Source organism: Pinus tabuliformis, chromosome 3_1, assembly GCF_031772625.1.
Source record: "Pinus tabuliformis cultivar Carrire ecotype Pingquan chromosome 3_1, CPIR1, whole genome shotgun sequence".
Lineage (NCBI taxonomy): Eukaryota > Viridiplantae > Streptophyta > Pinopsida > Pinales > Pinaceae > Pinus > Pinus tabuliformis.
This window is the reverse complement of record NC_142301.1, coordinates 752456786-752528874: the sequence shown is the minus strand read 5'-3', so window position 1 is coordinate 752528874 and position 72089 is coordinate 752456786. Positions and strand designations below refer to the sequence as shown.

General features: G+C 36.1%; 1 protein-coding gene across 2 annotated transcripts; it reads left to right on the top strand.

Moving 5' to 3' along the window:
* Positions 1 to 13745: 13745 nt before the first annotated feature.
* ITN1 (Ankyrin repeat family protein) lies at positions 13746 to 69604 on the top strand. 2 transcript variants are annotated; one of them, XM_089411845.1, is made up of 4 exons: positions 13746 to 14091; positions 27721 to 28170; positions 31747 to 32159; positions 68332 to 69604. In XM_089411845.1, exons 1-4 carry the CDS (start codon positions 14037 to 14039, stop codon positions 69166 to 69168), a joined length of 1755 nt encoding a protein of 584 aa, XP_089267971.1. In that variant the 5' UTR covers positions 13746 to 14036; the 3' UTR covers positions 69169 to 69604. The 2 variants fall into 2 exon arrangements, with proteins under 2 accessions (XP_089267971.1, XP_089267970.1); XM_089411844.1 differs by lacking the exon at positions 13746 to 14091 and adding an exon at positions 25309 to 25640.
* Positions 69605 to 72089: the final 2485 nt, after the last annotated feature.

Below are 72089 nucleotides of genomic sequence, written 5' to 3'. Positions count from 1 at the left end.
CGTGTGCAGGAATTTCAGGTAGAGATAAATTTAGATTTGGTTCAAAGTCCTAGGAAATGATTCTAGAGACATATAAATGATCTTGGGATTCTTTCTCTAATAACTTATGAATCCATGTTTTTGGAGACTTTTGAGAGCTGGAATTAGAGGAGAAATCATAGCTAGCTATTTTGAATAGAATAGGTCTATTTCTTATCAAAGTAGTAATATAGGAAATGTTATGGATAGGAAGAACCATAATGGAATCAACACTCGACAACAAATGACAATAACTTAAACTCCAAAAGAATGCCTAGACAAATTCGATGCAAACTCGGAAAGTAAGCCTATTGGTTTTCCCACTCTCAGTGAAGACTCTCAATGCCTAAAGTCCAACGAATTTAATAAAGTTGTTCGTAGCAAACTCCTCAAGTTCACATTATAATATTAAACTCAAAATGAAATAACTTCTCAAATTTCTCAAATTTCAACCAACATGATATATCATTAAGAAAACCAAATAATAACAGCATAAAGCTTTAAATGATCAAAATAAGACTTCAATTCAGGCTCTGATACCAAAATATAATATCTTTAGATAATATTTTGACTAGAAGACTAAGCTACAACTGCATATATTGAGATTATATATGACCGGAATACCTTTCTTTCGCCCTTGCTCTTCCCGGATTCTGCCCCTAAATGAGTTCAAGACTCCCCTATTTAAGAGTAAGAGGGTTTACATTTCCTGGACCAACTATGACCTCTTATTTGAGAGCACATCTACACAATTTAGAATTAAGGGCAGATATTGTGTAGAAACAAAACGAATGCACACATTTGTTTTCAATTGGGCGATTTCAGATCCTTGATCCATGTTATAACTAGAAAATTGAATATAGGCCTAGAGCAGTTCATTAATATGTGGTTATTTTAAAGAGACACAATACCGACGTATGACAAAAGACCATACTGGACCATTGTTCAAAGGTGCTTGAAAACCACCAATTAAATCATCTTGAAATTGGTTGTCTGGAACCAATACCACAAGCTAGGAATAAAACATTTAAACCAGGGCGAATGAGAGGATTGACGCCAAACTGAATTAAACCTAGATGGTATATCGATAACCATTTTCAAGACCCCATTCAATATCTTCTCGTCTTAATAATGGTACTTGGTGAACTGCTTTATTAATGTCTATTGGGACATTCACAAAGAAATAACGAATTAGACTTGCATATCTAAACTTAAACATAAGCAATTCATATATCTTGTCTGCAAAGAATTTCAGGTAGAGACCAATTTGGATTTGGTTCAAAGTCTTGGGTAATGATTCTAGAATCATATAAAGGATCTTGGGATTCTTTCCCTAATAACTTATGAATCCATCGTTTTGGAGATTTTTGAGAGCTTGAATCAGAGGAGAAATCATAGTTGTCCATTTTGAATAGAATAGGTCTACTACTTATCAAAGTAGTAATACCAGGCAGTGTTATGGACAGGGAGAACCGTAATGGAATCAACACTCAACGACAAATGACAATAACTTAAATGCCAAAATAATGCCCAAACAAATTCCACCCAAACTCAGCAAGTAAGCCTATTGGTTTTCCCAAACTCTGCGGAGACTCTCAACACCTGCAGTCCACCAACTTTAATAAAGTTGTTCCTAACAAACTACTCAAGTTCACAGTATAATATTAAACTAAAAATGATATAACTTGTCAAATTTAAAAAAACATGATATATCATTAAGAAAACCAGATAATAACAACACAAAGCTTTATATGCTTTGAAATAAGACTTAAATTCAGGCTCAGATACCAAAATACAATATATTCACACAATATTTTGACTAGAAGACTAAGCTACAACTGCATATATTAAGATTATACACGACCATAATACCTTGTAGCTTTATGACACACTTGAAACTCTAAGACCTTGAAACTCTCCTAACTCTTCTTTGCTTTCGCCATTTCTCTTCCTGGATTCTGCCACTAAATGAGTTCAAGACTCCCCTATTTATACATCAATAATCTAGTTATTTGGTAGCAAGTAACCTAAAGATGTCGGTTAAAAATAAAGGCATAAAAATTACTAAGGTCAATAATTATAATATGACAAGGACAATAATGGTATCACTTTACATAGTGGGTGCTTTTAGGATAAGCCCATGACGACCACAAGATATAAATATTGAGGATTTGTGGGTAAATAATATTGTAATGATTGTAATAGCTTCTAGCTAGATATGTTGTATTTAAATGATATTACTTTGTAATATTTTATGACAATGGTTAAGGGATGGACTCCCTTACAAGCCATTGAGTGAGGTGTGAACACCCTCATGAGCGTTTAATAATAACATTAAACGTTTGTTGATTTTCACCCTACAGGGTTTCCAGGGTATATTAGTGTCTAATGATGTGGTTGCATGTTGTGCCATTTTTGTATGTTGACTCCTTGCATGATGTGATTTGTTATTATCAAGAATGTGATGAATTAACTGAGTTAAAAGAATCATGGAATTGATGCAAGGTTACCTTATGAAGTTTAAGTTAATATGCTACAACAATGACATTTAATGGTTGTGTAACTTACTATTTCTTTACTAAAGATTACTCTATGTAATTATGTTGGTTTATCTAATGGTCATTGATAGAATATGGAAATTAATTCAAAAAGTTACATGTTGGCAAATGGTATAAAATTTATCTAACTCTATGCATTTTCATGCGAGGTTACCAGGGGATGTTACAAAACCCTTTCTATAGTGAGGAGGACCATTCAAGCACTAGTAAGGGAATGCCTGCGGGATTTAAATGATAATATTTAAGAACTAAAAGGGGAGAAGGGGATAACTATGAACTATGAGTGATGGAAGATTGGATAGATCATCAAAACATTAAAAAGAGATAACTAAATTAAAACGATAATATATTTAATGAAAATCAATGAGTGTTTCTTTCTTTCTTTACCTCTTTTGATATGCACCCTATTTTTAGAATGAGAAACTTGAAAAAGGGTTTACACGTCAAGAGATTTAATGGTATGATTCATTTAATTTTTAATATAATATATTAATAAAATAAAATATCCAAAAATATAATCTAAACAATGAAAAATTATACATAGTCACACACACACATAGTGTAATTTTTCATTTCCCAGGAGGCATACAAGAGATGGTGATAAGGTGTATTGTTAAGGAACTCCATGATGTGAAGGTCATCGGTTCCAAAATTCATGGGAAAAAATCCATCCATGTTAAGCATTGGTGTGGCCCAGGCCAGGTGTGATCCGCGAGTGATTTTGACGGTTTAGATGCCAATGGGTCCCAGTTTCTCAAGGCAAAGGTTAAGCGTAAAATCATCTCAGAACTCACACAACTTAGTAAACAAAAAAGAGAAAATCTCTCTCTTTCTCTCTCTCTCTCTCTCGATATATATATATGTGTGTGTGTGTGTGTTTAAATTATACTTTTGAATATTTTATTATTATTAATATTTTTACACATTCCTCATATAAAAAAATAACTATATTATTTTACTTTTAGTTACTTCAACATTAACACACACTCTCTTGTTTTATATATGTGTGTGCACATCATATATAGTTAATATTGAAATATATTAGTTAATATGGATATTCAAACAATTTATTTAAGTTTTGTATTGAAATATTTATAAGAGAAATATATATATATATATATATAACTTTGTTTCTATAAAGTTGATATAAAATTATATTATTTAACATACACATCAAAATATTTTATTTATAATTCCAAGAGTGAAACTAGAATATTTTTACAACATTTCTTTCATATCGTAATGTATTATTAACAACCAACCAAGTTAGTATAATAAAAATGAGATTATTGATGTTTTGTAATGATTTTATTTAAAACTAATCAAATATGTTTTTGGTTTTTATCATAGCTGACATTGTTTTTGTTTAGAGTATTTTTTTTCAAGGAACACATGTCAACTCCATGTTGAGCACGAACCGAATTACACATCACCCTCATACTGGGTTGTAGAATGTGGCTCTGGGCGCAAAAATATTTTTACCACATCTCTTTCATATTATAATGTACTATTAACAATGAACTAAGTGAGCATAATAAGAATGAAGACTATTGATGTTTTATAATGTTTTTAAGTAAAAATTAACCAAATATGTTTTTGGTTTTTATTATAGTTGACATTGTTTTTTATTTAGAGTATTTTTTAAAAGACATATGTCAACTCCATATTGAGCACAAATGTAATTATATTATGTAGAATACACTTCTTGCACAATTAGATATAGTTGATTGATTGATATGATTTTTCTAAATTATTGATTATCATTATTTTATGTTTGTAAAATATTGAAGTTGATTAACTGAAAGAGAGAGGCCATGTCAATTCAGTGAAAATATTTTACTCAAAAACTCATTGAAAAGGAAGGTGTCCTAGTATAATTTTGAAAGAGATTGGCTCAAGTGTCCTTAACCTTCCAGTTGAGGAGGTTGGATTTGTTGGGCAAAGAATCTTTATCCTCTATTAGAGTTCATCGTTTTTCCTTTTCTTAAAATTGAAATCCAACATGGAATTTGTGCTTTGATAATAAGTAAATTATTTGTCTGTATATTTCTGAAATCCAACATGGAATTTGTGCTTTGATAATAAGTAAATTATTTGTCTGTATATTTCTTATTTGAATTATTCACTGAGATCGATATTCATTTGTTTGTACTACAAAATTTATAACATTTCTATAGATTAAATTATATATCTTAATTTAAATGACATTTCACATATTTCTTACTCACTCTATTGAGAGAATTATAAAAATATTATTGGTGTAAAAGAATAGTTTTTTCTCTTAATCATTTGTTTCTATATTTCTTTTTTCTTCATGTTTCTCTAATATATCTTTCTCAAACGAAGTTTTAATATAGTTTTTTTAAGTTAATATAACCACTTTTCTTATTTTGTTTCAATGTCTAATTTTTCAAATCTTATGATCTCAATTTAATCACTTTCAATATTAATATTAAATTAAATTGATTAAATTTTTAAGTTATATATATATATATATTTTCCAAAAATAATTTTCACAAATTATATACCATCGATTTCTTATTTTATTATTTTTTCCATTAATTTTTTATTTTAATTTTAACAATAAACAATTATTATTAGAGGAATTTTGAGATCTAAAACGGGTCTTCTAAAAATGTACAACCAAAATAAATTTTATTAGAATCAATAAGATTCAAGATGATGATGTCAACCATGGGGATGATTCGAGTAAAAAAGTAAAAAGATTAAAAAATAATAAAATAATAAAACTATTTTTTCAATTTGTATTTTCAATTTATCTCCCTAATGTTTTACTCAAATTTCAAGCAGCAGTGCTCGTTGGATGAAAATTTTAATTCCGCATCCAAAGAGTTCTCATGTTGCATACTTTTGATGGACCTTTTTACACAAAAATGAGAAATACATGAAAAATTTCTCATTTTTCGTGTAGTAGGGTCCATCAAAAGTATGCAACATGGGTACTCCTTAGATAAAGAAGCAAATTTTGCATCCAACAAGTGTTCTTGCTCAAAATTTGAGTAAACTCATAGTAAGATAAGTTGAAAATACGAGTTGAAAAAATAGTTTCTTTCTTTTGTCCCTCTAAAATTTGATGATTTAATCTAATCTTATTTTATTACTTCCACTATTATTTTATAATTTCCTTAGAAGACTCATTTTAGGCCTCAAAATTGCTTTAATGCATATAAACATTTTATATATAAATATATATATTTTAATAATTTAAAATTTCATCATTTAAAAAATATTAAATTAAATTGTATATTACACCATACAACATAAATGATTAAAAATGCATATTCTTAATACATTATATTAAAATATTTTATTGATTTTTCTCTATAATTTGACTCACTTATATTATATCTCTTTTGTTAAGTTAAAAGTTGTATTGCGGGTTATAATTGAGAGCTAGAATGGTCTAGCCATTAGAAAATCCCAACCAAATTCACAATTATAAATTTTCAAAATTGTCCTTGTTCAAAATTTAACCCTATTAGCTAAATTTAGAAAACTAAAAGCAGTAGTTAGACCTTGAAGGTGTTTAGAAAATTGAAACATAAAAAATAAGACATAAAATTTAAGAGAGTTTAACAGAAAATTTTTAGGAGGTAGGATTAGTGTTAGTGGCTTCTGCTTGGATGGGATCCTTGTTGTTGCCAGGAGAGCAACTTGGGTCTAGAGGAATGCCCAATTATCTTTCAATGCATTCCGACTTTTTGTCCATGAAAATCAATTTTCATTAAATCTGGTCTAGGGAGAGTAGCATGTCGTCTATAGTAGCATTTCACTCTAGAAAAACTCTGCTAAGAAAAAGCTTGATACATCAGTATATGTTAATTGTGTATATGTACTGGTTATATCTACCCCGAATATGATGTACCCATTCTACTACATTATCTAAAGTTTCACCGATATTATATTTCTTTTACTTTGATCATCTTCCTCTTTTGTACTCTAATTTTATCTCACTTTAATTATTTTCCTCAGAAAAGGGTCTCCTCGCTAGGTAGAATAATGAAGAGTTAGATTCGCTTTCAATCCAAATATTATCATTAAAAAAGAGAAGGAAAGAAAAACATATAAGCTATTGAAATATATATTGTTTTAATTTGTTCAAAACTTTTATAACTAACATATTTCTTCTAAATTATTGTATTATATTATTTAAATATTTTATTTATATTTATATTATTTAAATTAATTAATTTTATTTACATTATTTTTATCAAATATTTTATTTTGACAAAAAATATTTTTATTAAAATCATTTCAATAAAATTCCATATTGTTTAATCATTTACAATAATCATATTAATCACATATAAGATTATTCACATTTTTTTCAAAAACTATTACAATAAATGAATTCATTGTTTCATATAAACAATTTTATTAAAACTATTACAATAAATGAATTCCTTCTTTCATATTGCTTACCTATTTACATTAATCATATTAAGATGTTAAAGAACATGCATCCATGAATCTAAATAATGGAGTTTAATAAATCTTTATATATATATATATATATAAATTTGTATTACTTTAAATATCAATTTATATCATTGTAAATATTTCATATTAATATATTTTATATTATTATCAGTATCAATTTGCCAAAAGGGAGGTTCGGTCTGTTGATCGATAATGTATTAACATTATTGAGTCAAAATATAAAGTCTATAGTAGTAGTCAACTAAATTTGACAAAGACATAGAACTATAAAGAAACAAAAACTAAAACAAGTAATGACGAGTGCTCAAGAATATGATGAGATCACCGAAGTAGGATAATGTGTACTAGTTCTAGCAGGAGTAGAAGACTTGAGTTCACATTGAAGGTGGCTCTCCACATGAGCCAAACAAGCATTCAGACTAGCGAAACAAGAGTGTTGATGATGTTGCACCCTTTGAATCTCATTCAAGGAAGCCACTAATGTCGTTTCAATCTTGGGGCTTATCTTTCAGGACTCTTCCTAAAAGAGTTTTCAGTTGCTAATGTAAGGTGATTGAGTTCAATAATTGGTTCCTTCTTCCCCTGGCATGACCAAGGTCAGGTAGCCAGTTAACTACTTCCTCCATGAACTCAGAATGAGAGTATGCTTGGTGGTCATTAACGACATAAGATTCTAGTTGGAAAATTTCATCATGGATGTTTGGAGGGGTGACAAAGTGAAAAATGGTTGTGGCTTCTTAATCTTGTTACTAGGACCACATGCGACCTTACTAGCCTCTGCCCTTGCTACCCCTTTGGTTAAGCATGCAATTTTGAGGCATATTTCCACAAAAGGAAGAGTACATAACAATGTAAATAACAAACACCAGGCTTAGCCGAAGAAAAATAGATTTAACGAACTTGAGCTTGAAGACAAACTGACAGGAGTAGTGGAAACAAAGCAACTCAAGATTTTAGTAAAGAAGAGTCCCATTCACCGGATACATTACAAACCACCACCAAATAGAAACCTCTTCATGCTAGTGGATACTAGAGAACCAATCCCAGTGTGCCCTGGTAAGAATTAAGACGAATACTCCAGAATTAAACCCACATGTTTCAAAACCAGAGTAATAAACAACATGAAAAGAAGGGTAAGGTCGAAACATGTAATTGTTGTACCTCTTCAACAAGGCCGACTCAGCCTTTGGTGCAGCATGTAGGGTGGCATCGCCAGAGGAAAATAGCTTCATCCCCATAATAACTCACAACAACTCATGGCATTTATGCACAACGTAACATGGTTCTATAACAAACCCAACTTCCATTTTCACATTCAAGTTACAATTCCTTCAAGACGCAGGGGACATAATGAGTTGCATGTATTCCCAGGCTCTTGTCACCCCAAAACTAGAGATAGGTAGCCTAGACACAGAAAAAGGTTGTTGAAGGTCATGCCATTCAATAGTTAAAATTTCTCCTATTTCCAGTTTATTAATGAAGAGTTTCCAAGACAATAATCTCACCAACAGCAAGGAGGGCGACTGAACCCAACATAAATTCCAACCAACAGTTGTTCGATATTCAGGATGAGTGAACTAATAAAGATTGTCCATTGAATGAAGAAGGGATTTAAGTTTACATGCTCTTGCATGGGGTGGCAAGGCCACACCACATCCCCACAACCTCCATTGCCACTTGTCCATCCACCTCAATCGGGAGATCATTAATTGATTATTATTAGTGATATGCTACAAAAATAATGGTTTATAAATCTATAAGATTTCACATGAATTTAGAGTCTATCTTGGAATAGTTTAATTCCCTCAAAGGTGACTTTCATTAGGTTTGAATCTAAAACCTCATGAGAACTAAACCCCACACAAACCAACTAATCTATGCCTTGAATAAATTTACTTAAAAAAGAATACTTGTATCTTTCATTAACTAACAACAATGACTCATATCTCTTCTCCATAGTAATGAATGCTAAATCCCTATAATTAACATTTAGATATATGTTAACATAACATAGTTCACAAAAATAAACTTGAATTAAGACCTGTCTCTTGCTAAATCCTTAATGTTTCATCTCTCTCAACACAATTTTGTAAAATATTATTTAACTAAATTAACTATCAACCTTGATTTCAATTTTTAACATCAAAATTTAAATGTAAGACCTCACTTTAGGACTCTTAATGATAACAAATTTAAATATACAAAACTTTTTAGGAAGAAGATAACAATTATATTGATTTTAAGTTTTTAATAAATTTAACTATTTCTTAAAATTTAATATTATATTAAATATAATACTATAAATTTTTTTATAGCTTTTATAGTTAGATTAATTTGTCAAATCCCCGTTGTTAAAATGTCTTTAATATTAGGAGGTCACAAGTTCAATTCTCTCAATACTCTTAGGGTCAGGCTCTGTGGTTGAGTTGAAAGGAAGTGATCATTTCAGATAGATCTATCTAATACAAATATTCCATGGACATAGTGGTCATCAATCTACGGGAACCATAAACCACAAAATAATAATAACCAACATAGATCCATCTTAACCATGGATCTAAGAGATTACATAACATATGCATTGAACCATTTTATGAGTGCACATTAAACTAGTTTTTTTGTTGTTAATATATTTTTAAGTGTAAATATTTTATTCATAACCCACATTGGATATTTATTCTATACAACATTAATTTTTTTTTAGTATTTTTCCATATATAGACGTGTATGAAGTTGATATCACGTGCTAAACTATTTTTGAAAATTACAAGGTTTAAACATCCTACTCACATTTTTTTTTTTACTTCTAATTACTTTACATTAAATTATATTCCGTGTCATATGGACAACTAATTAAATATGTATAACATGTTTTTTTTTCTTTTTTCCTTTTTAATTAAATATGTATAACATGTTTTTTTCCTTTTTTATTATAGCCTATATTGCTTTTCTAATTAGAGAATATTTTATTTTTATTTTAAGAGAGACTAATATACTCACACATCACCTTCATATTAAATTGTAAAATAACCTTTCGACTCAATAAAATAATATAATTTTTTTAACACTAATAAAATATTAAAAAATACTGAAAAAAAAATAATAATATTATTAACCAAATTTAAATTGCTATTATACAAATTTAAACTCCCATTATACAAATTTGAACAATATATACATTATAACGAATCCTTGAATCTTTGTGTATCTTCCATGAACCTTCCTTGCTCAACCAAAAAAAAGGCAACCAAATATCTCCTTTGATCTTAAACGTCACATCTTAATTAGAAACATTGAATATGGTCATCCTTAGTTAAGTCACAGCCCTTACGTTTTCAATCGATTACATCACTTTTTCCTTTTGGTTATGATAATGACCCATATGCGAATCATCCAGATCTATGGACATGAAAACAATAATGATTAATTTAGTGGTTTAGAGTTTCAAATACCCCTTATTTACCAGCCAATACCTAAGTTACTTCTTATTATTATGTCACAAATATATTCTTCTTAAATAACCCATAAAAATCATAACAGATAAAAGGGATATAAACTTTGGTAAAACACTCCTTATTGAGCATTATGTGAGGCTCTCAAATTTTATAACAATGATGAATATTTGTTTATTTTTTTAATTAATTATTTAAATATAATTAAATAATTTTTTGGTAAATAAAGGGTATATAATTGACATTGAAGAGAATGATAACAAGTTAATAATTATTCATTTAATATTGAATGATGACATTTTTTTATTTTTTATAATGCTCATATTAAAGTACACGTCATTTCATTAGAGTATAGATTGATATAATGAGAGTTGTACAAATTGTACACAAATTATTTTTACATATTTTTTAAATTATTCTTTATAAATTAAAAAATAAAACCCATAAAAATTGTCTATTCAATACTTTACACCAATGAAGACACTGAACTTTTGAATTTAATTACAAACCATTAATATATAACGTTATTTTTCAAATTATTTATATTTATTGTAAGTATTTAATGATATAGTACATAGTAGTTAATAATAGAGTACACAAAAGTCAATTCTTGCCATCATTATGAGATAAGAAGGGAGACATTTCAACCAATCATATTTGAGATAAATAGAAATAATTTTTATTTAAAAATAATAAATTTAATTTCATAATGTTAAACTTTGGATAGATTTTAAATTTTTTTGGTAAAAACCTAATAGCAAGTCAAAGAAAAATCTAATATGCTAAAGACAAATATAATAAGTACGACATAATTATTTTTTGCAATATTTTTAATAAGATTATTCATTATTGGACAAAAATTTATAACAAATGATTTTGAAATATACCCATCATGTAGTAAAAGGATTTTATGGATAATAAATCATTTGTTTAATTAAATAATTTAATATATTAAAAAAATATTATTTATAAATAATATATTTTAAATGCTCATTTTGAAAAAAGTTTGGGTTAAATTTTCTAAAATTATAATAATTGTAATAATAAATTCTTAGGTTTTTTAATTTTTAGTATTAATTTAGAAAATTTAAAATTTTATAATCATTCAAAAAATAAAAATTATTAGTACTAGTTAGAGGTAGTTGTGCTAAGTTATTTTTATGACTATATGTGTTTTTAACTAAGTTGAATCTAAGTCTATATCCCTTATTTATTAATGTTAGGTTATCTAGGATTGAGCGATGCTCTATTGAGATAGTATCATCTAGATGAATCTAAGTCTATATCACTTGTTTATTAATGCTAGGTTATCTAGGACTGAGTGAAGCTCAATTGAGATGGTATCATCTAGATTATGTGAAGCTTAGTCAAGATGGTATCATTAGGGTTATGTGAAGCTTAGTTAGGGTTGTGATTATGAGCAGATTGAGCGAAGCTCAATTGAGATGGTATCATCTAGATTATGTGAAGCTTAGTCAAGATGGTATCACTAGGGTTGTGTGAAGCTTAGTTAGGGTTGTGATTATGAGCTTCAATTGAGATGGTATCATCGAGATTGTGTGAAGCATGAAGATTATGCTATCACTAGGATTATGCGAAAATTGGTTGAGATGCTATGGCCAACATTGTGCGAAGCATGATCGAGCATGCGAAAATTGGTTGAGATGCTATCGCCGAGATTGTGCGAAGCATGATCGAGCCTACGAAAATTGGTTGAGATGCTATGGCCGAGATTGTGCGAAGCATGATCGAGCCTGAGAAAATTGGATGAGATGTTATCGCCGAGATTGTGCGAAGCATGATCGAGCCTGCGAAAATTGGTTGAGATGCTATCGTCGAGATTGTGCGAAGCATGATCGAGCATGGACACCACCTAGGATAGTTTAATTCCCCCCAAACTAACTTCCATCCTCAACCTCTCCCCATGAGGTTTGAACCTATGTGAGGTTTGAACCTATGACCTGGTGGGGACTAAACCCCACTCAAACCGGTTGGTCCACACCTCATGAGTTATCCTTATGACAACATAATTATATGATCTAGTTATCCATTTCCCTTTAAAAAACATTTTTTTTTAATTATTGAAAAATTATTAGTTTTAAAATATTTGTTCTCAAAACTAACTTATTCCAACTTCTCCCCCAAGGAGGGTGCTTAAGAGCGGGCATTCCTCCCTAGTCTTGATATGATGCCAGCACACACACAAAGGGAGTTGCTACTTTCACTATACTTGGAGCATTGTATACTTTCCCGTCACTTCATCAATCATGGCACGAAACCAAACTAACATTAGACATCATTAAAATATTGTAGGCGGCATAAGGAGGTACAGTAGGAGTCATCAAGAGAATTCTATCATATTGGCAGAGTTGGATGAAAAAAATGAATAGGATAGATGGCAAGTTAACCATTCTAGCTAGGGGATCAACCAACATCTCCTTCTCCTTGGATGAGGGTAGTGACCAACCAACATGGATGCCTGAAGATTCTGCGCAATAGTTATTATGACTAACTGGTTTTTTTGCTTGTAGCACTAGTAGTCTTTTTTTGTCTTCTCATGTCAATCTATTCTTATAAGTTTCTATTTACAAGATGCTCTCGGTAGATGAGGTCTTAGCAAACTCAAGACTCCAAACTTATATTATTGGTTTGGTTTCCCTTCAGGAAAAGCAGTAGAATTTTTTTTTTGGTTTATGTAATCCTTATTTAAGATAATGCAAAATATCTAACTTAAAGAAAAAAACTTATTCCAAATGTCAAGTTAATAAAATTTCCATTTTTCTTATCTAATAAATCTAACAAGTCAAAAAAATATGATATAAAACTGCTTCTACTTAACTAAAACACCATTTTTTCATATTTAAAAAAAGAATATAACAACTCAAAACATAAAAATATATATATATATAAATATACATTACCCTTTAGAACATAGACAAATAATTCCATATATTACTAATAATAACAAATGACAATTGTGTTACTATACTAAATTATCATCAATTTTCTATTTAAAAAAATAAAAAACCAACTATTCTAACTCCAACAACCAAAATAAATAATATACCATTTATACTATGTTGGAATTAAAAAAAAGAGAAAGGAAAAGAAAAACTAAACAATCTACCATGTTGGGATAAAAATTAAAAGAAACCAGAGAGAAAATGGTCCAACAAATAAAAGAAACAATATACTGTACGGTAGTGCTTTCCCTGCATCACCACCGCGTGGAGGCCTCGAGACACAGTCATTGCAAACCACAACGAATTCCCGGCTGCCAGGAGTACCCCGGGAGCCCTCCGGTCAAAAACACGGGAAGATTTCACGGTGCCTAATTTTTTTTATCCTGTTTACTGAAATTCTCTGATTCCGTCCTTCATTTGACGGTAATCCTAAAGAATTTATGCTGTCTACACGCTACGAATGCCTTCGGAAAGATGAATGAACTTCCATCGCCAAGAGCGAGCATCGAATCCCACCAATTCCTCAGTAATCTCGTAGTCGCCTGAGATCTTGATCAATTTTCAGGTCCGCAAAACACAGCAGTATGGGAAGAACAGAGGGAGAATATCATGCTGGCTCCTGCTCGTCTGAGATCACAGGTGCATTAATTCTCTTGCAGTGTTCAATTAGCCTATTGCTGTGCTTGTGGGTGTAATGTGATCTGTGTGCAGTGCTCATATAGTGTGGTTTTAACCCCATTTCTCACATACTTACAATCTACGCTAGAGTATACCAGATCCACTATTGGCTAATGCCAACTTTTTCATTGCTCTGTTTCTGGGAAGTGGGTATCATGGGATAATGCTTGTGCATCTCATGGATGGCAGCAGCTTTACAGTATTTGGGTATGGGCAATTGTGTTGATCTTTTTATGTTGGAGTTCCAGAGACCACTGGGTAAGCAGCTGACAACAACAAAAATAGTATATGATCGTCTTAGTGCACCTATTAAGGGTAGCTTTGTACTTCCCATTAGAATCCCCGACACCCAATTCTATTAGGGTTCTCTGTGCACTCCCAATTAGAATAACTGCTACCCAATTCACTGAGCTCTGCCACTGTAGCTCACCAAATGAACCTGGCCCATGCCAGTAAGGTCTGCTTTTAAGGAACCCAGATTGGAAGTATGTGAGAAATGGGCACCCATAGCGTAGGAAAATACAAATAATATAAAAGTAAGTCTCGTTACCAACTTTGTTACCAACTCCGGTTTTTAGAGCTTTAGTCTTTGGAATCGATTTACAAGTAACCCTACCCATGGTAACAGCTTGCTTTCTAGTATTGTGTTGATTTTTTATGTTGGGAGTTCTGGAAACCACTAGGCAATCAGCTGACAATAGCAAAAAGAATAAATGATTGCTCTAGTGCATCTATTAAGGGTCGCTTTGCACTCCCCATTAGAATCACTGGCACCCAATTCTATCAGGGTTCTTTGTGCACTTCCAATTAGAATAACTGGTACCCAATTCACTGAGCTCTGCCACAGTAGCTCACCCAATGAACCCTGGCCCGTGCTAGGAGGGTCTGCTTTAGGGCACCCATATTGGAACAATTTTGCTGGATCCTGGAAAGGGGCACCCATGTTGGAACAATTTTGCTGGATCCTGGAAAGGGTGATTGATTAGGAGAATTCTGCTAATCATTTGGAGAGTGCTCCTAATGGTTGATTTGGTGAATGCCCCTAATCACCAGACTCCTGTAATCTAAGGCCGAAATCATAAGTTAATTAGCTGTATTGATTGAAAATTTGCAAGAGATCGGGAATCTCTCGAGTCAGGTAAGAATATGTATTCTCGAAATCAAATAGTTATAACCTCAGATACTGCCCAACAATTTCCTGGTTAGAATCTGCCAAACTTTAATAACTTTGCTGGTCAGAAATTGGATTACTCTCGCTGATCATCAAATTAACATAAATTTAATGCAGTTTGCCCACTGCTTTCGGAGGGCTTATGATCAAATTAACATAAATTTAATGTAGTTTGCCTACTGCTTTCAGAGGGCTTATGACAATATCTTGCTTGAACATAAAGCAAACTGATCATCAAATTAACATAAATTTAATGCAGTTTGCCCACTGCTTTCGGAGGGCTTATGATCAAATTAACATAAATTTAATGTAGTTTGCCTACTGCTTTCATAGGGCTTATGACAATATCTTGCTTGAACATAAAGCAAACTGATCATCAAATTAACATAAATTTAATGCAGTTTGCTCACTGCTTTCGGAAGGCTTATGATCAAATTAACATAAATTTAATGTAGTTTGCCTACTGCTTTCAGAGGGCTTATGACAATCTTTTGCTTGAACATAAAGCAAACTAGACTTGATTTGTCATTTTAACTGAGGTATTCAAAGTTAAATCGAGCTTTCCACAATTCCGGTAATAAGTATCCTATTGTGGATTTATCACTCAAGCTAATAAAAAAAAGGCCAGCCAACCATTTAAAATCCAGTCTAACTGTTTTATGAGTGGCACTGTAATGAGAATCTCAAAATTCAGTTTAGCGAAGTTCATATGCAGACTATTACTGAAGTGATGAAAGACATGTTTGAGCATGGTTGCCATTTTTTCCAAGTTTTTGGTCGATGAGTTTGTTTTTTGTTTTATAAAAATTTAGTGATATTATTTTTAATGAGATTATAATGTTTGGTTGATTAAATTGTATTTTTAAAAGAAAAATGGATTTAGCATTTTAGAAAAGCTATGAAACATCTTAAATGTATAGGTCTCAAGTACATTTTAAAATTGTTTTTGTTTAGCTAAGAGCTTGTTTTCTAGAGACGTAAGCAAACAGGTTAACTGTCCAATACTCAAAAAACATTCTGCAGGAAATAAGTTAATGACCCAAAACCCAAAGACATCTGGCAAGATTGAAAGCCAACAGCCAGCTAGTTATTCCAGATGACAAAATTTTCAAAATTTCTAATTAACTTCCAATGAACCAAAAATTTATAAATTTATAATTTTTTTAAATATCGCTTCATTATATTAATGCACTTTCCCAAAATCTTATTATATAAATCTAAATTAACATTTGTGTTTTTTTGTGAACGCCATGGAAATGCACCACGAGAACCTAAATAAAATATTCCAATCCGTTGAATCCATGGCTACCGCCAAAGTCTATTTTTAAATTAATTTACTAACCATGCCCACTTAGCTTTGAACCATCCATTTAATCTTTTGATACTCGAGAATGTTATTAAAGAGATGAGAAATAAAAGACTCGTTCTGTCATCATGGATCTAGGCCGGGCACTGTTGTTAATCATACAGACTACACTGACAAACATCCCAAATTCAACACCTCATGTTTTTGTTTTCTATTTTTTATTACGGTGATGACAAAAACTTAACCAGTTATTAAACCTGAACCCACAACCCAATGGCCTAAATAAATTCTAGTCTGCAAGAAATGCTAGACCAGGTCTTAGATTTCTTTTATATTTTACTGAATTTAAACAAGAATGATCATTTTTGTAATCACATCACACTAAATTGGAACAGTAAAGACGGGCATCTTGTTCTCTGAATAAATAAAATCTGCCATCTAGTCAAGTTGGACGAAAGATCGTACGACTGTAATCCCTATTACTTCCAATTTATTTGATTGGAGACAAAAGCTAAAATCATCTAATTCCCGGACAAAACCATCTCCTTCTTTTTTCCTCTCTTTCTTTTTCTTTTTTTCCCTTGACGTAGGCGAAGTTTAAGGGCGAGTTTAAAGTTAGATGAAGATTGATCTGTCCATTAGTGAGATGTTATTTACGTTACATGAATTAGTGAGATGTTATCTATGTTGCATGAGTTTTTGGAACCTGGAAATTTTGGGAACTTGGGTACGAATGTCGTCAACTGCTAGAGGGACCAGTTTAAAGTTAGATAAAGATCAATCTGTCCACTAGTGAGATGTTATCTATGTTACATGAATTAGTGAGATGTTATCTATGTTGCATGAGTTTTTGGAACCCGGAAATTTTTGGGAACTTGGGTACGAATGTCGTCAACGGCTAGAGGTTTTTCCAAAATTTATAAGAAATAGGTTAGAAATTTCTCCAAAATTTATAGGAAACGGCTAATTAGAAACGGTAATATTATATAATAAAAAAAATAAAAATATAAAAATAATAAGTATTTTTTAATTATATAATTTATATAATAATTAAAATTAACATTGAATCAAAATATTCAAATATTAAAATCAATTAAAATATATAAATAATAAATATATTCTCTCTCTTATATATAAATATATTCTCTCTTTTTTATAAATATATTCTTTGGGTGTCTGTCTTTGGGTCTCTCTTTTTTATATATATAAACTATTAAAATTTCAAGTTCACTATCAGTTTTCTAACACATGACCAGTCTTTGAAACAATCTGGTTTAAAAATACAAAGGAACAGTTTTACATATGTTTCTCTAGTTATTCTTAAGAGAACAAGTAAACAATTCTAATGTTTAACCATTCACTGCCACATACAATATGTGCATAAAATCTTTTGCAATATATATACATAAATATCAAAAGAAATACTCATAAGTGTGAAATACTCATCAAGGTGCCACACGCTTCCTTAATTCATCTAGAGATTGCTCCATTTTCTCAATTAAGGATAACGATGTTAAGGATGCCTTTGGCCTTTCTTCCTGCAAAGGTTTCAAGTTTTCAACATAGGATTATGTTTTATGTTTTGTGGGCAGTTCATCATATTTCTCTATAGGCTTTGTATTCCCCAACTTCCCTAACCCCAGGGAATGAGGAACTCAGAAAAAAGCAGTGTTTAAAGCTCCATGGGCTTTCCCCAACTCCCATTGCAGCTTCCCCTGAAAATGGAACGTTCCCATACAGTTCCAAAGCTCCGGGGAGGGCGGGAACCATTGGAACGGGTTTCCCACCTCTCAGAAGCAGTTTCCATGTAATAGAGGATGTTATCATTAAGATTGTGCGAAACTTAATTTATTTAGGATGATTTAATTCCCTAAAAATAGCTCCCATCCTCAACCCCTCCCCATAAAATTTTATTAAATTTGAACCAATAATATAATGACACTAAACCCAACACAAATCAATTAATCTTACACCTCGTAAATAAAACCATCTAATTCACAAACGTGATTGTGATATAAACATGATTGTGATTATAATACTGATGTACTCTGAGATTTTTCTGTCTATGAAGTCGAATCTTTTCTAAGAGTGGTTTAAATTGGAGTGGGATAATTAGTGAGGTATAATCTGGTTTTTCGTCTCCGGTGAGTTTACATGGTACGAACTTGATTGGTTGTTTTTACCTCGTCTTGGCAAATCTCAAGAACTGAGATTCCGTAATCTGAAAAGTTTTTGAAGTATATCTGTGTAATGGTGTAATTTCTCGTTTAAAAAGTTTGAGTCAAAAAGTTTGGTTTGGACTAAATCAGATAACGATCATTATCAAATTTTCAGATTTAAAAGGAAAAAAATAGTCAAAGAGTCTGGTAAGTTTGGTTTGGACTAAATCAGATAACGATCATTATCAAATTTTCAGATTTAAACGGAAAAAAATAGTCAAAGAGTCTGGTAAGTTTGGTTTGGACTAAATCAGATAACGATCATTATCAAATTTTCAGATTTAAAAGGAAAAAAATAGTCAAAGAGTCTGGGTTGTACCAAATCTGGATCTGGATTATTGACTCTTTGCTCTATTCCTACTCCTTATAAAACAAAATTTAATTTCATTTTGGGAAATTAATGCAGACTTCTGATATTAAGTGAGAGCTTCTGGGCAAAGTCAATTATTATGATTTTTTCAAAATTTTTATAATTATAAATTATTACACAAATTACCTTATAATTAACTTTACTCGAAATGGATTTATAAATTTCCTATTTTATATAATTTTTTTTATTAGATAAGTAGGAAAACTGGTTATTTATTTGTATTCTTTATTACACAATATTAAAATTTATCACAATTTAGCTGTTAAATCAGCAGCGAGGATAATTATCATTGGTTCTTATTTGCCAATGCAAGTTGACTCATCCATTATTGAAGGAAAACCACACCACCTAGAAATACTCGCGGGTGGTCCATAAAAGACAGATTTTCGCTCTTGCCAGAAATTTTTGGGCCTTAAACAGTTAACCTATTTTCTTATGTCCCAAAAAAACAAATTAAAAAAAAAAATTAAAACATGCTTCTCACAGAATTTTATATAATTTTATAGATTATTTGTTATTTTTTTTTAATTAATTTTAAACAATAAATTATATAATTGATAAAAATAAATTTCAATCAAATTAATCTATAATATATATTTAAAATAATTATTATCCTTCTACCCAAACTCAATTTACTTGAATAACATATTGAACTCATAAAAAATATATTATTATAATACCATAATGTTTATTAATATTTTTTTATATATCTCCTGAATTGGACCCATCCGTATTATATTCCTTTTCATCCTCTCTTATTATACCATATTCTTTATCATTAATTATATTGTTTTGTTTCGTTGTAGACTTTTGTGGTTAATGATTTTGGCCTAAAAAATTATTAATGAGTTTATCTTTGTATTTATTGTCGTTATATATATATATATATTATCTATATTCTTTTATATTTTATCTTTATTTTTAGCCAATAGTCAATGAATTTGTCTCTATTATTATTTTCAAGTATTTTGTTTCTATTTGCCTTGCTCCTAAAGACCAATGCTTTTTCTATTGTCTAAGCTTTTTGTTTTTATTGCTCCTAAAGACCAATACTTTTTCTATGGTGTAAGCAGTTTGTTTTTATTGCTTCTAAAGACCAATGCTTTTTCTATTTTCTAAGCATTTTGTTTTTATTTGCATTATATTAATTTAATCACTACAATGTACACTGAATGAATTCATTGTTGTTTATTAACTAACCACTTACTTTGATCACATGCAATACTATTGATATTAAGATGTTGAGAAACTCCCTGTTCATGAATCTAGATAATAATTTTTTTTAAATGTTGATGTATCATTAATTAATTGCCACAAGTGATATGTAACAAAAGATTATGCAATAATAACTATTGTTTATGCGTTCACAAGAGTCTATATGAATTCAATAAGAAAATTACCAATACTTTTCACCAACTAAACCATAATGTCTCCTCTCTTCTTCTTGTTTATGAAGGTCACATCATGTAAGTACATGATGATGTGACATGGTTCCTTATTATGACAAGTCTAGATTTGGATTATTAATTTCTTGATTTCTAGAATGCAATTTCACTATATTATTTTAATAAAGTAAAACGGTCTATACTAGTTAATATTAATCAATAAAATTTCATTTTAAGATGTTTGTGATAATGGATTTTAGCACATTAAATCAAATATGAAAAAATAGAAATTGAATTATTTTTAATTTTCAATATATTTAACAATTTTTCATCCCAGTTATTATTTTCAAATTTAAAAATAAAAATAAAAGAATTAAAAAAATAATTTCTAATATTTGATAAATCATAATATTTTTTTCCTATCTCAGATATATTTTTTAAATAAAATTTCAAATAATGTAAATTAAAAAAAATCAACCATCCATATATATTCTTTATCTCTAAATATTATATTTTAATAAAAAAAAACTATAGTGAAGGACATTGAACCTGAGTCAAGTGATCATCGAAAACATCAATTTTGTCACAATAAGAATTATTTTAACCCACGCACAACTTATTCAAAACTAAACATATGTTTATCAATTTAAATATGATAACTATGATTATTTTAAACGAGTAGAAATTACTTTTCTTAAAAAAGGCCACTTAGTTTAATAAATTATTTTAATGTCATGATGTGTTGTATGTATTCCAAACAATAATAAAATTGTAAAATGAATTACATGAATATTTATTTAACTTTTTTATTATTATTTTTTTAAATATAATTAAACAATTTTTTGGTAGATAAAAGTTATATATATATATATATATATATATTTTCAGGGAAATATGAAATATATATATAATTGACATTGAATATGGTGATAACGAGTTAATAATTATTTATTTAATATTGATAATATTGAATGATGACATTTTTTTTTATATAATGCTCATATTATAGTACACATGTCTTGATATAATCACAGTTGTACAAATTGTACACATGTTATTTTGACATATTTTTTTCAAATTTATATTTTTCAAATTATTTTTTGTAAATTAAAAAATAAAACCCTATAAAAATTGTCTATTCAATACTTTACACCAATGAGAAAATGGATTTTTTCAATTTAATTACAAACTATTAATGTTTAAGATATATAGTAATTAATATATAATGTTATTTTTTCAAATTATTTATATTTATTGTACATAGTAATTAGTGATATACTACATACATAGTAATTAATATTTTCTTTTCAGAAGAAAAAGCAGTATAGTATATATTATGTTCCAAAATAAACAGTGTTGTATTTACAAAAATGGAGGGCATAGTCCCGGATATGTTCTCCTATTCAACAGATATTTGTCATCTATATGTCTTTCGTTGCTACATTACAAAATTTTGGACAGCATATAGAAAACTTTTCAACATAGAAATATTGCAAAGGATTTTCAGAATAAGTTAATACCTGCAAGTTGGGGAATTTTCCAGAAAAAAGGGAGCTTGTAGCATACCAGAATTTATCTACCTTATATGCCTGGCATTGTGAAAGGCTGGATGATATGTGAACTGGATTCCATGGAGATGCTCAGATGCCACTTACCCACTGTAGATTGCATACCTTTCTTTGAAAGTTCATCCGCTATCTCATTTTGATTGCGTTTTATGTGAGAGATAGGGAATAAAGCAGGATTCCATAGTGATGCAATCCTGGTCAACCATCCAGTAAGGCAGTCATCTTTTATGACATGAATGCCATTCACGTGATCAATGATTATTTTAGAGTCCCCATATACATTGATAGGGTCGATGTCCATGAAAATACAGAAAAGAAGCAGCCCGTGCAGAGCCATGGCCTCTGCTTTGTTGTTTGTCCCATTGCCACCATTCCAATACAGGAAATATTGTAGATCATTTGATATACCAATGTAAACCCCATAGGCACATTTTCCATCTTTTGCCGCCCTGTCAAAATGGGCCCTTGGGAAGAACAATCTCTGAGACTTCGACGCTGTCACCTGTTGTATTTTTTGAAGGGGGATGTTATGGAGGACGGAGAGATAAAAAGGAATAGCCTTATCAATAATACGCCCAAAACTCTCCTTGCAGTTCTGGAAGATTCTTTTGTTTCTCCACTTCCATATGAACCAGTAAACAATTAATGGAATGGGATGCCAGATAGATTTTTGAGATCCCCACCATTCAAAAGCATCCTCCATGGAAGGGTGTGAGATTGTCGGTAAACCAAGGTAGTTCTCCATTTGCACCCACAAACTCTGAGATAGAGGGCATTTTAAAAAAATGTGCAGATTGTCTTCAATGTTGGTAGAGCATATAGAGCATATGGCTGGTCCCTGCCAGCGTCTTTTCTGCAAATTAGTCCAAGTGAGGTTTTTATTGTGGAAAACTAACCACGAAAATATAATGATTTTTAGTGGGCAGCTTGTCTTCCAAGAGAGTATGGAAAGATTTTTTTCGAGGTCTCCCTTCTTTGTTCTATCAGAGAAATATATATTTCTCTAACTAATACAATGGATCTACCTTTTTTTACCTGCCATTTGATGCAATCCCCGTCCTCTGTTTTATAAAGGCCTGCATTTTTCAAGTTCCAGGCAATTCTGTTCCATTGGGTGGCCATTTCTCCTTCTAGTCCTAGATCTCTGTCCGATTTCCATTTTGGAATGTTATCCTGCCATCCATTCATAACCTGTGCCCAGAAGAAGAGACCTTTATGGTGGAGGTGCGATAGAAACTGTGGAGTGATTGGAGGATCCATTTCAACTCCTTTGATTTTATCAACTCCAATAAGGATGTTATTTCCAGTTTGTAATTTCCATATACAGTTCCTGCAGGAAAATGGAAGGGTCTTTTGTAGACTTCTCCAGATCACTGATCCTTGTGAGGGCCATTCAAAATTGTTCCTGTACCAGAAGTAAATGTCTTCATTCCTCATATATTTCATTCTTATGGTTTGACTCCATAAGCTATTCAAATTATTTAAATTTATTGTACATAATAATTAGTGATATAGTACATAGTAATTAATAATAGAGTACACAAAAGTTAATTCTTGCCATCGTTATACAATAAGAGGGGAGACATTTCAACCAATCATATTTGAGACAAATAGAAATAAATTTTATTTAAAAATAATAAATTTAATTTCACAATGCTAGACTTTGAATAAATAGATTTTAATTTTTTTTTAGTCAAAGAAAAACTAATAACAAGTCAATGAAAACCCTAATAAGTTATATCTAATGATGATGATGATGGTTAACATCGGCTGAGACCAAACATTGGTCTATCGGACCTAAATATAATAAAAATCATATAAATCCACAAATAACTCATCTAACTCTAAATATTTAGAAATTAAAAGATTAAAAATTACTTTTGTTAAGATAAAAGAGTAATTTAAATCCACTCATATTAACTAAATATTATTTTAATATTTATAATAGTAAAGTTGTTTAAATGCATTTGTATGTTTACTCGTGAAAAAATAATATTTTTATAATTAAATATAGTTAGATTAAAATGTTGTTTTAAGATAAATAATTGAATATAAGTTGTGAAAGTGAAAATTATTAATATATAGTTTATTAAATTTCGGAAAACAATATTTTTTCAATTTTTTTTATTGTTATTTAAAATATATATATAATTTTATATAATTTTAATTATTATTAAAATTATATATATATTTTTGTTAAACTTAAATAAATAAATTATATAAATTATTTTAATAATTTTAAAAATCATCATATATATTTCCATTTCCAACCATAAAACTTATCGGTCGGGGTATGTAATGAGTGACCATATACCCACTTCCAAACGTTTGTGTGCGCTTTATTTATATATAAAGTTTATATAATTTTATTAATTAATATCTAAATGCAGATATTTTTAAGTTTGAATTAATTATATAAATAAAATCATTATTGAAAAAATTAACTTCTAGGTAATTTTATTAATTATTATAAATTGAAAATATATTTAAATATTAATTATTATATTATATGTTTTCTTATATTATTTTTGTATATATACGTTTAAACCCAAGATAAACATTTACATTGGTATTTAAGGAAAATGTAAAAGATATAAACATTTACATTTGGTATTTGAGGAATTTTTTTTTTTTTTAATTGATAATATTTTTTAGACTAAATTTTATTTGAAGTTAGTAATTTAATTTTCTATCTGATCCGAGTAATATATTTTTATTCGATCTGGTTAATATATTAAATATGAAAATATATTTCTATCTAATTCAGGTAATATATTGGATACGATGAAAATAAACTCTTCAAAATACAATAAAACATTATTTTTAACATCTTCATTTTTATGATTATCTACTCCATTTTTATGATTATCTAGAAATATCACCAATCTTGCTAAAATTATAAACGATTTAAATAAAAAATAAATAAATACCGCAGACTAATTAGTTGATTCTTATGCCACATTTTATGATCCAAAATTTAATCCAAAGTTTAATGTCAAAAATTTTAGTAGTATCACAGAAATATCGCCAACGAAAATGTAATTTGCCACAGGAATAAACGCCTCCGATAACGGTTTCCCGCATCACGATTGTTAGGTAGTGGTAACCTCGAGACAGAACACTCGGAATCCGCGTTGGTTTCCTGGCCGCCAGGAGTTTCCCGGGAGTCGTGCAGTCAAAACACGTGAATATTTCAGTGCTCCGAAATCTTATCTCTTTTTACGCGACACTATCTGACTCCGTCCGTCATTTGACGGGAATCTTTGGGAATTTATATGTCCCTGCGTTACGAATCCAGAGAGAAAGAGGAATGGCGTGCCTTCTGATAGACGAATGAGCTTCAATGGCCGAGCGAGGATCCAATCCCATCAACTCCCAAGTAATCTCGTAGCCGCCTGAGATCTCGATCATTTTCTGGTCGGCAAAACACAGCAATATGGAAAAAGCATCTGCAGAAAATCATGCTGGCTCATGCTCCTCTGAGATCACAGGTGCATTAATTCTCTTGCAGTGTTGTAATTAGCTTATTGTTGTGCTTGTGGGTGTAATTTGATCTGTATTTAGTGTCCAGATAGTCTGGTTTTAACCCTACTTCTCACATACTTACAGTCTACACTACAGTAATCCAAATCCATTATTGCTGAGATTGACCTTATCATTGTTCTGCTTCTGGGAGGTGGACTTCGTGGGATTATGCTTGTGCGTCCAATCCATGTTAACAGCTTTGCAGTACTGGGGCATGAGTAATTTTGTTTATTTTTACTTTGAAGTTCTGGAGACTAGTATACCAGCAGGCAGCAGCTGACAACAGAAAAAATAGTATGTGACTGGCCTAGTGCATCTATTAAAAGTTGCTTTTCAGTCCCAACTGGAATCTCTGACACCCAATTCTATTAAAGGGTATCTCTGCACTCCCAATTAGACTCACTAACACCCAATTCAGGAAGCTTTGCCACGGTAGCTCGCCCAATGACCCACGGCCCGTGCTAGTAGGATCTGCTCCGCCCCTTAGGGCCACTGAATGCCCTCTGCTTTGGAGCAACTTTGTTTGATTCTTTTGGAATGGGTGATTTGGAGAGTGCCGTTGGTGATTGGAGAGTACCCCTGTTCAGCAGGACTACTATAGCCTTTGACCAAAATCATATGTTAATTGACTATGTTGAGTGAAATTTTGTAAACAGACAGTGTGAGCCTCTCAAACCATGGTGCAAACATGGGTGCTCAAAATGAAATAAATATAATCTCAGATACTGGCCAGCTCTTTCTTTGAAATGGCAGAAACTGATCGGAATCTGCCAAACTTGTTAACTTATGTTTATGAGGAACTGAACCACTCCTCATCGCTCATCAAAAGGTAAAATTTACTGCAATTTGCCTACTTCTTCCACAGGTCTTCTGTCAATCACTTCTGAGAAAATAAGGCAAGGTGAACTAAAATTTATGCCTTTTAACTTGAATGGATGAATCAACTGTTTAGAATCCCCATTAAGTGTTAGGTCTCTCGACCATTTTATGGGTATTATAAAGCGTTTCCAAGGATATTTTCTATTTCAATCATCTCTGTAATGAGAATGTCAAGAAAGACATTTATATATTCACTGTATGAAAGTTTGTATACAGACTACTTCTAAAGTGATGGAAGACATGTTATTCGTGTTTGGCACTTTGCATCCTCAGTGGGTACAACATCGGCTAATTTACTTATGATTATTATTTTTGGAATAATATCCGATACTTCAATTGCTGAAAGGGATGCTATTGTCATCCTTTCAAATAGCATATGCTAAACCATAGTTGCATCAAAATAGCCTTCTCCGTATCTAACTATGTCAGTAGGGTAAGTGCAGGGGGATCTGGACCTTGCTTTTAATTTTTGTGATCTTTTCTTAATGCAGTTAGATGAGATGAACATTGAATGGCTAGTTTCCAAGATCTGAAATTTATTGTTTTAGTTATCCTTTCTTTGGGCATATCTTCAAAACTTCTGGCACATTTCTTTTGCCACAGGAAGTGGAGAGTGATCATCCTGATTACCTGCCTGGGAAGGACCACCCATCAGTAGGGTTGTGAAAAACATACCTGTAAACCTGATTCCTAAACTTAGCATTATCTCCAATCGCTGTCTTTGCGATAGTCAACCAGCTAGTCTCTCTTCTGGAGTCATGTGAGTTTGGACATATTCAAAGAATGTTCCACTGTTTTTCTGGCTGCAAAGGTTGGAATTGGAAAGATAGCTTGGCAGTTTCAAACAGCAGTTGATGACTTCTTTATAATAAATATTTTCCTCTTGTTAATGATAGCTATTGGATCACATGCCCCAGAGTGGATGTTCTCAACATCATTCTGTATTACCATTCATCTATCCATTTAACAGAGTTTTTGGTACATTGCAGATTTTGGCCGTTAAGTTGAAAATCAGTGGACCATGTATGAATTGAATTGACTTGAAATCTTGTTGACCTTTTTTTTCCCTTACTTTTACCTGGAAAATAATTACAAAATGTGAATTCAGTAGTGCTGTTAATTTACTATTTTCCTTTGGGTGATAACATTTTTAATGTGATTTAACAGGGGACGGTGATGTAGAACAAGGGTTAAATACTTCCCAAGACAATGTTACAAGGACACAGCCAAGTTTAGTGCTGTCCAACTCTGGTAAAGCACTGGAGCAGACAGGAAAGAAGCAGTATGTGAAACAGGTTACTGGAAGGTATAATGATACTGATCTACATTTGGCAGCCAAGAAGGGAGATTTAGAGGCTGTGAAGAAGCTTTTAGATGGGTTACATTCCCAAAACAGCGTACAGAACCCTCAGGCTGATATAGAAATGGGGGAGATTCGATCATGTTTGGTAGATGAAGAAAATGAGCTTGCTGAGACACCATTGTATATTGCTGCTGAACAGGGGCATTTGGATGTGTTGAAGGAGCTTTTGAAGTTTGCACATCCAGAAACTCTTGCAAAGAAAAATCACACTGGATATGATGTCTTTCATATTGCAGCAAAACAGGGCCACATAAGTAAAATTCTTATCTCAACCCTTTCAGAAGGTTTTTCACTTCTTTTGTAGTACTCACAATAGAGAACATGGCATCTTGAGCTTCACTATGGCATCCTCTTTCGGTTTTGTATCAGCCACCTACTGAGTAGTCCAACGTAAGATTTGAACTTTATCACTTTGACAAAACTTATAAGCTGTCAGTCTTCCCTACTTGGGCTACATGTGGGATGTCACCATAGACTACTAGAAGGCTGGAAGGACAAGTTTCTCATTCACTGTTTTGTCTATACCAGATTTTTTCCTGTCCATTTTCTTCTCTTTGCAGTTTGATCTATGTTATGTGTTGTACTTAACAGATATACAAACTCCCTTTAACATGCCCCTTTTGAGAAGCTGCTTTTTGTAAACTATTCATGCAGTGATATGGAAATTGGAATTGATAATACACTGCCCTATCTTTCTTGTAAAAACTAATTAGGCATCAATTATAGGATAGTGGTTCTTTGCTGGCAAAAATGTATTTACTATTATGACGGAGATAAGTTAGGAAATTCTTTATCATTAGGGTGTCACGTAAGGTTATTTTGATGCCTGTGCAGTGGGGCTTCCAGATAAGTCTGAGTATAATAATTAGTTAGACAGGTTTAGTTGTAGGATATACATAATTTATAGGTTATTTTGATGTCCTATGTTGTGGAGATTTCTCACACATCTGACCAGGGCAAGTAGAAATGTGAAGTCCATTATGGGAAGCTATGGGCAGTGTATGGTGGCATAGGACTGCAGATTTACAGTTTCTCTGCTGAGCAAAAATAGAAGCACAAGGGCAAACATTGTGTCAAGATATTGCATAATTTTTTTGTAATTCTGAACAGGACAATCACAACTGAATAAATAATAATAGAATTCTTTAATAGCTATTAATAGAGAGACAACAACATGACTATTTGATGAAGAGATATGAAGACAATATAAATATACATGAACCTATTGTAACAGTCATTGAATATGTATCGATAAAAATGCCATTCACTCTTTGGGCCCTCTCACCTCTGGTGTATGAGCAATCCCCTCTGAGGATGGATATTTGCCATCACTGGGCCATGCACATATCTTCTCTTGTGGCGAATAGATCAGTTCATTATGATTTTCTGTTTTCCAGTAGATCCTAGATGCCAGGAATCAGGACCATGTATTCCTTACAAGCTCCTAATCTGATTGGTTTAAAAGATTATTCATCCATGGTCCTTTTGCAAAAGGAGCCAAGTAGAGTAGCATATTTTGTCAGAAAATTGCTTTTTAAAAGAAAAAAGAAAGAATTTTATTTATTTATACAGAAATCCCAGACAGGAAGCTGGGCTGACTGCAACCTCAAAATCCCAAAATTACAGTATAACCTCCTGGCCCAAACCCAATCTTCTCTAGGGGAATATTACCTTTGGGTCGAGGCTATGGTGTTTTTCCAGCAGCTTAAGGAGTTTTTCCTCATCTCCAGTCTAACTTTTCTTTCACTCCCTTGACACTGTAAACCAATGCACTCATTTTGTTTATGTCTCATCCAGCTTTTCCAGTACCTTATCCAATTGCAAGTTTTGTTCCTCAAGCTGTTTTTGTTGTTTAATCACATTTTATCTCAGATGCTGATGTTGTTTTGCCATATCCCACACATCAGCTCCAAGCTTTACTGTACTCCGTAGATTGATGATAGTCCCATAAAATTCTGAAAACTTCTCGACTAATTCCAAGAGAACTTTTCAAGCTTCATCTTGAACCTCTTTGGCACAGTAAAAGTATTTTTCCTGGTTCTGGAATGACCTGGGTTGTCCTGGTCCCCGCCTCCTCTTGAAATCCCTCCTGCTGCCTCCTTTCCTGCTCTCCTGTCTGCATGAACTTCAGTTGCTGCATCCTTTTCTTCTTCTGTTTTTGGGGCATTATGTGTTCTCCATGGCCATTGCTTTGCATTCATGCTTCCACTTGGATTTTAACAGCATTAATATTCTAGCTTATTTCTATCAATTTTTAAGCGAAATCATAAATATGATTGTAGAATTTGATACCCACACTGCACATCAGTACATATACCGAGAAGGTGTCCTTATTGGGATATATTTTTCTATAGGTGTCTTTATCAGCATTAGCTTTTTGAATTCTCTATAGCTCTCCTTGTCTAGTGAATATTTTTGGTTTCCTCCCTGCTAGCTTCCTTCCTGTATCTACATATCACATGCACTTAAATAACCTCATACACATCTTTTTTAGCTTGCCCCACAAAGATTGAGATGACAAAATTTTCAGAGTTTCTCGTAATTTTGTGTCAAGTGGAGGTGGCTGTTCCCCCTTTTTGCAGGCTCAGGAGGTGAAAAAAAAAATGACCTAGCTGTGTAGTTGCTGCAACAGCCAGATGTGTCTGAACTTCTTTTGCTCTGCGACTAAAGGGATCTGTGAAAGTGTTCTGGTCCTTATGCATTCACCCATGTTATTCTCAGTTGTTATGCACTGAGCTGTGTTTTGACTTCTATCATCAACTATGAATATATTTTTTTCTTTCCTTCTGCATTTTCAGATTGTCAGGATCAAAGCCTCCGTACATATGTTGTTGATGGAGCTGATGATAGATTTCAAGTTCTCTTAAACAGCTCAGGGAACTGGCTGGTTTCTTTGCTGTTAGATCATTTTTCTTAACCTTGTTTCACATTCTGACCATTTGAGTAAACACAGAAAAGCATAATAACTCTAGAAAAATACCCTCTAATGGTTGCTACATATTTATATCCCATGTTTTATTTCCAGAAGACTTCTTCCAAGTTCACCTAAACACCATAGATAGGGATTCAGACCATAGTCCAGTACTGTTGAAAACAATTGGCATAACTTTTTAGATGAATAATCCCAAATAATTAATAGCCCCAGAAATGCCTATCATTTATTACTATGTGGAACGCAAAAGTCCTTTACAAAATTGCTGACTCATGTTATACTCTTGTATTAATATTTTCTGGTGTCCCATTTAGGATATTTAGAAAATCAACAGAAGCAACTTCTTCAATGTAAGCATTTTAGGAGTGGTAGAATTCAGGGTAGCACTTATGCATTCCCAGTGCTGAGTTACTGATTCAAAAATTACCAGTATATGTAAAGAAAGAAATGGAGCCTGGATTCAATATGTTCCTTTCCCATTGTCGATACCCGATCACATCATCATGCCAAGTGCATGCACAGGGCCAATCAGAGGCCACATGATGCTTATGTTTTACTCGCTATCATTGGAGAGACACAACAAGAGAAATGATACTCACACACTCCCTTCATAACTTGCTCAAAAAAAAAATTTAGTCAAATTTCAAAACAACAATGCATATGAAATCAAATTCTTATCTTATGTCCTCTGCCTGATTTTTTATCTGACATGCCATGTGAGAAACCTCTAAGCCATTTTCTCTTTTGATGCATGTGAGTTGTGGACTACTAAATAGTGGAATTCATTTTGTGATCTGTTGAGGTTGAATTGGTTTCTGGCATCACATATTGTGAATGTTGATATACAGATATGCAGTGTAATACATTCATACGAAGTTCACTGATAAATTGTGCCCAGGTATTGTCAAGGAGCTTCTGAACCGCAACCCTGATCTGAGCAAAACTTATGATTTATCAAATGCCACACCTCTTATTTCTGCTGCAACTAAGGGTCATGTTGAGGTGGTCAATGAGCTTCTTGCTAGAGACAGTCAGTTGACAGGGATTGCTAGAAGCAATGGCAAGAATGCACTGCATCTGGCTGCAAGAAGTGGTTACACAGATATTGTGAGAGCTTTACTAGCAAAGGATCCACAAATGGCTCGAAGAACAGACAGAAAGGGCCAGACAACATTGCACATGGCAGCCAAAGGAGCCAACTGTTTGGATGTGGTGAAGGAACTACTTCAGGTTGACCCAGCAGTAGTTATGCTACCTGACAGAAATGGAAACACACCACTACATGTAGCTACAAGGAAGAAGCGTGAGGAGGTATTGTCTCTTGATACAACCTACTAGAGTTTCCTCTAATTACATGACTTGTTTTAGAGTTGTACATTTTAATTAGTATGAGAAGAGAGCTTCTGGTTCAACCAAGAAACACAAAGGTAAGATTTATTTCTGTTTGGTGCCAAAATCAACAAAGCACAGAATTATTCCCTAAAACCAGAGAAGTTCATGCTTCAACCCTAACAACTTTTGCAACAGAATCCCTCCTAACATCCACACTAAATGATACCATCCATAAATATTAGATTTCAGTGAGAACAATTTGAATTTAGCAGTAATGTAAATATACCATATAATTTTATAAAAATTGCTTCAGCATTGAACAAAGCAAGAGCCCCAGTGATCAAACAGTGAATGAAACTGAAATAAAGTAAGCTGTCAGCAAGATTCTGTCCAAATAGGGTGCCAAATCAAAATCCTTGAAGCTGCATTTACCTGTAATAAGATCAAAGAAAAACAAATGTTTTCAAAGCTCTTCATGTGTGTTGTTTTTAGCTAATTTACATCTCACGTGACATTAATTTGTCATTCATCTGATATCCACCTATAGCAGGCTTGTGCTTAGTGAAATTACCGAGTGATGATGTCATTTCTGATATATATTTTTGTATATCTTAAACTGTCATGAAGATGGACATTCCTTTAAAGTGATTTTAATTTCTGAAAGTTAAAGCTCTCTCTTCTATTTTTCTAAAGAATGCATGTTTTGAATCTGAACATAAGCTCATTAACTTGCATGTTTATTTCACAGGTAAAAGATTGATCTTGTACTCTTTGTTTTATAGAACCCTGAATTTTAGTAAAACAATGAATTTTGTTTTTATTCAGATATGAATTTATTACTCTCTAGTAGCTGCCCTTTTGCACTTTAACTGTTTTTATTGAGCTGCATTGCAGTGATGGAACATTTCATTCTACCATGGACTTTCTGGCCCTTAGAAAATGACAGGTACATGCAAATGCAGAGCCCCAATCAGAAGCTTCATGAGCCTCTATGGGATTTTCCAGAATCCATAGCTTATAGCTCAAGCTGTAGCTTATAGCCTCTGCCATGGCCCACAACTCAAGCTGTAGCCTATAGCATGTGCCATCTCCTATGGGATTTGTATCCACAGACCAGTCACTACTGTAGTCTGACTCTATATATTGTATCCAAGCAGCTTAAGCCTCATGGGGATTTTCAAGTTAATTATATGTGTGTTTGTGTATTGAAAGATCTATGTAGACGAATGTCATCAGAAAATTTAAATTTCAAATCAAACCTAATTGTTGCCAAACCCGAACGGGAACCCAAACTTGAGCATCCCTGGTGTATGGGTCATCCCGCATCACCAAAAATGTATTTCCATTTCAGTTTTTTAGTTTTCTGAATTTAGTAATAGTTCCTAGTAATTAACAAAGGACAAAGGAACCACAACACAGAGATCCAAGCATTAATCCATGAGGTTGTTAGTGATGACATGGAGCCAATTGACATGGTCAACTATATCAGTGAGTAATGATGTGAACCCAATTGATATGTTCAACTCTGATTAGCTGATTTCCAAGAGGTCTACGGCCTATAAAAGGAGCATCTGAATTCATTTGTGGGCATATTTGAATAGATCAACTATGAGAAGCTTGGGATAGCACAAGGGAGACAGGTGATCCAAATAGACGAGAAGGGGATCACAAAGGGATCTGAAATAGAGAGAAAGATCTCTCAGCAAATGAGATTGAAAAAGAAAGTCCCAGGTTAGGGCCTATAAAGGGAGCATCTGAATTCATTTGTGGGCATATTTGAATAGCTCAACTATGAGCAACTTGGGATAGCACAAGGGAGACAGGTGATCCAAATAGATGAGAAGGGGATCACAAGGGGATCTGAAATAGAGAGAGATCTCTCAGCAAATGAGATTGAAAAAGAAAGTTCCAGGTTTAGGTGTAGTCAAGAGTTCAAAGAGCTCTTAGGGATCGTGGGTAAGATTGTTAAGATCAAGATTAGTGTTGGAAGAAGAGTACAAGACACTAAAACGTGAAGTTCATGAGAGTTGATGATGGTGTAAGAAGGCATGAAAGATACTGAGCATGTTCTATAGCAGGTCATAGAGATAAAAAGATGAGGACCAATAGTGAGGAATTTGCAGCATGGGACATAAGACTAAGATACTCCCATAATAGTTTATTGCAGCAGTGAAGAATTTGAGGGGTAAGAGAAAATATTTGGATGGTGGGTGAAAAATGATAAATGGTATAGAGTCTAGAGCATAAAGAAGAAGAAGAGAAAAGAAGAAGTCCAACAGAAGTTGTTGTTGATTTATCAACAACCCTGTGAGCAAGATGCTCATGCCTTTTCATAGGGGACTCTGATGCAAGAGCATCCCTAGTGTGTGGGCAATCCCGCATCACCAGAAAACGTTTTCATTTAAGTTTTCCAATTTGTTGAACTATAAACTATAGTAATAGTTCCTCGTAATTAGCAAAGGGAAAACGAACCACAACAAAAAGACCCATGAATAAATCCAAGAGGTTGTTAGTGAGGATGTGGACCCAATTGACACGGTCAACTATGATCAACCAATGATGATGCAAACCCAATTGACATATTGAACTTTGATTAACAGATTTCCAGGAGGTTCAAGGCTGATAACGGAGCATTCTAATTCATTTGTGGCCCTATGGGCAGCTTTGAGTAGCTCCACTGTGGCCAGCTTGGGTCCTGGGATAATTCAAGGGAGGAAGACAATCCAAGTTGATGAGAAGGGATTCACAAAGGGGTCTGAATTAGAGAGAGAGAGATCTATCAACAAAGGCAATAAATGAAGAAAAATTCAAGTTCAGGTGTAGCTGAGAGTTCAAAGAGTTCTTGGGGATCATGGACATTAAGATAAGCATTGAAAGAAGAGTGGAAACTAAAAGGACTTGGAGTGTGAATTTCTTTAGAGTAGATGCGATGAAGTTGAGCTTGCATGCAAGCAAATGTTATGAGGGTAGAGGGTTGCAGCCTGATTTCTGAGATTGTTATGCTTCCTTGAGAGTTTTGTTTCTTTCTTGGTTTATTGTTATGCACTCTGAGATAGGCAGCCTGTCACTGCTTCATAGTTTATTCCAGTGTTGCGAACATCACGATAACATCTTGATTTTATCTAGAAATCACGATTTTTTGGCCTAGCCGATGTTTGCTGATTTTTACCGATCTTTTGATGGTATCTTGATTTTGCCGATGTTTGCTGATTTTTACCGATATTTTCCACTGAACAGTTTGTCACAACAGATCTGATAAAACTATATTTAAAAATCTGGAACCTACAATAATAGGGTTTTATTTCTCTTTAGATTTTTGGGTTTGTACATTACTATTAATTGCATATGTATGCAAATTAAAATTATTCAGAAAATAGAGAATAGTGAAATAAAAACTCACAAACCACGATTTAACACAAAATATGACGTGGGAAACCCTTTGGGGAGAAAATCCAATTGGAAGGTGAGGCCGCTTTGCTCTCTTTCTCTGAATAGAAAATGGCTACAAGTACAAAAACGTATGTCCTATGGCCCATGGGCTACTACAATGCACAAATCCTCTCTGTATGCTCTATCTCTTATCCCTCTCGGTTATTTTTGCTCATCTATGGAACAAATGCACTCGAAAGAATGGAACCCCTTTTCCTCCTAGTGGCCTGGTTATAACACAACCTGATAGCCTACTAGTGGTTAGGTTTGACTACCTCAACTCTTAACCAAAGTTACAATATGGACTCTTTTAGAGTCTTTTTCATCATAATCATGTGGCTAGTCCCTTTTCCATGAGTAATGAGTGTTGATGTGGCATCCTCTCGAATTATGGTGGTGAAAACAGGAAGGTCAACATCTGAGTGACATAACTTTTGCATACGGACTCTGATTGACACAATTCTTGCGTCGTTGGAAAGGCCTCTATGTGTAGAATGTGAAAAAAGGTGTGGAAAATTTTTACCCCAAAAAATCATCTTTTGATGCCTCAAAATGCTCCTGGAAGGTTTTAGACGTCAATTTGCCAAACTAGGTCCTATGGGGAAAAATGGTCCTATGAACTGATTGCCATTTTTTTCCACTCTGAAATCATCGAGATGGATGACAAATAATATAATGATCCTATTTAGATCAATTGGTAATATCAATTTCATCTAGGATGACTATTCTTGTCAAGTAATTGCCTTTAACCAAAAGTTGAATGTTTGGATGTTGAGTAGGCAGCAATGTAACAATGCTTATGGAAATTTGCTGCACTTAATCTTCTAAAATTGAAAGCCATTGGGCTAAACCATCTGTTTTTGGTCAATTTGTCTTTCTGTTGAAACATCATACAAATTTAAATATGCTCTGGTTATCCTTCAAATTGACTTATTTAGACATGAATGCGTATAATATAAACCATACAAATCCTAAGCTATAATTGAAAGCCATTGGGCTAAACCATCTGTTTTTGGTCAATTTGTCTTTCTGTTGAAACATCATACAAATTTAAATATGCTCTGGTTATCCTTCAAATTGACTTATTTAGACATGAATGCGTATAATATAAACCATACAAATCCTAAGCTATAACCTGTTTGCATATAATATGATCATCTGTCCTTGTACCACAGTAATAGTGTCCACATTGGCTTATCAAACAAGTTATGAATGCCTCTATAGAAAATTTATGTTGTTACTGATTTGTATATAACATAATCAACCGCATTGCACCTAATTCATTTTTGAAGCTCTCAATATGTAGATAAAGAGAGAGAAGCAAAATATGGTAGCACCATGAAAATGTTAAACAAGCATGCTTAATTTGTACCAAATGTGATGCTCCAGACTATGTGCAACAGTATGAGATTCATACAATTCCTTGGGCCAGTGTTCCTGAATTAAGACAGATCAGTGTTACTGTTGAAACATAATTCACATGAAAAAAGGAGCTAAGAGTACTTTGATCAATAATTCCCTTAATCTCCTCCTTTTCATGTTTCCAGATGAAATAAGTATGAAATTGTGCTCATGGATGGATTATCATTGATAGTCTCCATTAAACTTTGCTGGGGAACATATGTCAATATTACAATCCTGTTTGAGTTGGCACCAAGTTCCAACCCACTCTTATCAATTAACCTGCATACAGAGGAAGGCAGATAGGCATATGGCAATTAATATATCCCAAAGATTCAGTACCATGGATACTTTCTCACACAGGCCGAAACCAGAACTATTTTTTTATCCTTTTTAGGATAAACCAGGATTCCTTCTAGAAGAACAAAATATCCAAACATAGATCTACACTCCAAAAATTTAGCACAAAAGTTTAGCATAATACACTTCATGTTTGTGTAAAACTTGAAGGAACATATAAAGATATTTACGTTGGTTACCTTCGGCTTTACACTTAAACATTTAGGTGTCCTTGGAGACAATGACAAAATAGCGTAACAAATGATGGTATACATCAACATCTTCAAGGTCAACCTTCGGCTTTACACTTAAACATTTAGGTGTCCTTGGAGACAATGACAAAATAGCGTAACAAATGATGGTATACATCAACATCTTCAAGGTCAATTGACCATGCCTGCACCCCTAAAACATGATCTTACGCCTTAAGTTATAAAAGCTTTTTCTATCTCAATATCACTTTTTGGGGGGTTTAGTTTTGATGGCTTTGATACACTTATTTAGCTTTGGAAAGAATTTTGCTTGAATACGTGATTCAATGCATAACCGATTTGGAAGATGATGTGTGTCTTTAATCAATATAGATCCATCTTAACCATGGATTTAGCAAGAGCCAAGAGGGATCAAATCTCTTCAGGTGAAAACTTCTTTTAGAGTGCAAAATTTGACTAAAATGTTTGCACCTACAGATCTGATCCTTTGAATATATATATATATATATATATATATATATATAAAGAGAGAGACCACTTGTAATTTTTCTTTGTTTATATTGCATTTTTGAATGTATAAAATGGATCAAGGCTATCAGCAGTGGGATGGCCACCCTTTAGCGAGTTAAGCAAATCGGAACTTGTGAAGAAGTTTGGGGTGTAATTCCCTAGTTGCTCTAGGGACTGGAATTTGATTTCTGTGCCTAAGAAAGGTGATGCACTCCAGTGAGAGGTTGCAGATCTGATTCATTATTGTCTGATCTCTTGTTTGAATTTTGTTTGTAGAGTTGCAACAACGAATAGTCTCGGTCTTCTAGAGTGTCACACGTTCGAGGGCCTCCAACTTTGTACCATGGAAATGCAGACTATAGATGCTCTCGAAGGAAGTTGATCTGTGAAATTTTGTGGATACCAAGTTTGTTGAACCTATCAATGATGTTCAATTGGCCGACGACAAGAAGAAAATGCCATAGTGAAGAGAATCATCATTGATTTTATGAAGGACAACTTGATCCCTCACATTGCAAAATTACAAGACGGGCTTCTTTTATGTAATTTTCATTTTCCACATAATTTGCATAGAACCTTGGATATTCCTCAATCACAGGGACCAATATATCCATGTAAAACACCACAATCAATTGTAAGTATGAGAAATATTGTTTCTAGGAAGCAAATTGAAATGGCCATTATTTCCTCAATACCACTCGAAAGTATATCATATAATATTTCAAATTGAAACTGCTGAAGTGCTCTTTTCTCGGATTTGGTTTGGCTTCAATTTGGGCAACGTATCAAAAGTTATCTAGTCTACAATACCTGGAATAAAATCACAGCCATAACAGAAAACCCTTAAAAGAGCTGATTTTAAATCAGCTATATCTTCACTTCCCGACTGTTGAAATTTGGTACTAGAGGACAGGTGGTTCCCTTAGGCTTTGATCTTTGGCCTAGGGAAAAGTGTCCAAAAGAATTTAATTTTTCTCCTAAAGTGACTTTATAATTTTATAAAGTTAAATCTAATTTAAAAGTGACTTTAAGTGATAAAGTTACTAAGTCTAATTTTAAAGTGACTTTTATAAAGTCAATGAAAAATTAGAAAGGAAAAGTGACTTTGGAAATAAATGACTAAGTGGGTCTTTATTAAAGTGGGGTGAATTAAAAAATAAAAAGTGAGATTTAAATGAGCATTTAATCTCAGCGTTAAATCTCAATCTATTTCAGCCATTGGATTTAGGGATCACCCAAAAGTCTCTTGGATCACCCAAAAGTCACTTGGGGTTAGATTAAAGGAGGAAAAGGAGGAAAATGTCATTAATTCTTTCATGAGCAGATTGAGAGAAGGAGAGCAAGGGAGATTTCTGGACAGTGAGCTACGGAGTTTCAGCAGCGGAGTTTCAGTAGAGCGGAGTTTCAGCAGCGCGGAGTTTCAACGAGTCTGTACAGCGGAGTTTCAGCAGGGCAGAGTTTTAGCAAGGCGGAGTTTCAGCAAGGCTGAGATAAGTTGTAAAAGTTTGCTTGCTGATTTTTGCTGAATATTTCTCTTACTGTAAAAAGGCATTTTCCAGAAATAAAGAAGAGCTCTCAAACTGGTTTTCCCCAAGAGTTGTAGGGGGTTTTTCCAGGGTCACATTGACCAAAAATCTCAGTGTTTAAATGTGTTTTAATGGCTGTTTATTACTGTTGACTTTTATTTCTGCAATTTCCAGCATTCTGTAAAATTTCCAGAATTTGTGTTTTCAGCAAATTTATTTTTTCCAGCTTGTTAAATGTATGGCTATGGGAAAGGGCATTTAACTATATGAGAGAAATAAGGAGAAACTGAAAACCGGGGTGGGAAATGAGAAATTTCTATATGTTATCAGAGCTTGAGTGCTGAAGGACAGTTTGGGACAGCAAAAGGAAAAATTACAGCTGCTGATTTTTCACTCAGAAAATTTCAGCAAGCTGATTTTTTTCATAAACAACAGTTTTATCTTTACTACAGCAGTGCTATTTTTCAGTTTTAGGACGACAGGATGTCATTGGGATTGAGGGTGGAGGATAGGCTGGATGGGCATACAAATTATAGCGTTTGGAAGGAGAGAATGCATAGTATCTTTGAGGAGGCAGAAGTATGGGATATCATGGTGCATACCACACAGAACCCTGTTGTTGTGCCTACTGATGCTACTCAATTGACAGCTTATAATAAAAAGAACAACAAGGGTAAGAGGCTGATTCTAGACGGAATCAAAGACCATTGCATTCCTCATGTGAGAGGAAAGAGCAATGCCGATGAGATGTGGACAACATTGTCTAATCTCTACCAGAGTACCAATGAGAACCGGAAGATGGTCCTAAAGGAGAAGCTGAAGAACATTAAGATGGGTAATGATAGTGCAGCTGGATATCTCACAAAGATTACTAATGTGAGAGATGAGTTGGCAGCGATTGAAGAGGCCATTCCACCCACTGAGTTGGTGCGGATTGCAGTGAATGGCCTCCCCCGTTCATGGTTGAACTTTGCTGATGGGGTTTGTGCACGTGAGACCCTTCCCACATGGGAGAGGTTTTGGGATGATTGCATTCAGACAGAGATCAGGAAAGGTCAGCTTGGGGCAGCCAAGCCAGTTGAGCAGGATGAGGATGTAGCACTGGTGGCAGGAGGCAAGAAAGGCAAAGGGAAGAAGCAGGCTTTCACAAGCAGTGGTGGGGGCAAAGGCAAAGGTAAAGGTAAACAGGGGAACACACAGAAGGACTATTCCAAGGTGAAGTGTTGGAATTGTCAAAAGATGGGACACTATGCAGTTGTGTGTCCGGAGAAGAAGAAGAAGAAGGGGAAGAACTAGGACGTGGCAGCTTCAACAGAGATTGAGGACTTTGCAGGTCATTTTGACCGGGAGTTTGCGTTCACTACGTGTGAGTCCTCTAGTGCAAGATCACCTGCCACACAGGTTTAGAGGGAGCATGCTTTTCCCTCGATTAGCGGAGCATCTTCAAGTATCTGGTATGTGGACAGTGGGACTTCACGTCACATGACAGGAGTCTGTGAGTACTTCTCAGAGCTTTCAGAGAGTGGCACTGATAGTCTGATATAGAGGTAGTACTCGGTGATGATAGAGTTGTTAGAGCAGTCGGGGTGGGGACACTGACATTTCAGAGGGAGTCCAAACCTCCCTTGAAAGTGTCAGATGTTCTTTATGTGCCAGGGATGAGGAAGAACCTCATATCCGTCTTAGCTTTGGAGGACAGAGGATATGAGGTACTGTTCAGGGGAGGACAGGTGTTGATGTATCCCAGGGGCACTCCAGCTGATTTAGCTAGAGTGATAAGTGTACGCCATGCAAAGGTGTACAAGTTTGCATTCCAGCCCCTTTTGGCATTGAGCAGTAGTACCGACAGTAGAGCTAGCAGTTCTGAGCTGTGTGAGATTTGGCACCGCAGGATGGGACATATGTATCATGGAGCCTTGAGGACATTGCGGGAGATCACTACAGGTGTGCCAGATTTCAGTACTGATCACTTTGATACTTGTAGAGGTTGTGCGATGGGCAAGTTTGCCAAATCCCCTTTTCTCAGCAGTGACAGTAGAGCGACTGGGATACTTGATTTGATTCATTCCGATGTGAGCGGTCAGATGTCTCATGTTTCCTTGAGTGGGTATGAGTACTATGTTTTATTCATTGATGATCACTCCAGGAGGACCTGGATTTATTTTTTGAAGACCAAGAGTGAGGTCTTCAAGCGGTTTCAGGAGTTCAGAGCTCTTGTGGAGACAAACAGGTCGAAAGATCAAGTCCCTCAGGTCGGACAATGGAGGAGAGTACACCCTTGGAGAGTTTGTTGACTATTGTGCGGAGGCAGGCATTAGGAGGGAGTTCACTGTTCCTTACAACCCCCAGCAGAACGGGGTTGCAGAGAGGAGGAACAGATCCATCATAGGGGCTGCCAAAGCCATGTTACATGATCAGGGGTTGCCATTGTTCTTGTGGGCAGAGGCCTGCAACACAGCTGTTTACTTGCAGAACAGGAGTCCGCATCATGCCTTGGGGCACATGACTCCGGAGGAGGCTTTCTCTGGGAAGAAGCCTGATATTGGTCATCTTCATATCTTTGGATGCATTACATACTCCTATATACCCAAGGAGAAGAGGACCAAACTAGAGCCCACCGCAGAGAAGGGTATCTTTGTGGGCTATAGTGAGACCTCAAAGGCCTTTCGGATTTACATTCCTGCACAGAGGAGAGTTGTTGTCAGATGGGATGTGAAGTTCGAGGAGGACAGGGCCTTTAGGAGGTCACAGGAGTTAGAGTATCTGGATCAGCCAGACCCTCAGCAGCAATTGAGTCAGTCGCAGGGATCCAGTGGGCAGGGATCAGGAGGATCAGGAGGTACATCTATGAGGATGTCAGGTCCGTCAGTGAGTAGTGGCTCACCGAGCCAGAGGGGTGGTGCTCCGGGAAGCATGCAGAGCAATTCACAGAGCAATTCACTAAGGAGTCCACTGATGGACAGTTCACACAGTACCTCAGCTTCTACAGGTTTAGGTGCAGGCAGGAGGACAGCAGACAGACAGTCAGGAATTCAAGCTCCTGATGATGATGATGAGGAGGAGTTTCATTCTCTGGTGGGAGAAGTGTGCTCAGGGAAGAGGAAGCCCAAGTGGCTTCAAGACACCTTGAGAGATGCCTCATCTGTTGCTGAGCCGAAGAGGCCAGTCAGAGAGAGTAGACCACCTGAGAGGTTTTATAGCTATATGGCGATGGTTACCAGCATCCTTGACTCTGAGCCTTCTAGCTATGAGGAGGCAGCTAGCCAGCAGGTCTGGAGAGAGGCCATGCAGGAGGAGTATTCTTCTATCATGAAGAATGATGTTTGAGAGGTGGTGCCGACGCCTGAGGGCAAATCCGTGGTTACTTCCAGATGGCTTTACAAGGTAAAGCATGCTGCAGATGGCAGCATTGAGAAATTCAAAGCAAGGTTTGTGGCTAGAGGGTTCTCCCAGGTAGAGGGAGTTGATTATGAGGAGACCTTCGCTCCGCTCCATTATATCGATAGCAGCAGAGATGGGTTAGAAGATCCACCAGATGGATGTGAAGACTGCATTTCTCAATGGCTTCATACAGGAGGAGGTGTACATTGAGCAGCCACAGGGCTTTGAGGTGCATGGGAAGGAGTCCCATGTGTGCAGACTGAAGAAGGCCCTTTATGGCCTGAAGCAAGCTCCCAGAGCTTGGTACTCCAGGATAGATACATATTTGCAGGGGATGGGTTTCACAAAGAGTGAGGCAGATTCGAACCTTTACTTTATTGTGATTGGTGAGGAGCCTCTCATTCTGGTGCTGTATGTGGATGACTTGGTCATTACAGGTGCAGAGAGACTCATAGAGCACTGCAAGAGAGATCTTGCGACGGAGTTTGAGATGAAGGACATCGGCTTGATGCATTACTTTTTGGGCTTGGAGGTGTGGCAAGAGGAGGGGCATTTCTTCCTGGGGCAGGGGAAGTATATTGTGGACATCCTTAGCAGATTCCACATGGAGGATTGTAGACCCATGTCGACACCGATGATCACCAACTGGAAGAAGCTTCATGCTTCAGATTCCGAGTTGGTGGATCCCACATTGTACAGGCAGTTGATTGGTTCCTTGATGTATTTGGTCAACACTAGACCAGATATCTGTTTTGCAGTCAACACGATGAGTCAGTTTATGTGTGAGCTTAGGAAGGTTCACTGGGTGGCTGCAAAACACATTTTGCGGTACTTGCAGGGGACAATGGATTATGGTCTGGACTACAGGCAGGGAGATGGAGTGAGATTGGCAGGATACATTGATTCTGATTGGGCAGGTTGTGCTTCTGATAGGAAGAGCACTTCAGGGTGCTGTTTTGGGTTGGGTTCAGCAGTAGTGTCATGGTTCAGCCGGAAGCAGCAGTCAGTAGCACTGAGTTCAGCGGAAGCAGAGTATATGGCAGCCAGTCTAGCTAGTTGTGAGGCTATCTGGCTTCGCAAGATGTTGTTTGGCTTATTTGGTCAGCCGTTGAGACCTTCAGTGATTTACTGTGATAATCAGAGTTGCATTAAACTCACGGAGAATCCAGTATTTCATGACAGGTCAATCGAGATTAGATATCATTTCATCAGAGACTATGTTTAGAAGGGAGCTGTGAAGCTTGAGTATATTTCCACTGATGAGCAGGTTGCAGATATTCTTACCAAAGCCTTACCACGGGGCAAGCATGTCTACTTCAGAGACAAGATGGGTGTGGTGAGGAACACCTTCCTCGGTAAGAGGGAGTGTTGAAATTTTGTACCGGAGGACAGGTGGTTCCCTTAGGTTTTGATCTTTGGCCTAGGATAAAGTGTCCAAAAGAATTTAATTTTTCTCTTAAAGTGTTTATAATTTTATAAAGTTAAATCTAATTTAAAAGTGACTTTAAGTGATAAAGTTACTAAGTCTTATTTTAAAGTGACTTTTATAAAGTCAATGAAAAGTTAGAAAGGAAAAGTGACTTTGGAAATAAAAGACTAAGTAGGTCTTTATTAAAGTGGGGTGAATTAAAAATTAAAAAGTGAGATTTAAATGAGCATTTAATCTTAGCCTTAGATCTCAATCTATTTCAGCCATTGGATTTAGGGATCACCCAAAAATCACTTGGATCACCCAAAAGTCACTTGGGGTTAGATTAAAGGAGGAAAAGGAGGAAAAAGTCATTAATTCTTTCATGAGCAGATTGAGAGAAGGAGAGCAAGAGAGCAAGGGAGATTTCTGGATAGTGAGCTGCAGAGTTTCAGCAGCGGAGTTTCAGCAAGTTTGTACAGTGGAGTTTCAGTAGGGCCGAGTTTCAGCAGGGCTGAGTTTCAGCAAGGCTGAGATAAGTTGTAAAAGTTTGCTTGCTAATTTTTGCTGAATATTTCTCTTATTGTAAAAAGGCATTTTCCAGAAATAAAGAAGAACTCTCAAACTAGTTTTCCCCAAGAGTTGTAGGGGGTTTTTCCAGGGTCACATTGACAAAAAATCTCAGTGTTTAAATGTGTTTTAATGGTTGTTTATTACTGTTGATTTTTATTTCTGCAATTTCCAGCATTCTGTAAAATTTCGAGAATTTGTGTTTTCAACAAATTAATTTTTTCCAGCTTGTTAAATGTATGGTTATGGGAAAGGGCATTTAACTATATGGGAGAAATAAGGAGAAATTGAAATCCGGGGTGGGAAATGAGAAATTTCTACATCGACTTTATTTTGCATTTTTTATGCAATTGATTATTATTTTGAGAGTAACTCAGATACGTAATTTGTTTCTTCATATTTTGCACAAAAATCTACAAGAATGGGTCCGAGTGTCAATCCCCTATTTTCATCCCTTGAAAAATCTACAAAAACAAAAAAATAAATTCCTTTACTTTTTCGCAAGAAAGAGCTTCAATTCCACTTTAGATGATCCTTAACCCTTACAATTGAATCCTAAGCAAGATATAAAAAATTATCAATACTTCATTCGATATCAAAAGCCTTAAGGTGGGGCAACAATATACAATGATCCTTTTATAGAAGGATCAACTCCTATTCATTTTCCTTTTCGAGGGGGCAAACACTTGATGAGCTAAGCTCTAATACCATATACTTCAATACATGCCAAATAAGGAAGACTCCAACCTTATTTATAGTTAGCTGAAGAGTCCTAATAATATGCACTTGCTAACTACCTAATGCACCTTATCTAATAAGGCCACATTACATTTTTTCCATGTTAATTAACTAGGGCATTATTTTATAATTACAAACATAGTGGACCTAGTCCACCTTACATTGAAAGGCCACCATAGCTACGCTACTATTACTCTAATGGGTCCTTTGGCCCCACATTACACCTCTAGGAATCATCCCAACAGTGTAGTCTGCGTTTAACTGAGAATCTTCTTTTGGATTCCTATCTAACAAATCTAAATTGTATGGCTAAGTTTGATGATCAACAATTGTTCATTAGAAAACATAATCTTGATCTTAGTTAGGTTTTGGTCAAAGAAGAGCGTGAGTGACCCTTACAAGTTGCTAGAAAATCCTACAAAGCATGAAATTTTGGTTCATGGCAATGGCAATTTGTGTGAGCTTTGGCAAAAAAGATTAGGTCACTTACCTTATGGATTTTTACCTCTCCTAAAGGACATGGTGCAAGGATTGTTAGACTCCAAGTTTGAGACGATAGGCATGTGCACTCAACAAGCATGCCAAGATGGCATTCTGAATCAGTGAGCATAGATCTAGAGGGGTTCTATATCCAGTAAATCTAGATGCGTGGACCCATATCATTAGCTTTATTGACAAGTAAAATCTATTATGTTTCTTTCATGGATGATTCTTATAGGAAAACTTGGATCTATTTATGAATACCAAGGATGAGGTCTTTAGCATGTTCTAAGAGTTCAAAACTCTAGTGGAGAATGAAATAAGTAAGAAGTTATCTAACAATGGAATAGAGTACACCTCCAAGGAGTTTGATTTCTTTTGCAAGGAAGTAAGGATCAAGAGGGAGTTGACATTACCTTACAACTTGCAACAACATGGGGTTTCTAAATGAAAGGACAAGTCCATTGTTGTGACAATCAAGGCAATGTGGCATGACCTAGATCTTCTTGATGATATAGCAGCGGGCAAGCACTTCTACATAGGCTAGGTGTCAATCATATAGGATTGGTCCAAGACTCTCTATGTACTTTCTCGTGTTGAGTAAGTGTCTTTTATGATTTATTTCTGAAGTCTAACTTAGGAAAAGCACATTGATTAATTAATTAATTAATGTTGGCTATAGGGCCAAAGTTTTCTAAGGAAAAACAATTTAATCATTTTAGTGAATTAAATCTAATCTCTACCATTGATTTAAGTGGGTTAGTATTTAATCCAATCCATTCATCACTTTGGAGATTGAGGGTTAGGGTTTTGGCTCAATGATAATTAGAAAAGAGAGCCTAAGGGAGGAGAAAGACACATAATACAATTGCAAGAGATTTGCAGATTTGAGAAGAGAGATATTTCTCAAAGAGAGAGATTCAGAGGTTGAAGAGAAGGAAAATTGTGCAACTGGAGATTTCATAGGAGGCACAGGTTTAGTAGGTGGAGTGCCTGTGTGGGGTCGAGAGCTTGCTGGAGGCCACACAAGCTAAGTAGATTGTAGAGGAGGCCGCACTTGTGAGCATGCTAGGGCAGGGGACATGCACGTGGGATGCCAAGAGGGTTGAGGCCACACATGTAGAGGCTAAGAAGCCACAAGAGGGCCACATGTGTGAGAAGCAGCTAGTCAAAGTGCTAGGTGAATTTCCAGGGGCCAATTTCATTAGGTTCCAATTGTTGTATTTTCTATATTTCTTTGAGGGGCATTTTCCCTGTTAAGGGGGCCCTTAATTTTCTTGAGAAAATCAATGAAGGAAATATTTGGAGGATAAAATCTTTGTTGTGCGTGTGATTGGTTTTTCCACTTTTGCTTTTGCGAAAAATTAAATTAGTTAAAACACCAATGTATTTTTATTTAGTAGTTTTTTCAGAAAAATAATTTACTGGGATGAATAATTTTTTTTGGGTATAAAATAAATTGCTAGGAATTGAAATTAGATTTGATGTTGGGGAAATTAACATGATATCAGAGCTCTAAACTTTGAGAAGTGGGAGAGCAGATTTTTCACTAGTGTTTTAGTAGGAAATTCCAATAATAAAAGTTTATTTGGTTGAGGTATTTGATTGGAGGATGGTTGCCACTGGGTTGAGATTTGATGACCGGTTGGAGGGTGCATCCAACTACAGTTCTTGGAAGGAGAGAATAGAATTGTTGTTGATGGATAATGGGATTTGGGAGTTTGCAGATCTGCAACTAACCCCTCCTACAAATCCTGACCTACTAGCCATCCATAACCAAAAGCCAGAAGGATTATTCTGGATGCAGTGAAGGATCATGTGATCCCTCATCTTTTCAGAAATAAGACTACTAGAGACATGTGGGAGGCTTTGACAAAATTATATCAGAGTGATAACCAGAATAGGAAGATGGTGCTAAGGGAGAAACTTAGGGGCACCAAGATGTCTAGATTAGATACAAGAGCTTCTTATCTCACCACGATCTAACAAGTTCTTGATGAGTTGGCTGCATTTGGGGAGGTCATGTCAGATCGAGAATTGGTGAGGATCTCACAAGTTCTTGATGAGTTGGATGCATTTGGGGAGGTCATGTCAGACCGAGAATTGGTGAGGATGGTCCTGAATGGCTTCTCTAATCCATGAACTCCCTTCATTAAAAGCATTGTGGCATGTGAGAACCCACTTGACCGGGAGAGAGTGCGGGATGATTGTTGATTTCTGGTAGCATCAGATGTGCTTTAAGTCTCAAGTTTTGCAGGGAGGCTTGGGCACATGTATTCCAAAGAACCCAGAAAGCGTTTTGGGAAATTCCACCCAGAGATAATTTTATTAAAATAATTAATTATTTTTAATGAGTCTCTAAGTCTAAACTTAGGAAACTAAAATAATTAATGGGTATTAATCTAACTGTGGGTGTAACTTCTAGAAAAAGATGAGGATCAAGCATAAATGATCTTAGCCATTGATTAGCTTCTAATTTGGGCCGTTGAATGTTAATGAGAAGATTATTTAAGGAGGCTTGAGGGTCATTTGGAAAACACACTGAGAGTTGATCAGTCAGATCGAATCGCTGAGCCAGAGAGCAGTGCAGTGATTTCGTGGTGATCACGCAGAGGGGCAGAGATAGTTTTGGCTGGAGAATCTTCTCTGGAGCCAAGAATAAAGATGTAGAGGAGGCAGCGCAGTGCCCAGTGAGGGTGACGTAGAGCCTGGAAAGGGCTCAAATGGAGCAGCGCAGTGCCTTCCAAGCATAAGTCTAAGATTTTGCTAGGGGTTTGATGCTCTGAGCTGGGAGGGTTGAAGTCGAAGCTCCTGAGAGGAAATCGATCCAGCAGAGAGGTGACACAGTGCCGCAAAGGTAGTGACGCAGGCCGACGAAGTGATTGCGTAGGGGCAGTGCAGAGGTAGTCAGGGACTCGTTGGTTCCACTGTCGGATCAGCCAGGACTTGCAGTGTAGAGTGAGGTAATCTTACTAATTTCTTCTGCCAAGTGATATTCTCTGTATTGGATTGCCAACAAAGCATCCAGAGTTTGTATTCAGAAATTACTACTGCATAATAATAAAATCCTCAGATCTGTTGCATCGATTTTCCTGCATTGGGTTTTTCTGGGGACATTTGTCCAAAAATAACGATGTCATTGTGTTGTATTTTCCTTCTTGCTCAGTTTCTTGTTTCTGCATTATATTTAATTAAGTGAAAGCTGTAGTGTATGTATTTCGATTTATGCCGTAGGAAATTGCAAGTAATTTGTTTAAAGGAATTTAACAAATAGGAGAAATATCATCAGTTGATGCAGTAGGGATTCCGGTTTAGGAATTTTCACAATGATTTTATCCAAGAGGAGATTCGATAAGAATCTCTCCAGGGTGGCTAGCACAAGGGTGATGATGAGAATCTTTCTTTTGCCAGTTAGGAAAGGAAGGGAAAGGGAAAGGCTAAGAAGAATTCTAGAGGAGAGGCCAACTTAGGAGCTAGAAAGAAGAAATAAATGAGCAAAGTAAAATGCTTTGCATGTCATAAATTTGGACATTTTGTATGTTAATGTCCGAACAAGACAAAGGGAAAGGGGAAGGCACATATTGCAACTTCACCAAATTCACAGACCAGTGAGTTTTCCACCAAGTTCAAGAAGGATTTCTCATTGGTATCTTGTCTTTTTGGCACCATATCCAAGGATGCATGGTTCATGGACATTGGTTCTTCTCGATATATGATGAGATCAGGAGAGTTGTTCACGCGTATTTTAGAGTGAGACTCAAATCTACATGTGGAACTTGGCAATAATGCCTAGTTTATAATAGAGGAGGTTGGAACTATTTAGCTTCAGCTAGAGTCTAGAGGACCTTTGGAGGTGACAAATGTTCTTTATGTTCCAGGGCTAACAAAGAACCTTCTAGTAGTCTCATCCATGGAGGACAAGGGATATGGGGTGTATTTCCAAGATGGACAGGTACTTGTCAAAACTTCTAGTCCAGGTGTAGGGCATGTAATTGGGAGGAAAGAGGGCAACTTGTAAATGTTGGAGGCTCAACATGTATGTGCTCTGGTTCATGACAATGATGAATTATGCGATTTATGGCACAGGAGGACATGGATTTACTTCATGAATACTAAGGATGAGGTCTTCAGTCAGTTTCAGGAGTTTAAGGCTCTTGTGGAGAATCAAATTGGGAGGGAGATTAGGGTCCTAAGATCAGACAATGAGGGTGAGTAAACCTCCAATGATTTCAAGAATTTCTACAAGGAGGAAAGAATTAAGGAGTTGATAGTATCGTACAAACCTCAGCAGAATGGGGTTGTAGAGACAAAGAACATGGCCATCGTTGGAGTTGTCAAGGCTAGGATACCTGATTAGGATCTATCCATGTTCGTTTAGGAAGAGGCAATGCTCTCTCCCATCTAGCATGCTTCTTGAAGGAAGGTGGGTCATCTATCGGTAGCTAGTCTAACCATTCTAGTAATCATGTGCTTTCATTTAATGTTATGGGCATATTAATATGAATCATATGGCGAATTGGATGATGACCGCTCTCTATTGTATCCTTGTTAGTCTTTGACTCTAGTCCAGTAGAACCTCCTCTGAGGCCTAAGTGTTTAAGAAGGGCACTACTAGGGAGGCATTGATTGATTTAGTGTGTCTAAGGTAACCCATACCACTTTCCATCTGTTTCGATTATCCATCTCCATTCTATAGGTTGATAGTCATTGGTCATTTGGGATTGGTACCCTATACCACATCCTTGACTTAAGGCCCAAAAACTTGGCCCTGGAGGTTGATGCAATTGAAAGAACAATAAAATCATATAAAGCCACAATGAAAGAAAATGTAAAATGAAAAGGATGGCTAGACTTATTTAGCGTGTGGGAAAAAGCCTAGCATGATCTCTACCCCCCTCATTAGCCATCACCCAGTTTCTCTAGCATTTAATGCTTCATCTAAAATAAAGGAATTCTTGAATGTCCCAACCTCGACGAGCAAGAAATTGCTACATCTTAAAGGGATATTGGAAAAGCATAAAGCAAGGTTGGGCTCCTAAGGTATGCACCAAATAAAGATAAATAATTAAAGTTAAATGCACACCAGAGGGGTGGAAAAAGTGGAGAGAGGAAAGGGGTAACTTAGACTACCATGATTTCTCCCTCCTTACATCATTACACTCTGGATGTCGAACCCCCTTTAGCTAGTCTCATGGCTGTGGCATCTTCCTTGAAGTCTCTCCTACTCCATGACCACCATATCACACACACACACTTGTAAATCGATGGGTCAACCTGGAACATGCCATTCCCCTTGGGGGCTGGAAATACCTAATATAGTTGTTGACCTAATCATCCCCAACATAAGTGAGGTAACTTGTTTAGAGGTCCATAGCTAGTTAGACATTTGAAGGTGAGTTTTGTGTGAAGTATTTTCGTGCCCCTAACATTAGATATTGTCCATTATAATGCTTTGATGGTTTTATGTCCCCAATAAGGTTGGTCTCACATGATCTTGAGATGTTTCATTTAGGTTGTATCACACATGCAACCAATATCCCTTAAGGGATAGCTTGACTCCTTTCCAACGCTTTCCAAGGGTACTTTGCCACGTTCTGAGAGCATATATGACTTTGTGGCCCCAACATTTCCCCTCTAGAGATGAGTGTTGTGCCTTGAGCTACTTTCATATGCTTCTACACCTCTTGATGTGCCTCCAGATGCTGAAACACTAAGCTTGAAAGCTTGGGCATTAGACTATTTGATGATGTTCCCAGATGAACCTAGAATGCCCCAAGGCGAGCCTTGACCCTGTTTGATGGATGTTGCCTTGTTTCAGAAGCCTAGATGAGGATGGTAATCATTGAGATGACTTAGGAGGGCTAGCACATGATTCCTTGATGCCAACGCTTGCCCTAGATGGTGTCGCATCACTCCTACATTCTTTGGAAAAGTGACATAGGCCTCTTTTTGGATGACGTCATGGTGGAGGAGGTTCCTTTTGAGATGTACACATACACTTTGAGGTTTTCTTGGAGTGAGGAGCACTCTTGGACCATTGCCTCACTTGATGCATTATTGACCATTTTGGAGGATGACATCATGGTGGAGATCATTTTTTCCCACATGTGTGAGTTATTTTTGGCATATTATTATGTTTGAAAGCTATCTCAAGGTCAACTTGTGGCCTTTGACCTAGTTGAACTCTCAAGTAAAGTTGTTTTAGGGCTTTTGCTTGTAAAATTAGTGAAATAAGACTTGGTTACCCTCATATAAATAGAGGGGAGTCTCACTCATTCATCATACTTCTCCTTCTCTGGAAGTGTGCACTAACTATTGTTGTCTTTTCTACTTGGCTTCAATGTGATTTCATGGAGTGAATTGTTTATTGAGGATGGATTTTGCATTAGGAGACTTCATTGGGATTGATTGAAGAGATTCTTGTGCATTTTTGTAAGTTTATTTCTTATCTTCTTCCATTTTTGCATGCTATCTTATGTGAATTAGGGATTCCATGTCTACCATGTTAAAATTGCAATACTTTTCTTGAAATATTGATTTTCATGGTATGCGAAATTGTTTTACTTGAATCCTTCAAGAGAACTCTAATATGTGCATTTATGGAACTTAAAATATCCCATCTAAGGAAGTTTCTAGGGTTTCTAAGAAGAGATATAAGCTCTCTCACCCTCTTCATCAAGGCCATCCTCATATAATTTGCCCTAAAAGACTCCAATGCCCAATTGGATCAAAGCACTAGTCTAGTAGGTGTTGATCAACCTCTTCTCTATACATATTTTCTTTCTTCTCTTTAATTTATTGGTACCTAGGGTTAGGGTTAGGATTAGGGTGAGGGATTTTCTTGAAATTGTATTTAACGACAATTTATTTGGATGTGTTATTCCCCTCTTAATAGGGATTGCATTTAGTAACTTGAAAAACACAAAATATGGCATCAATTGCATGGTAATAAATTATAATTAGGGTTGACGCCATCTCTTTTATTGTTGTTTAATGCACATTTTGGCTATAAAATTCACTTTCCTACCCTAAACCTTGCATGCCTAATTGATAGCCCTATTACTTTATTGATCTATGCTTGAAAGGCTATTTCTTCTAGCTGTTATATAACATTGCATTCCATATCTTGAATATCTCTCAAACCCCAACTTATAACAACTCACTAATATATCTAAGAGGTCTAAGGAAAGAGTACTTGAACCCTGATAAAGTTTATCTTATCCTTCTAGGCTCCACTAGTACCTTATCCCAATCATTAGACCTTGCATCACCTTAAACCCTTCTTGTTGAATATACTTTAGATGATCTATATAGGGAAGTCACCCTTGTGGGATTTAATTCACCACTAAACAGTTGGAGAAAGGTCACTGAGGTAACTGTGGTGGCCAATCTCTTGTTGCCATAAGGTCTAGATTATCCTAGTGGAGCTTTGTACTAGGCCTGCTAGATTTTGCAATAACAATGCCTAGGCCAAAGGAGAAATCAGTGGTTAGTTCCAGATGGGTCTACAAGATCAAGCATGCTATGGATGGCAATATCGAAAAGTACAAGGCAAGGTTCTTGGTGAGAGGGTTTTCCCAAAAGGAGGGAGTCGATTATGAGGACTATATGGATTAAAGCAGACACTGAGGGCATGGTACTTGAGGATTGATGGGTATCTTCTACGCATGTGATTCACCAATCTTAAGGCGAATCCCAACCTATACTATGCACTAGTTGGTGATGATCCACTCATTTTGGTTCTTTATGTGGATGACCTCTTCTCACAACATCAAAGAGGCTCATAGAGATGTGCGAGCCAAAGCTTGCTTCATAGTTTGAGATGAAGGACATTGACATGATGTACTATTTTTCGGGGTTGGAGGTGTGGCAACAAATAGGTGAGATTTTCCTGTGACAAGGAAAATATGCAGTCGATATCTTGAGGAGATTCATGATAGTAGATTGCAGGCCTATGTCTACACCCATGGTTACCAACTTGATGAGGTTGAATGCTTCTAATTCAAAGTTGGTGAATCACACACTGTACATGTAGTTGATCGGTTCTTTGATGTATCTAGTCAACACTAGGCCAAATATATGCTTTATTGTGAATACCCTGAACTTGTTTATGGTGGAGTTGAGGAGGCTGCATTGGGTTGTAGTGAAGCATGTTTTTAGGTATCTATGAGGTATTATGGAGTATGGGCTGAGGTGTCAAGAATGGTGGAGTGCAGTTACAAGTCTACACAGAGTCAAATTGAGCTATGAGTGTAGTGTATAGGAAGAGCACCTCAGGGTGTTGTTTCAACTTGGGGTTGGTAATGATCTCATGGTTTAGCAGGGATCAGTCTTCTGTAGCACTCAGTTCAACAGAGACCAAGTACATGGTAGTGACTTTGGCAAGTTGTGAGGCCACAAGTGCTCACAGGGTTATTGGTTTTGAATTGGATCCCATAGTGATTGACTGTGATAATCAAAGTTGCATCAAACACTCTAAGAATCGAGTGTTTCATGATAGGCCCAAGCATATAGAGATCAAGTATCACTTCATCAAAGATAGAGTCCAAAGAGGAGCTGTGAAACTCCATTATATCTCCACAAATGAGCAGGTTGCAGACATTCTCACCAATCCTCTAGTGAAGGGGAAGATTGTCTTCTACAGGGATAAGCTAGGGGTGGTGCAAAATACCTTCCTCTCTAGGAGGGAGTGTTTATGATATAGAAATGGACAGGTACTTCCACATAGGCTAGGTGTCAAACATGGAGGAGTGGTCCAAGGCACTCTAGGTACTCACTTATGTTGAATGACTTTAATGATTTCTTGCCTAAGCTAAAATTAAGAAAAAGCACATTGATTAATTAATTATTCAATGTTGGCTATTGGGCTAAATTTTTCTAAGGAAAATTGGTTTAATCACTTTAGTGAATTAGATCTAATAACTACCATTGATTTAAATGGGTTAAGATTTAATCTTATCCATGCATCACTTTCGAGGTTTAGGGTTAGGGTTTTGGCTCAATGATAATTATAAAAGAGAGCTAAAGGGAAGAGAAAGACACAATACAATTGCAAGATATTATAGATTTGAGAAGTGAGATTTTTCTCAAAGAGTGAGAGACTTAGAGGTTGAAGAGAAGGAAAGGTATGCAATTGGAGATTTCATAGGGGGCGCAAGTTTTATAGGTGGAGCACACATGTGAAGGCCAAGAGTTTGCTAGAGGCCACATGAGCTGAGTAGAGCACAAAGGAGGCCACACTTTTGTGTGTACTAGCACAAGGGTCGTTTGTGTGAGAGGCGAGAGAGTTGAGGACACGTGTGAAGGTTGAGAAGCCATTGGAGGGCCACACGTGTGAGAGGTAGCCAATAAAAGCGTTGGGTGAATTTCTAGGGGCTAATTTCATTAGGTTCCAATTGTTGTATTTTTTGTATCTCTTTGAGGGCCATTTTTCCCATTAAGGGAGCCCTTAATTTTCCTCAGCAAATTAATGAAGGAAATATTTGGAGGGTAAAGTTTATGTTGTGTGTTTGATTGGTTTTTCCACTTGTGCTTTTGATGCAAATTAAATTAGTTAAAACACCAATGTATTTTTATTTGGCAATTTAAAAAAAAATAAATTATCGGGGTGAATAAATTTTCTGGGTATAAAGGAATTGAAATCAAATCCAGTGTTGAGAAAATTAACAGATCTACCTATGTTCCTTTAGGAAAATGTAGTATAACAGTCTACATCTTGACCATGTCTCCTCATAAGGTATTGAATGATAAGACACCAAAGGAAAATTTCAGTGGTGAGAAACTAAGTGTCACACTTTCGTGTTTTCAAGTGTCCTATTTATATTCATATCCATAAGAATAAAGAACTAAGCTCAGACCCTCTAGTTTGAAGGGTGCGTTTGTTGGTTATAATGAGTCCTCCAAGGCTTACAGAGTTTATATTCCATTATATTGGATGACACTAGTGAATTGAGACATGAAGGTTGATAGGGATGCATGGTTGTTAAAATTGGCAACTAGGGCCAAACTCCATGTGGGTCTTCTTATTTATGGCAGCTGATATTTTTCTTGGATTCCTCTCGTTGAGAGGTGTAGGATTGATCTAAAGATCATCCGATTCCGACATGTATTCATGGAGATATGAATTTATTTGTGTTATGGGACAATTTGTCAAGGTCGGCCAACAACCAAATTGCCCCCACTTATCCTCCACGTTTTAGTATAAATAGAAGAGGACTTTAAGTCATTTGACACACGCTCACTCTTGTGATCTCTCTTCATTCTGTTTTGGGTTTGATGAAGATGAGATCTAGAGGGAGTGCCCTAGGTGATATGCTGCCCTAATAGGAGATGCCCTAGAAGCTATGATGGGGAAGGCTCTACGCTGTCATGGAGAAGGCTCTACGCTGCCTAATGGAGAAGCCTAATGCAGCCATGGAAGAAGCCTTATTGTTATCATGGAGAAACACCTACGTTGGCATAGAAATAAAGCCCTAACGTTGAAGCCTCCTAAACGCGTCATGGAACAAGGGTTCTAATGATGTCATGCCCTAAAACACAGAGAGACCTAAGCTCTGGCCTAGAGGAATCATGGCTGCAACCTAACATTGTCATGGTGATGACCCTATGGAGATGACCTTAACGTAGTCTCCTAGCTGCAACACTTAAGATTGCCCTAGGCCGCAATCCATGAGGGTATATACGCAACAAGAAGGGACTCATATCTAGCCCTAGCTGTTGTCCTATGTTACCCTAGCCACAGTCCTAAAGGGTGAGCTAAGATGCAAAGGGAGAGGCCTTAACCAGCAGCATGTGAAGGCCTAATCCGCAGTTCTAAAGAGCCCTAATTGCTGTTCAAAGGGTGACCCTTATACACAGTCAAAGACTCCTATACGTTGGCAGAAAAATCAGTTTGTAAAGCTCTTATATGCAGCAAGCAGAAGGAGCCTTTTGGTAATGAAAAGGGTCTCTATTCTAAGACCAAGGGTAGTGGAACTTCTAGCGTGGAAGAGAAGGACTATCATTGTTTAGAAGTTGTCATGGAGGAAGACTTATTACGTAGCCCCTATCTGCAGTTAAGAGAGGCTCATTAGTAGTCTTGTATTGCTGTAGATGACAACGTGGGCTAATTAAGGACTGTCTGGGCATATTGGTAATGATCCGTGAGCTTGATTTGAAGGGTTGCTACAACTAGCTACTTTGCTAGGCTACAAGCCATATTAAGCAACTAAGGTTGTCCCATGACAGTATTGCAGTATGCAGCATATAGGTGACAGTGAGGATGGGTGCAACATGGTGCAGCACAGTGATGATGGGCATGGATGTATAACAGCGACGTGATGTATTGCAGCAGTGGGTGCAATAGCATGATGATGATGTATTGTAGTATGCATAGTGCAATGAAGGGTACAACACAGTGCAACATGAAGGATGCAGCATAATGATGATGAAGAGCAGCATAGTGATGAGAGCAGCTCAGTGATGATGTGCTGCACAATGATGGGTGCAACATGGTGACGGAGTCACCTTGAAGGATCAGTTGAGGTAGTATGCCTTCACCTGAGTTTAGATCATCGACCTCATGTGTTATCTTCTTAGAGAATATCTCTGCTCTTATTTGGATAAGTCAAAATGTTGCCTTTTGATGTTTATGTACTCTCTCTCTTTCTGCTGAACGGTGAACCATTGAAGAACATAAGAAGAATTGATCAAGGGTTTCCCCACATTGGGGTTTGTCCCTGGTTGGCGCCATATCTTGTGTCCTCTTGTCTTGGCTTGTCTTTTGCGATTTATGTTTATGTTCTATGTGCATTTTTCTATCATGCTAAATGTGATTGCTAATCTGGAATTGATATTGAGTTAATGTGAAAAATTGAAGTAAATTGTTCTCAGCATAGAACATACCTAAAATTTAACATGGTATCAGAGCTGAGGTGAAGACAAAGCCCAAGCAAGAGTGAAAGAGAAATCACCGAAGATAGTTGGAAAGGACAAAAGGCTCAATGGGTTCCTCATCCCACTTCAAACTCACTAAGGGTGAAGTCGAAGCAGAGAATATTATCCTAGTGGCGTAGCGGAAGCATCTGATCTAAGGGTGGAAGGAAAGGCAGATGCCTTGCTTGCAATAAGTTTGGCCATTATGCGAAGGAGTGTCTGAATAGAAGGGACACATCACTTGATGATGATAACAGTCATTCCAGGGGCATCTTCAATGATTGAAGGAATGACAGGTACAATGGAAAAGCAAAAAGGAATGCAGGTCATCAAGGAAATGGCAGACTCTTCAAAGAAAGCAAGAGGTATGAAGAATCAAATGTTGTTTCTGATAAGCTGAAGGAGTATTATCTTATATTGGCCCTGTCCACTACTTCTCCTCCAGACTACTTGGGAATTTGGCTTATTGATAGTAGTGCTTCAAGGCACTTCATCGGATAGAAGGAAGCTCTCTATAATTTGATAGAGAAGGAAACAATCTGGGGGATTATTCTTGGAGGCGATGCCACCTATCCCAGAAAGGGTGTAGGGAACGCCACCCTTAAATTGAATGAGGGTAGCACGATTCATTTACAAGAAGTTCTTTATGGACTCGCTCTTAAGAAGAACCTGGGGTCCATTTAGGCAATGGAAGACAAAGATGGCATTCATCAATGGAAAGGTACGTGTGTGGATAAGGAATTTTTAAAGACACTCTTGGGTTCAGGGTTTGGCAATTTGTATCAAGTTGTAGGAAGTCCATTGGGTTGACACATCTCTTCTAAAGCTTAGGAGGTTTGCCCATCTTCATTGTGGGGCTCTACCCGATGTGAGATAGATGGTGACAGGGATGCCTAAATTCAAGAAATGCATGAAGGTAAAGGCTCAAGATGTACCGAAGGAAAGCTTACAAGGGGACCATTCCCCTCATGTGGAAAGTTCATAGATTTGGAACAACCTGAGGGGTTTGAGATTCATGATCGGGAATCTCATTTATGCAGGTGGAAGAAAACTCTCTATGATTTAAAGTAAGCACCCCGAGATTGGTGTGAGAGGATTGATAGCTATTTGATGAAGTTGAGATTCACTAGGAGTGAAGCCGATCCAAACCATTGCTTTAAGGTTGTGGATGATAGACCTCTTATACTGGTACCTTATGTGGACGACCTCTTTTTGACAGGTGCAAACCCTCTCACTTGCAAAAGTAAGAGGGATTTGGATTCTGGATTTGGAATGATGAATTGCAAGCTCGTGACTACCTCGATGAAGCATAACTTTAAGAAGTTATGCGGTAGTGATGCCGAACTTGATTTGGGAAATGTCTCTGAGTTTCATAAACTCATACTAGCATTGATGTTCTTGGTGAACTCCCGTCTGGATATACGTTTTGCAGCTAGCATGTTGAGCTCATATATGGTTGAGCCGCACTGGATTGGTGCCAAGAATCATTTGAGATATCTTCAGGGCACAATCTCTCATGGATTGAGATACACTGCCCGAAATGTGAAACTGCATGATTATTCTAATGCTGATTAGGCAGGCAGTGTGGAGGATCACAAGAGCACTTATGGGTGCTGGTTCTCTTTGGGTTCTGCTTTGATATCCTGGATGAGTTGGAAGCAGAAGTCGACTTTGAGCACCGCTGAGGCCGAATACATACTTACGAGTATGACCTCGTGTGAAGCTACCTGGTTGAGGAAGCTCTTCAGAAAGCTGTTTGGACACGTGCTGGATACCATCGTGATCTTCTGTGATGACCAGAGGGGGATTTGATTGTTGAGGAATCTCGTGTTCTATGATCGCTCCAAGCATATAGACATCAGGTACCACTTTATCTAGGATGTGGTACATCGAGGAGGAAGAAGGCTCCATCGCATTGGGACTGATGTGCGGTCGCCGATATTTTGTCGAAGCCCCTGGGAAAGGTCAAATTCTTGACTTTCTGAGAACGACTAGGAGTCGTGGAGAGACTCTCTCCTAAGGGTCCTATATGATATGGACATTGAGTTCTGGGAGCTCCAGGGGGGTTTGGGGGTACACCGTGGAGCGATGAACAACCATAGGGTGAGTGGTTCAGCCTTACCCTAATGTCTGCGATGTAGGCAGGATGAGTGGTTCATCCTTTCCTGCTGAGACACAATCATAGGGTGAGATGTTTAGCCTTCTCCTAGTGATTTGTTGTGTACAGGGTGAGTGGTTCAGCCTTCCCCTGGGATACCCCATGGCAACATGTAGGCCGGATTAGTGGTTCATCCTTCTCTTGCCGAGACATCCTACCCATGCAGTCTGGGACTCATGGGAAGTACCTCTGATTTGGCCAATGAGTAGGGAAATGAGGATAGGGACCATAGTAGTACCGATGGACGCATCGTGTTACTACCTTACTCTCTATGCTAGGATAATATTGATCTGGGATCAATTGGAACTGACTTTGGGTCAGTGAGAGTGATATAAATCACTCTCTTTTGGAACCGACTTTGGGTCAGTATGAGTGGGATGACACTCTCTTTATTGGAACTGACTTTGGGTCAGTAAGAGTAGTATGAGACACTATCTTTTATATGGGACTAACTTTGGGTCAATAGAGGATGGTATGATACATTTTCGATCACTTCTTCTTCTTCATAGATGAGCAGAGCAGAGCAGAGTAGAGTAGTGCAGGGCACTGATGGCAGAGATAGTACAGTCTGGCAGATGGATTAGAAAATGGAGTTCTCCCTAGTTGAGAGGGAGTGTTAAAATTGGCAACTAGGGCCAAACTCCATGTGGGTCTTCTTATTTATGGAAATTGATATTTTTCATGGATTCCTCTCGTTGAGAGGTGTAGGATTGATCTAAAGATCATCTGATTCCGACATGTATTCATGGAGATATGAATTTTTTTGTGTTATGGGACAATTCGTCAAGGTCAACCGACAACCAAATTGCCCCCACTTAACCTCCATGTTTTAGTATAAATAGAAGAGGACTTTAAGTCATTTGACACACACTCACTCTTGTGATCTCTCTTTATTCTGTTTTGGGTTTGATGGAGATGAGATCTAGAGGGAGTGCCCTAGGTGTTACGTTGCCCTAGAAGCTATGATGGGGAAGACTCTACGCTGTCATGGAGAAGGCTCTACGTTGCCTAATGGAGAAGCCTAATGCAACCATGGAAGAAGCCTTATTTTTATCATCAAGAAACACCTATGTTGGCATGGAAATAAAGCCCTAAGGCTGAAGCCTCCTAAACACAGTCATGGAACAAGTGTTCTAATGATGTCATGCCCTTAAACGCAGAGAGACCTAAGCTCTGGCCTAGAGGAATCATGGTTGCAACCTAACGTTGTCATGGTGATGACCCTATGGAGATGACCTTAATGCAGTCTCCTAGCTACAACACTTATGGTTTCCCTAGGCCGCAATCCATGAGGGTATATACGCAGCAAGAAGGGACTCATATCTAGCCCTAGTTGCTGTCTTATGTTACCCTAGCCGCAGTCCTAAAGGGTGAGCTAAGACACAGAGGGAGAGGCCTTAACCAACATCATGTGAAGGCGTAATCCGCAATTCTAAAGAGCACTAATTGCTGTTCAAAGGGTGACCCTTATACACAGTCAAAGACTCCTATACGCTGGTAGAAAAATCAGTTTGTAAAGCCCTTATATGCAACAAGCAGAAGGAGCCTTTTGGTAATGAAAAGGGTCTCTATTCTAAGACCAATGGTAGTGGAACGTCCAACGTGGAAGAGGACTATCATTGTTTAGAAGTTGTCATGGAGGAAGACTTATTATGCAACCCCTATCTGCAGTTAAGAGAGGCTCATTAGTAGTCTTGTATTGCTGTAGATGACAGCGTGGGCTAATTTAGGACTTTCTGGGCATATTGGTGATGATCTGTGAGCATGATTTAAAGGGTTGCTACCTCTAGCTGATTTGCTAGGCTGCAAGCCATAGCAAGCAGCTAAGGTTGTCCCATGACAGTATTGCAGTATGCTGCATATAGGTGACAGTGAGGATGGGTGCAACATAGCGATGATGGGCATGGATGTATAGTAACAACATGGATGTATAGCAGCAACATGATGTATTGTAGCAGTGGGTGCAACAACATGATGATGATGTATTGTAGTATGCATAGTGCAATGAAGGGTACAACATAGTGCAACATGAAGGACGCAACATAATGATGATGAAGAGTAGCATAGTGATGAGAGCAGCTCAGTGATGAGGTGCAACACAATGATGGGTGCAGCATGGTCATGGAGTCACCTTGAAGGATCAATTGAGGCAGTATGCCTTCACCTGAGTTCAGATCAGCTACCTCATGTGTTATCTTCTTAGAGAAGATCTCTGCTCTTATTTTGATAAATCAAAATGTTAACTTCTGATGTTTATGTACTATCTCTCTCTTTGCTGAACTATTGAAGAACATAAGAAGAATTGATCAAGGGTTTCCCCACATTAGGGTTTGTCCCTGGCTAGCGCCACATCTTGTGTCCTCTTGTCTTGGCTTGTCTTTTGCGATTTATGTTTATGTTCTATCTGCATTTTACTATCATGCTAAATGTGATTGCTAATTTGGAATTGATATTGAGTTAATGTGAAAAATTGAAGTAAATTGCTCTCAGCATAGAACATACCTAAAATTTAACAATTGTCCTTAAGGTCGTCATAACCTCCAACTTGAGGAGGGGAAAACACTTGTTATCCCAAATGTTGATCCATAGAAATAAAAAATTCAAATTCAATCAACAAGGTTTTGGAGATGGAATCAATGCTTTAAATACCTTCCAATGCAACCAAGAAATCTAGGTGGCTTACCTAGATATTGCAGGAGGTAGAGGAGCAAGTTGGAGCTCCTAAAACTTTTATTTAGGTGAGTCATCCTCCTAAGTAGTTTCCTTATTATGTTGCACTGATATCTTCCATTATTGATGTAGAACCCTGCAATTATAAAGAAGCAACAGTTGAAAAAGTATGGTAGGATGCCATGGTGGAGAAGTATAACTACATCATGAAGATTAATGTGTGGGAGATTATTCCACAACCAGAAGAGAAATCAATGATTGATTCTGAGTGGATTTTACAAGGTGAAGCATGCAACTGATAGTGATGTTGAGAAGTACAAGGCTCAATTTGTACAGTGAGAATTCTCCTAGAAAGAGGGAGTTGAGTATGAGGAGACTTTTGCTCCAATTGCCAAGTCTACCTCCATCAATTCTATCATGTCCTTAGCAATTTTGCTTGGTCTGATTATCAAATAGAGGTTAAAACTACATTTATGAATGGATTGATTAAGGAGAAGGTTTACATAAATCCGCTTGGAGGTTTTGAGGTGTATAAGCATGAAATCCATATATGTAGATTAAAGAATGCATCGTATGGGCTTTAGCAGGCACCATGTGTGTGGTACTTGGAGATTTTTAAGTACTTGACAGGTTTGGGCTTCACCAAGACTGTTGTAGGTCCCAATCTTTATTATTTATTTGATAGATCTAACCTACTTGTTTTGGTCTTGTATGTAGATGAGTTGATACTTATAGGGAATTCTAAGTAGCTCATCGCATGGTGTAACACAGAGTTGGCATGTGGATTCGACATGAAGGACATAACTATTGTGCTTCATTTCTCAAGTCTAAAGTTCGGCAAAGTCTAGGTAAGGTGTTCCTCAGATAGGGTAAGTATGTAGTTGAGATTTTGAAGAAGTTTCAAATGATGGACAATAAACCCTTCGCTACTCCTATGATATATAATATGAAGTCATCAGTTGATTTAGATTTAAACTTGGTAGATCCATAAGTGTACAAACAATTGATAGTTTCCCTCATGTATCTGAGAAATGCTAGACTTGATATTTGTTTTGCAGTGAACACATTAAGCCAATTTATGTTTGAGCCAAGGTAGATTCAGTAGGTTGCTACCGACTCCCAAGCATTTTCTCCATTACTTGAAGGGCATGATATATCATGATCTAAGGTATGTAGGAGGTGGTGAGTTGATGTTGCATGGTTTTGTGGATTCTCACTACATTGGATATGTAAGTGGAAAGGAGAGTTCTTCAAGGTTTTGTTTCAATTTTGTTTAGGTATGATACCCTAGTTCAACGAGAAGCAGGTTGTAGTGACATTTAGTTTAGCGAAGGCAACATACATGGCAACCAAATTTGTTAGTTGTGAAGTTATTTGGTCTCATAAATTGATTGAAGAGTTGACAGGTCAGAGGTTGGAGCCTACTATGATACATTGTAACCATTAGATTTGTATTAGACCCTCTAAGAATCCAATGCTTCATTATTTCTCCAAGCACATAGGCATCTTGTACAATTTTCTCAAGTGCAAAGTTCAAGAGGGTGCAGTGATCCTAGAGTATGTTCCTTCAAATTCTCAAGTTATTGACAACTTGACTAAGCCCCTAGTAAAGTGGAAGTTTAAGATGCTTAGGGAGAGACTGGGTTTGGTGAAAAACACTTTCCTCATGGAGAGGGAGTGTTAGAGTTCTTACCTACTGCTCAACTAGTGATTCTCCTAACGATGGTGCAATCGAGAAGACATAAGAGATGATGCCATTAGCCTTTCTTTATAGCAATTATGCACTGGTTGAATGGGGGTGCAAGACTGAGGTATAGACTGGTGTTTGGTATAGGCTCATGCATGTTGAATGCATGCATGCACACCTTTATTTAATTCCAGTGTTCCATGGAGCAATGTTGCAAACATCTTGACTTTATTGCGATAAAATTGTGAAATCATGATTTTTTGGCCTAGCTGATGTTTGTTGATTTCTACTGATATTTTGGTGGTATCTTAATTTTTACCGATATTTTCTTGATTTTTATGATAGTTTGGTTTTCTAGACCCTCGCTGATTATATCCCAATGCTAATGTTTAGAACATTGCCACGAGGACGCGTCCCCTAGGGTGGGGTGCACACACCTCTTGCTTCCCACACACTTGAGATGGGGGCACACCTAGGGAGATGTTTCCCCACATTCCCCTTTTGAGCAGATGCGGGGAGACGCAGGGGGAAATGTTTCCTCGGTGTGGGGGACATGTTTCCCAAAAAGGGGTGCTTGTGGGTACCCCCCTTGGAAAGGGCTAGGCATCCCCCCTTAATTTTGCTTGAAAACAATAATTTATGAGTGGGGAAGCTTAATATTCAACCCTAGGACCCTACTAATGATATGTAATTAATGGTAATGCTAAATTCTTAATTACTTAAATTTTAACATTCCCATTAATTGAATCATGATGTTTGAGAGTGGTTCCGACCTCATTGGATTTCATATTGAGAAAGCAGAATTTTCGATCCCACTCAAAATCCATCAAACTTCACAATTTTAAGGATTTTAAGATTGGGGGGATTGCAATGTTTCCATTGGATTCTATCATGTATGAGGGTCTAGAACTAACATTTAATCAAGAGCACGAAGCCCAAAAGGACCCGTTTTGATGGTGGATGCATCCCCATCAATTTTGTCTAACAACCCTTGAAATTTAAATAAATTATTATTTTTTTATAAAAAACAAAAAATTATAAAAAATTAAAACTAAAAAGAAAAATACATAACAAAAATCGAAACCTAAACTAATTTGCAATCCCTAACTCACTCATTCGACTTACCAAGCTTACCTCACGATGCTATCGGACTTACTAGTTAACTATTTCCTCTACTCCCCTGTGGCACTCCTTCAATGTTCATTGTCCATTAATTTTCAGTTTTAACTTTCGTGTCTTGACTTTAGATATTGATGACCTTAGACTGATTCTTTGACTTGTCTCTTTTTACTATTTTTGAATTTTGAGTTATATCAATTTACTATTCCAGTGTTCAGAATTTAGTATCTACTATAGTCGATTTTGCTCAATAATAATTAGATTCTAGAATGATGAATGATGAATTTAATTTTTAAATCAATCTAGATTCTAGAATGATGAATATGTATCAATGTATTTCATTATTGAATCTCATGGTGTATGTATCAGTATGAATGATGAGTATGGATCATTGTATTTCATTATTTAATTCAATTATATATGGATTAATATATTTATGCTTTTATTATCAAATATGAATTTGAATTTTATATATATATATATATATATATAATATAGATGTGGGGACGCGGGTGCTGGGAGATGCACAGGGGGGACATGTGGGAGTATGCTCAAATTTTAGGGAAATTTAGTGGCGGGCCCCTATCCCCCCTAAATTTCCTTAAAATTTGAGTGTACTCCCACACGTCCCCCTTGTGTGTCTCCCGACACCCACGTCCCCACGTCTCGTAGTCTTGGTGGAACATAGGTTAATTCCAGTTTGATGTTTCAATTTAGCAATTTCAATATCAGATAGAGTTTATATACTGTCAGAGCCTTTCTTTTATTAGTATCCGTAATCTGGATGCATGCTTTATTGTTGGTAGGAGCATGCTGATCCCTAGTCAGTTAGGGCACTTATGCATGATAGATTTCTTGATTAGGTAGAGGGCGCATATCTGAGGTAAGGGGATGCGTACCTGCATGCTCCAATTTGTCTTCCAACTGTGCCACACTTGGCACTCTTATCCATGCAGCCGGGGAACACTAGATGATCAAACTAAGGCTAGGGTTTGATTGAGTCACCTTGAATTCTTCTTGCATATGACCAAATACATTATATATTTCCTCTTCTTCCTACTCTATAAAGGATATGCAGGGTGCACCATTGTGTTTGTTAGTGAGTTTTTTTTGAGCTATTGCAATGTTTTTTCTTCTTTCAATATTCATAGAAGATAGGTGTGATTGAAAATTCAGATCTGTGTATTTGTTGTTCAAATTTTCAGCTGTATGTATTTGTAGATTAGCATACTTATATCTACTGTTTTGATTGAAACTTTGAAGTTTTCAGCTACGTAGTATTTAGGTTAATCTTTCTAATTGCAGATTCTGCTTACCATGGTTTGAAAATTAACATATAGGCCTATGTTCTATGTCATGATTCATGAAACTAGCCACAAGTGGCCTCATTTGAAAGATCTCCAAGACTTAATGTATCTCTGTATTCTAGATGTTAATCTATACAGGCCAAGGAAATCATTGATTTTAGTGTGCAGATCAAGCTTAGTAGAGAGAGTATAAAGGTAGACTGATATTGTCAACTTGAATTAGCTTTTTTCAGATCTATTATGTTATGACGGGACATGTCATTTATCGCTAGATGATGATGATCTTCATGGACAAGCCTTAAGTTGCTTTGCTTAGTCTTCAAGAAATTGAATTCTTTGTGATTTTCAATCTCATTATTTCTGTATTAAGTTGAATAGAAAGAGTGTGCAACATCATTCCTTCCTACTGTGTCAAATCCTCAGTCACATTCCATGTCATATATGTGCATGATCCCTTCTAGAAATGTATTATTATGTGAATCATTTAATGCATTACTATCAATTGAAATTTTGCAAGGGTATATACATAATGAAGTTCGAAAAAGGAGTGAATTGGGCGGGTGTTTTCATGGGCATTGCAATATAGTAGATGTATTAAAGCATATTGGTGTAGAAGAAGCTGGAATTTTGTTATTTAATTTGTTGTGTAATTATATAAGAAGTATGCGCACACACACCTTCACTTCGAGGGTAAGTGGGTGGTGAGGTTGGAGGGGTGTGAAGGTGTGTCTGTGCGAGGACATGGACATCCTTAGCCCCCACAACCCTACCTCCCAGGAGATGAGAATGTGCATGTGTGCTTTAAAACATACACACTTTCAGCCCCCAACACCCACACTCTCCAGGGTGAAGGTGTGTATTGATTTGCAGGACTTATCAAAATCTGAGTTGATAACTTGATACACTTAGGTGGAGCTCAAAAGCATCAAACAATCCCTTCTTTGATAATAAATGAGGCATTCATCATGTGGTTATAGACTCTCAAAGATTTCGTGCAACTTGTTAAGCAGAGTTAGCTCATCAATGTTCATCCTCAATGCAAATATGTTTAACAAAACCCACCAAATAAGTGCAACAACGATGCATAACAAGTCGTAGCTAACTTTATAATGGATGTAGGCAGTTACCCACTAGATATGACATATGACCATTGTGATGTGTTGCAAACAGTGATTACTGAATGGATACTGATGTCCTCTCCCCCTCTCTCTCTCTCTCTGTGATAAGTTGCTTTGTAATTTTAGTATCTGTGGGAAATTCTATCAAATTAACTCTGGATGCCCACCATTTTTGTTTGATGCAGATAGTGAAAGAGCTTCTTAAGATGCCAGACATCAACGTCAATGTAATGAATCGGTTACATAAGACTGCTATGGATTTGGCAGAAGAGTTGCCCAACTCGGAAGCGGCATCAGAAATCAAAGATTGTCTTGCTGACTTTGGTGCAGTTAGGGCTAAGGATTTGAATCGACCTAGAGATGAGTTAAAAAAGACTGTGAGTGAAATACATCACGAAGTTTACCATCAGCTGAGGCAGACTGAAAAGACCAATAAAAACGTGAATGGCATAGCGAAGGAACTAAAGAAACTGCACAGGGAAGGGATAAACAATGCCACGAACTCAATAACAGTTGTTGCTGTCCTGTTTGCCACTATAGCATTTGCTGCCCTTTTCACAGTTCCTGGTGGCTATGGCTATGTTGTTAATGGAGAGGCCACAGTAGCCAATAATCCACTGTTCCAAATATTTTTCATCTCCAATGCATTTGCCCTGTTTACATCGTTAGCTGTTGTGGTAGTACAGATCACTCTAGTACGATGGGAAACAAGATCTCAGAGAAAGGTGGTGGAAGTGATTAATAAACTAATGTGGCTGGCTTCTGCATGTACAACCGTAGCATTCATTGCATCTGCATACATTGTTGCAGGTCGCCATGAGCTATGGTTAGCAATCACTGTTACGTTAATAGGTGGCATAATTATGATTAGTGTGTTGGGTACAATGACCTACTTTGTTGTCAAATTCAAGAGAAACAGGTCTTTCAGGAAAAGAAAATCTTCGAATAGCCGTGGATCAAACTCATGGCACCTACCTTCAGAGTTTTCTGAATCTGAATATGACAGGATATATGTACTCTAATAACTGCTGCTTCAAATATAATGCATTTAAATCACTGATGTGATTTAACTCATATGGATTCTGTCAAACTCATTGGATTCACCATATGTATGCTTCTTTGCATCCACTGTAATTTTTGTAGACCTGAAGCTTATTCAGAGAAGCAATCCTGATCAGTACATTGAGTTTTGATTACCATGGGTTCTGCTCAGCAATGTAGGATTTTGGATGGAATCATTGCAATCTGCTGCTACATACCTGATTTTGAAGGTTAGTGAGGTTCATCTCTCTTACATTGATCTGGTAGCTCTTGCCCAAATTCCCTATGGACACCAATGCTACGTTATTCTCTTAGTGGATTGAAATTCATAGCTCTGTCCCATAGGGACATCAATTAATATGTTATTTTTAAATGATCTGAAGATGTCGCTTTGAATGGGACAATATTTTATTTTGATTTCCAGTTGGCAAACATCAGGGATTAAATTTAACTCTTTGCTTACTACGCACCTACGTTTTCACCACTGTTTGAGAGCTCTACATGAGCCGAATCACCTCATTCCTAGATTAGAATTTGTGTCCTCGTATGTAATCACAGAAACAATTCAAAGTGCCCTATTGTAGTATCTTGGATAACATGAAAGCAATCTCCCAATTTTGACTTTTTGTTGTGTTTGTATTTTTATGTTGTCTAAAAGTCTATATACAAAGCCTCTGCTATAAAAATTTCTTTTAATCTTGATGAAGAACTCAGAATGACGTTAATTAATCAAATCTGAGCCATTAGACTCTTTAGAACCATACAGTAACACTACATTTAATATCTGAAATTTTAATGTGCACATCTTGCCTTAAACATGGAGAACAAGTCAATATGTACACAAGTCAGCCTAGCAAAATCCCAGTCAGCATATGAATATATTGTATAATAATTAAACACTTTGTTTTATATTCCCAGGGAGGACTTCATTTCCATGAGAGGTTTTAGCCACCTAATTGATCTGTACCAGTCTGAATTTGATGAAGTTGCACGTGCAGAATACTTATGGAATAGATTACCCAGTTTTTTTTTTCAGACAGAAAAAATCATCATAGATTTATATTAAGATAATATAAAGATCTGCATTACATTGTTTCGGGACAGTGAGAGCTGCCCATAACCAACACAACGTATGGAACGGATTTGACCGTTTCAGGGAAAACAGAGACAAAAAAGCTACACATGTATTCAAAAGTTTAGTTACTACACCTTCTGAGAACAGGAATTAAAACACAATAAGTCACAATAAGTCACATTTCTATGGTGCTGAAGATCAATGAACTGGCTTTCTAAGCAATAGAAAGGAGTCACATTCCCTTGATACTGAAATCCTGAATAAGAAAGGAAGATCCATCATGGATAACTGTCAATGACCACAATCCCGGCTTCATAACAAGACCCTCCTTGGAGAGAGAGTCAGCCTGGACATTCCTGGAACGAGGAATACGCTGGAAAGACATCTGGTTCATGGTGTTTTGGAAAAACATGATTCTGCTTAGCCAACCGAGGAGATGTGGACTGCTAATGTGGCCATTCCCATTAACATGATCAATCAACGATTTTGAGTCACCATAAATTGAAATTCCTTGGATGCCTAAAAAGTCACAAAAAGCAAGCAGCCCAGAAAGGGCCCGGGCCTCGGCCATAGTGTTAGAACCATGCCCTCCATGCCAGGATAGAGAATATTGAAGGCTGTCGTCCATTACGATGTAAACTCCACAACCGCAGCTGTTGTATCGTTCAGCTCCATCAAAGAAAGCCGCAGGTACCTGGAAAGAAGAGGCTTCCGGCACTTTCTTACAGTCTTTTTTTGTCTGAACATCGTCCTGATTGAACGAGTCATGGCATGCCAATATGCGATGCAGGATTGACTTGAGAGGTTCCTTTGAGTCTTGGAAGATTTGAGCATTTCTCCATTTCCAAAGAAACCAACAGGTTATGATAAACAAGGATCTCCAGGATAGATTTTGCTCGCTCCACCATTTAAACACAGCCTGTACAGAGGGAAAAATAATGTGAGGAAAACCGAAAACCAAGGATAGATCATACCAGATCTGGAGAGACGGGAGATTACCCAGCTTTATACGTAGTAATTAACCACTTTATTTTATACTCGGGGAGAATTGGATTTGCATGAGAAAGGTTCTGGCCACCTAACTGATCTGCACCAGAGAAGTGCTCTGAATTTGTTGTTGAATGTGCAGAACACTCCAAACTTATGGAATAAATTATCCAATTTGAATTATGATGAGCAGCATTAATCCTAGCATTAACGTTTAACGTTGTCCATAAAAGTCGCACTTAATCCGAAGGCCAAAGCTGAAGCTACACGATGCCACCGCACTTGATCTGAAGATACATGATGCCACCCTTGTAAATGAAGAACATAAAATTCAACTATGGAGTGAAAAAGATTTTGTAGATTAAAGTGCCCGCCAGCTGAAATGTAGAAGATACTCTTTGGAATTTTAACTTGAAGTTTGGTTTACAACTGCATAAAGCAATAATGGAGCACATAAATTTGTGGAATAAAAGTTTGAATAATAATGTTTATTGGGGTGTGGTTTATCATAAATTTATGATACTTTTGAATGGTTAAGATAGTGTAATGTCTTTTAAATATTTAAATAATAATAATAATAATTAAGAAAAATGTGTTGGTAATTTTTTTTATGGTTATTTTAATTGTGAGATGATTTTATCTTCCTATAGAGATATTTTATAATAAGCTATCTTTTTAGAGAGGTATTTTATAAAAGAATAAGGAGATAGTGTAGTTAAGATATTGTAATGTTTATAAATAAATGTGTAAATATTTAAATAATAATAATAATAATTAAGAGAAATGTGTTAGTAAATTTTTTCTCTATTTTTAATGTAATATGGATCACAAAAGCTTGAA

Coding starts and splice junctions, on each gene's coding strand:
- ITN1 (XM_089411845.1), top strand. CDS start 14,037: ATGGGAAGAACAGAGGGAGAATATCATGCTGGCTCCTGCTCGTCTGAG. Junction 14,092..27,720: donor CTGCTCGTCTGAGATCACAG/GTGCATTAATTC, acceptor GTGATTTAACAG/GGGACGGTGATGTAGAACAA. Junction 32,160..68,331: donor CAAGGAAGAAGCGTGAGGAG/GTATTGTCTCTT, acceptor TGTTTGATGCAG/ATAGTGAAAGAGCTTCTTAA.